Here is a 72,089-nt window from a genome sequence, read left to right as displayed (position 1 = left end):
CCAGAGTGAAGACTTGACTGCCCCCTAGTGGATTAAAGTCATCAGCATAGACTGCCTCAGACCAGCAAACTCGTTAACATTCATCACAAATCTAATCCCTCGTTCTGTTTTCTCCTGAGAATCCTCTGTAGATTATCAAGGGGGAAAAAAGATCCCAGATTGGAAGAGAAGTTAAAAAAATGTTTCCCTAGAAGAATGCAATTTTATGGATGTGAATATTTTGTCAATTCTCATTTCATGCTGTTGAATGTGAATTTTCCAATGTTGTTCAACAAAAATCCACACACATTTATTAAAGAGAAACTACAAGCCACATATTGTGCTAGGTTTTTAGAATTTTAAAAAGTGAGTAAGTTTCAATCTTATATCTATAGACATATACCTATAATTTTTCTAAAAAATTAAAATAAAAAAGTAGTACCCTGTGAATGTAAACTAAAGACTGTGTGTTTCCAGAATATGAAAATTACTTATCACTGTCAGATTTAAAGATTTAAGTAGAAGATGATCAGTTTTGTCATTTATTTGGAAAAGATAGAAGAGGAAGGAATCAAGAGCATGAGTAGTAATATAAGCCAGAGGGTGAAAAAGATTTTCTTCTTAGCTGAGAAGGAAAAATTAAAAGTGGGACAAAGATGGTGGCCAACAATTCCCGTACTCCTGTATGTACATGACACTCTTCCCATCAAGAGGCGAAATCTATTCCCCCATCCTTGTGAATCTGGGCCCGACTTACAGTTAGCTTTAACCAATAGATTCCAGTGGTAGTGACAGAGTGCGCCTTCCGGGCCTGGTGCTTAAGAGGCATAGTGGCTTCCCTTTAACTCCCTTGAAAGCCATCCATCAAGTACAGAAACCTGAGCAATATTACTGAGTGATAAGAAACCACACGCAGTGGAGAAGCAAAGTAACCTAACCCTCCCTAGCCAAGAGCCAGCAACAACTACCAGACATGGAAGCCTTTCTGGCTTTCTTGGATATTCCAACCACAGCCAAACTCCCAAGTGAATGCAGTCACTTGAATGACCCAGTCAACACTATGAGGAACAGGAGAATGGCCCAGATGTCCAAGCAAATAATTGTGAGAAATTATAAATCACTGTTGTTTTAAAGCCCCTGTGTTTTGGGGCAGGTCATTACAGAGCAACAGATAACTGTAACATATGGACTAATATTGGTAAAAATGGAAGGAACTTAGTGGTTTCAAATTGTGGACTTTTAAAAATGTTTAATGTTATAACACATACACATAATATATATTCCTTATTTTTAAATGACATATGAGTTAAAATTCTCCTTTGTCAGGTGGTGACATCATCAACATGGTGAAGTAAATAGCTACTGAAAACTCCTCTCCAGAGATTTAATGGAAAAAAAAAGGATGATTTGAATTGTTTGAAACTCTAGAGGAGGATATAGACTGGAGAAGGACCCTACACATGCAGAATTGAAGAAAGAGAAGAAATGTCCCTTGTCATTTTTTCTTTTTTCTCCTCTTCCTCTTTCTTTGTGGAAGAAATGGAAATATTTTCATATTGATAGTCATGGTGAATGCATAGGTATGTGATTATACAGGGAACAATTGATTGTTTACTTAGGAGGGAATACATGGTGTGTGAAAAAAACTGTCTAAAAAATAAACAGAGGGATACAAGTAATGGAGAAAATGTGGGGAGAGGAATGTACCTAATCATGTGGTGGGGAAGTAGAATGGTGCAGCCCATCTGGAGGGCAGTGTGGTGGTTCCACAGGAAGCTAAGCATGGGGTTGCCATATGGTTCTGCAACCCTGTTATTGTTACCATTTGAAAACGTGGTTCTAAATAGTTAGGACTGCCTGATCCTGCATCAAACAGAGAAACAAGTCTCTGTGCTTGGTGAGAAGGTGGGTTTATTGAAGATGCATCAACAAGGAACTGGAGGGAAAAAAAGCTTTCCAAGACCAGTTCAAAGTGAGAAGAATTACTTGGGCTTTTATAACCCCAAACAGACAAAGAAATGGCCAGAAGCCAGAAGAAAGCAGAAAGGAAAAAAAATAGAAGAGAGAAAGCTGTGTGGTCAGCATTTCCTTGTTGTCTTCAGGTTCTCCCCTCATTCAGGCTTGTTTTTCAAGGTCCTGATTATGAGACCATATGGTTACATCCCTCATATCTTACCGCAGGCAATGCTCGGAAAATTCCTGGGAGCAGAGAATAAGTTTTTGTTGTTGAGATTAGATTTTAACAAGAGCTTTTCATGGTCAGAAAAATTTAAAGCTGCTTGAGTGAAGTGATCTTAATAAACAGCTTTTTTCCTTTAGTGGCTATTGAATACTATACTAACCATTTTCCAGCTAAAGAATTTTTTTTTTTTTTTAAATCATCATTTTATTGAGATATATTCACATACCACGCAGTCATACAAAACAAATTGTACTTTCGATTGTTTACAGTACCATTACATAGTTGTACATCCATCACCCAAATCAATCCCTGACACCTTCATTAGCACACACACAAAAATAACAAGAATAATAATTAGAGTGAAAAAGAGCAATTGAAGTAAAAAAGAACACTGGGTACCTTTGTCTGTCCGTTTCCCTCCCCTACTTTTCTACACATCCATCCATAAACTAGACAAAGTGGTGTTTGGTCCTTATGGCTTTCCCAATCCCATTGTCACCCCTCATAAGCTACATTTTTATACAACTGTCTTCGAGATTCATGGGCTCTGGGTTGTAGCTTGATAGTTTCAGGTATCCACCACCAGCTACCCCAATTCTTTAGAACCTAAAAAGGGTTGTCTAAAGTGTGCATAAGAGTGCCCACCAGAGTGACCTCTCGGCTCCTTTTGGAATCTCTCTGCCACTGAAGCTTATTTCATTTCCTTTCACATCCCCCTTTTGGTCAAGAAGATGTTCTCCGTCCCACGGTGCCAGGTCTACATTCCTCCCTGGGAGTCATATTCCACGTTGCCAGGGAGATTCACTTCCCTGGGTGTCTGATCCCACGTAGGGGGGAGGGCAGTGATTTCACCTTTCAAGTTGGCTTAGCCAGAGAGAGAGGGCCACATCTGAGCAACAAAGAGGCATTCAGGAGGAGACTCTTAGGCACAAATACAGGGAGGCCTAGCCTCTCCTTTGCAGCAACCGTCTTCCCAAGGGTAAAACTTATGGTAGAGGGCTCAACCCATCAAACCACCAGTCCCCTATGTCTGTGGTCATGTTAGCAACCATGGTTGTGGGGTAGGCGAATACCCCTGCATTCTCCACAGGCTCCTCAAGGGGGCTCTAAATCTTTTTTTTTTTTTTTTCCCCTTGTTTTTCTTTTTCCTTTTTTTTTTTTTTTTTTAACTTTCCCTTCTTTTTTCAAATCACCTGTATGAAAAAAAAAGTTAAAAAGAAAACAAACATACAATAAAAGAGCATTTCAAAGAGACCATAGCAAGGGAGTAAGAAAAAGACAACTAACCTAAGATAACTGCTTAACTTCCAACATGTTCCTACTTTACCCCAAGAAAGTTACATAATATAGCAACATTTCAGTGAACTTGTTCCTACTACAACCATCAGAAATTAACAGACCATAGTCATTTCTGGGCATCCCCAGAACGTTAAATAGCTTATCTGTTCTTCCTGGATTATTGTTCCCCCTTCCTTAATTGCTCTCTACTGCTAGTTCCCCTACATTCTACATTATAAACCATTTGTTTTACATTTTTCAAAGTTCACATTAGTGGTAGCATATAATATTTCTCTTTTTGTGCCTGGCTTATTTCGCTCAGCATTATGTCTTCAAGGTTCATCCATGTTGTCATATGTTTCACCAGATCGTTCCTTCTTACTGCCGCGTAGTATTCCATCGTGTGTATATACCACATTTTATTTATCCACTCATCTGTTGAAGGACATTTGGGTTGTTTCCATCTCTTGGCAATTGTGAATAATGCTGCTATGAACATTGGCGTGCAGATATCTGTTCGTGTCACTGCTTTCCGATCTTCCGGGTATATACCGAGGAGTGCAATCGCTGGATCGAATGGTAGCTCTATATCTAGTTTTCTAAGGAACTGCCAGACTGACTTCCAGAGTGGCTGAACCATTATACAGTCCCACCAACAATGAATAAGAGTTCCAATTTCTCCACATCCCCTCCAGCATTTGTAGTTTCCTGTTTGTTTAATGGCAGCCATTCTAACCGGTGTTAGATGGTATCTCATTGTGGTCTTAATTTGCATCTCTCTAATAGCTAGTGAAGCTGAACATTTTTTCATGTGTTTCTTGGTCATTTGTATTTCCTCTTCAGAGAACTGTCTTTTCATATCTTTTGCCCATTTTATAATTGGGCTGTCTGTACTATTGTCATTGAGTTGTAGGATTTCTTTGTATATGCAAGATATCAGTCTTTTGTCAGATACATGGTTTCCAAAAATTTTTTCCCATTGAGTTGGCTGCCTCTTTACCTTTTTGAGAAATTCCTTTGAGGTGCAGAAACTTCTAAGCTTGAGGAGTTCCCATTTATCTATTTTCTCTTTTGTTGCTTGTGCTTTGGGTGTAAAGTCTAGGAAGTGGCCTCCTAATACAAGGTCTTGAAGATGTTTTCCTACATTATCTTCTAGGAGTTTTATGGTACTTTCTTTTATGTTGAGATCTTTGGTCCATTTTGAGTTAATTTTTGTGTAGGGGGTGAGGTAGGGGTCCTCTTTCATTCTTTTGGATATGGATATCCAACTCTCCCAGCCCCATTTGTTGAAAAGACCATTATGGCTCAGTTCGGTGACTTTGGGGGCCTTATCAAAGATCAGTCGGCCATAGATCTGAGGGTCTATCTCTGAATTCTCAATTCGATTCCATTGATCTATATGTCTATCTTTGTGCCAGTACCATGCTGTCTTGGCAACTGTGGCTTTATAATAAGCTTCAAAGTCAGGGAGTGTAAGTCCTCCCACTTCGTTTTTCTTTTTTAGAGTGTCTTTAGCAATTCGAGGCATCTTCCCTTTCCAAATAAATTTGATAACTAGCTTTTCCAAGTCTGCAAAGTAGGTTGTTGGAATTTTGATTGGGATTGCATTGAATCTGTAGATGAGTTTGGGTAGAATTGACATCTTAATGACATTTAGCCTTCCTATCCATGAACATGGAATATTTTTCCATCTTTTAAGGTCCCCTTCTATTTCTTTTAGTAGAGTTATGTAGTTTTCTTTGTATAGGTCTTTTACATCTTTGGTTAAGTTGATTCCTAGGTACTTGATTTTTTTAGTTGCTATTGAAAATGGTATCTTTTTCTTGAGTGTCTCTTCAGTTTGTTCATTTCTAGCATATAGAAACATTACTGACTTATGTGCATTAATCTTGTATCCCGCTACTTTGCTAAATTTGTTTATTAGCTCTAGTAGGTGTATCGTTGATTTCTCAGGGTTTTCTAGATATAAGATCATATCATCTGCAAACAATGACAGTTTTACTTCTTCTTTTCCAATTTGGATGCCTTTTATTTCTTTGTCTTGCCGGATTGCCCTGGCTAGCACTTCCAGCACAATGTTGAATAACAGTGGTGACAGCGGGCATCCTTGTCTTGTTCCTGATCTTAGAGGGAAGGCTTTCAGTCTCTCACCATTGAGTACTATGCTGGCTGTGGGTTTTTCATATATGCTCTTTATCATGTTGAGGAAGTTTCCTTCAATTCCTACCTTTTGAAGTGTTTTTATCAAAAAGGGATGTTGGATTTTGTCAAATGCTTTTTCAGCATCTATTGAGATGATCAATTGATTTTTCCCTTTCGAGTTTTTAATGTGTTGTAATACATTGATTGTTTTCTTATGTTGAACCATCCTTGCATGCCTGGAATGAACCCCACTTGGTCATGGTGTATGATTTTTTTAATGTGTCTTTGGATTCGATTTGCAAGTATTTTGTTGAGGATTTTTGCATCTATATTCATTAGGGAGATTGGCCGGTAGTTTTCCTTTTTTGTAGCATCTTTGCCTGGTTTTGGTATTAGATTGATGTTAGCTTCATAAAATGAGTTAGGTAGTGTTCCATTTTTTTCAATGTTTTGAAAGAGTTTGAGTAAGATTGGTGTCAGTTCTTTCTGGAAAGTTTGGTAGAATTCCCCTGTGAAGCCATCTGGCCCTGGGCATTTATTTGTGGGAAGATTTTTGATGACTGATTGGATCTCTTTGCTTGTGATGGGTTGGTTGGGGTCTTCTATTTCTTCTCTGGTCAGTCTAGGTTGTTCATATGTTTCCAGGAAATTGTCCATTTCTTCTACATTATCCAGTTTGTTGCCATACAGTTGTTCATAATATCCTCTTATAATTTTTTTAATTTCTTCAGGATCTGCAGTTATGTCACCTTTTTCATTCATTATTTTGTTTATATGGGTCTTCTCTCTTTTTGATTTTGTCAGTCTAGCTAGGGGCTTGTCAATCTTGTTGATCTTCTCAAAGAACCAACTTTTGGTGATATTTATCCTTTCTATTGTTTTTTTGTTCTCTATGTCATTTATTTCTGCTTTAATCCTTGTTATTTCTTTTCTTCTACTTGGTTTAGGATTGGTTTGCTGTTCATTTTCTAGCTTCTTCAGTTGATCCATTAGTTCTTTGATTTTGGCTCTTTCTTCCTTTTTAATATATGCGTTTAGTGCTATAAATTTCCCCCTTAGCACTGCTTTTGCTGCATCCCATAGGTTTTGGTATGTTGTGTTCTCATTTTCATTCGTCTCTATATATTTAGCAATTTCTCTTGCTATTTCTTCTTTAAACCCACTGATTGTTTAGGAGTGTGTTGTTTAACCTCCAGGTATTTGTGAATTTTCTAAGTCTCTGATGGTTATTGACTTCTAATTGTATTCCATTGTGGTCAGAGAATGTGCTTTGAATGATTTCAATCTTTTTAAATTTATTGAGGCTTGTTTTATGTCCCAGCATATGATCTATTCTGGAGAAAGTTCCGTGAGCACTAGAAAAGTATGTGTATCCTGTTGATTTGGGATGTAATGTCCTGTAGATGTCTGTTAAATCTAATTCATTTATCAGATTGTTTAGGTTTTCAATTTCCTTATTGGTCTTCTGTCTGGTTGATCTATCTATAGGAGAGAGTGATGTGTTGAAGTCTCCCACAATTATTGTGGAAACATCAATTGCTTCCTTTAGTTTTGCCAATGTTTCTCTCATGTATTTTGTGGCACCTTGATTGGGTGCATAGACATTTACGATTGTTATTTCTTCTTGCTGAATTGCCCCTTTTATTAGTATGTAGTGGCCTTCTTTGTCTCTCAAAACATCCCTGCATTTGAAGTCTATTTTATCTGAGATTAATATTGCTACACCTGCTTTCTTTTGGCTGTAGCTTGCATGAAATATTTTTTTCCATCCTTTCACTTTCAATTTCTTTGTGTCCCTGTGTCTAAGATGAGTCTCTTGTATGCAACATATTGATGGTTCATTTTTTTTGATCCATTCTGCGAATCTATATCTTTTAATTGGGGAGTTTAATCCATTTACATTCAACGTTAAAACCGTGAAGGCATTTCTTGAATCGGCCATCTTATCCTTTGGATTATGTTTGCCATATTTTTCCCCTCTCTCTATTAATATCCTTTATTGTACCCATACCGAATCTCTTTAGTACTGAACCTTTCTCCAAGTCTCTCTGTCCTGTCTTTGTTTCTCTGTCTGTAGGGCTCCCTTTAGTATCTCCAGTAGGGCAGGTCTCTTGTTAGCAAATTCTCTCAGCATTTCTTTGTCTGTGAAAAATTTAAGCTCTCCCTCAAATTTGAAGGAGAGCTTTGCTGGATAAAGTATTCTTGGCTGGAAATTCCTCTCTCTCAGAATTTAAATATATCGTGCCATTGCCTTCTCGCCTCCATGGTGGCTGCTGAGTAGTCACTACTTAGTCTTATGCTGTTTCCTTTGTATGTGGTGAATTGCTTTTCTCTTGCTGCTTTCAGAACTTGCTCCTTCTCTTCTATGTTTGACAGTGTGATCAGTATATGTCTCGGAGTGGGTTTTTTTGGATTTATTCTATTTGGAGTTCGCTGAGCATTTATGATTTGTGTATTTATGTTGTTTAGAAGATTTGGGAAGTTTTCCCCAACAATTTCTTTGAATACTCTTCCTAGACCTTTACCCTTTTCTTCCCCTTCTGGGACACCAATGAGTCTTATATTCGGACGCTTCATATTATCTATCATATCCCTGAGGTCCATTTCGAGTTTTTCAATTTTTTTCCCCATTCTTTCTTTTATGCTTTCATTTTCCATTCTGTCATCTTCCAGGTCACTGATTCGTTGTTCAACTTCCTCTAGTCTTGTACTATGAGTGTCCAGAATCTTTTTAATTTGGTCAACAGTTTCTTTAATTTCCATAAGATCATCCATTTTTTTATTTAGTCTTGCAATGTCTTCTTTATGCTCTTCTAGGGTCTTCTTGATTTCCTTCATATCCCGTACTAGGGTCTCATTGTTCATCTTTAGTTCTTTGAGTAGCTGCTCTAGGTGTGTCTCTTCTGGTCTTTTGATTTGGGTGCTTGGGCTTGGGTTATCCATATCGTCTGGTTTTTTCATATGCTTTATAATTTTCTGTTGTTTTTGGCCTCGTGGCATTTGCTGTCCTTGATAGGGTTCTTTTAGGGTTTGTAGACCAGTTGAAGTCCTTATCTCTAATTTATCAGATCTACAGCTTCGTGGAGTACACTTTCTCTAACTAACCAGCAGGTGGCGTCCACGAGCCACCTGTTCTCCACAAGCCAGATCTCCCCTGCTTAGCCTTTTTGGTGAGTGGGGGAGTGAGTCTTGTGGGGCCCAATTGGTGTCCCAAGCTTGCGTGTGTAGTTGGTGTTGCCTGCCCTGTATGTGGGGCGTGTTTCTGGGCAGTCGGGGAGGGGGGGTGGCCCTAACAATCAAATCTCCCTGATGATCCTAGAGTTTTAAAGCTACTGCAATAGTCTAATCCTTCAGTTCAGTCCTGCCACAGTTTGTCTCTGCCACTGACCCACAAGTCTTTGGTATTGGCGTATGGCTCCTGAGACTTGCAAGTGGGCCCCTCTTCCAGGCTGTGCACCCCGGGTCCTCTGTTGAGGGATGACTGTGCTATGTCACAGGTGAGTGCCGTCCCCCCAGGGCAGTTCTGGGCTGCTGGGCTGTGTTGGGAGGCTCCCAGTCTGCTCAAATGATGGCTGAATGGGGCTCTGTTAATTCACACTGCTCCCCCTTCCCAGCTCTGGGACATTCAGCTGAGGTTGCAGGGAAGGCTAATGTCCACGCCCAGTTTTGTGGTGTGTGCCTGTTATTTGAAGCACTTCCGTCACACTGGGTTGTCTGGGGCAGCTCTGGGCTATGGGGCTGGCGATGGGCAGGAGTGTTTCCTGTCCACCAGGATGGTGGCTGTGAGCGGACACCCCCCTTTTCTTGGGAAGTTGTGTTGTTTAGTGAATTTTCTCAGCCACTGGATTATTGCCTTTTGTCTCAGAGCTCTCTTATTTCTGCTCTTGACTTGACGTGCCCAAATTTCAATTCTTTGAAGCTTTCTGTATTGAGCTTCTTAGAGTAATTGTTTTAGAAAAAGCAAAAAGGATTTAAAAAAAAAAAAAAAAAAAAAAAAAAAATGGCCCTCCTCAGAGATCTAATGGGTTATTGAAATGCTAATAGACAAAGCAACCAGGGCCATTAAGGAAAGGTGCCCTGGGCAGAGAGATCAGCCTTGCTTCGGGATTTGCATATGCGCCTCAAGGCCTGATCTCCGCCCTTCCCCTTTCTGTGTTCACCAGAACTCCAAAAATCCTCTGCTTTTACTTTGGAGCTTCTCGTGTTGTTTTCCTTCTATGCCCGTCTCCTCTCTGCTGGGCTGGCTGCTCTCAGAGTCTCTGGTGACTGGCCTCAGTCTATCTATGGTTGGAGTTTGAATCAGTAGAATGAGTTTCCGATGAGAGCAGCCACTGCAATTCTCCCTTCTCCTTCCTGGAGCTGACAGCCCCTCCTCCCCCGGGACTGAGCCTGGCAGGGAGGGGCGCGGGTCCCCTGGCCGCAAAAACTTACAGATTTCGCTGATCTCAGCAGTTCCACGTTTTCATGAGTGTTGTATGAAGTATGCCCAAAGACAGATTGCTCTGTGGTGTCCAGTCCGCGCAGTTCCTGGCTTTTTACCTACTTTCCTGGAGGAGTAACTAAAACATACAGCTCACCAGTCTGCCATCTTGCCCCGCCTCCCAGCTAAAGAATTAAATTGAACATTTTCTTCTTATCCAGCTATCATTATTGGGTATATACTTGGAAGAACTGAAAAGAGGAACATGAATGGACATTTTCACAGTGGGGTTTATGATGGCAGTATTCACGATTCACAGTGGATGGAGACAGCCTAGGGGTACATTGACTGATGAACAGAATGGCAAACTGTGGTGTATACACACAACGGAATATTGAGCTGCTACAAGAAGGAATGAAGTTGTCAAGTATGCAACTAAGTGAATGGATGTTGAGGACAGTATGTTGAGTGAAATAAACCAGAAATGAAAAGACAAACATAGTGTCACACTAATGCTGATTAACTATAATGTGCAAACTCTGAGAACTAAATCTGAGAGCATAGGTTATCAGGGGAAGGCTTATTTGAAAGGTTCCTAGATTGTAAGGTCTTACAGCAGTTACATCTATTCCTTAGTTGTAATGGCTATTTCTAAATTTTGAGATGTTGAGTTCTTTGTGTATAACTTGGTCGGTCCCTGGAACTTTGGGTATCTGTGTGACACCTGAGACTCAGAGCCAGAGTTCAGCAGCTATGAATGTCAACATTACCCCATAAGCAAATGTTAGAGTTTGAAAAAGAGATCAGACTTCCATTAGAGATAGGAATGAAACAGACTTGGTTAGGGCTAAGGTAAATCAGACTAAAGGGTAAAGGACAATATTGATGTTGTTTTAAAACTTCAACTTCTGTGTGAGACCAAAGGAAGAGATGTTTATTAGGCACAAAATTTATATTTTGTAGCATACTATATAATTTAACTTGTATGGTCAGTTTATTCAAACAGCATAATTGCATGGAATGTTGAATAGGGAGTGAAATGGTTGGTTTGTATAGGTTAGTGTGAAGCCCCAATACATCCCAAATTTGGGCAGAGAATAAAAATGCTTTTGCAAAGCTCCCTTGAGGGACTGGGGGAAAATGTGCAAATATTAAACTTCCCCACCTGGGGAATTACTGATACTCTCTCAAGCATTGAGGACTACAAATTTAGAAGGCCAAGCCCTCGATCTTGGGTGCTGCCCTTATGAAGTTTGTTACTGCAAAGGAGAGGCTTAGCTAATGTAAAATTGTACCTAAGAGTTACCCCCAGAGAACCTCTATTGTTGCTTATATGTGGCCTCTCTCTCTAAGCCAATTCTGCAGGTAAACTCACTGTCCTCCCCCCTACGTGGGACATGACAAGCAGGGATGAATTTGGCCCTGGCATCGTGGGATTAAGAAAGCCTTCTTGGACCAAAATGGGGATGAGAAATGAAACAAAATAAAGTTTCAGTGACTGAGAGATTTTAAACAGTGTGAAGAGGTCATTCTGGAGGTTATTCTTATGCATTATATAGATATCCACTTTTTAGTTTTTAGTGTATTGGAATAGCTGGAAGGAAATACCTGAAACTGTTGTACTGCAACCCAGAAGCCTTTATTCTTGAAGACCATTGTATAACTATGTAGCTTACACTGTGTGACTATGTGATTGTGAAAACCTTGTGGCTCCCACTCCTTTATACAGTGTATGGACAGATGAGTAGAAAAATGAGGACAAAAAGTAAATGAATAAAAGGGAGGGATGTGGGGTATGATATGTTTTGGGTGTTTTTTTACTTTAATTTTTCTTCTTATTCTTGTTTTATGGTAATGAAATGTTCAAAAATTGGTTATCATGATGAATGCACAACTATATAATGGTACTGTGAATAATTGATTGTACACTGTGGATGACTGTATGGTTTGTGAATATATCTCAATAAAATTGAATTTAAAAAATTCTCCTTTGTCTACAATTCACAGTCTTGGTTCCTGCCATAACCTCTCTTTTACCTTTCCTCATCCTAATAAGTTTTTGTGAATGCTTTCAAGTTTTTAAATACATTAACAGCATATACTAAGATTACATAGCCATTGAAAATAAATAGGTTTTTATTTATTTTTACTTATTTATATCACACTGTACATGACACCTTCAACAGGACTTATGTATTCAATAGAATAATGAAGATCAATTAATGTTAACAAACATAGACCCATCTGCAGCACAATATTTCACAGATGAAATATTTTATAATATTCATAATATTTTGTATTACAGCACATCTAACCTTTCCCCAGTGATTGACACTGAGAGAGTTTCTCTCTTTAATTTCTATTTTTATCACTACTATTACAGACAATGCTGCAATAAACACTTTTGGACATGTTTCCTTAAACACATGTGTACATATTTCTAGGAACAGAGAAGAGTTAGCAAGGCAGGAGCAGCTAAGTCATTACACTGAAGAAAAGCAAACCAGACAGAAGGAAAATCAGCTGCAAAGGCTCTGAGGCAAGTAAGAGATTTGACATATTTGATGAAAAGTAAGAAATGGGCAGAGTTATTAGAGATGAGGTCAGAGAACTAGCAAAAGTCACACAACTTAGAGTCTTTTGGGTTAAGATAAGGACCTGTGGTTTTACTCTAAATGCAATGGAAAGCCATGGGAGAGTTTGGAGTTTAGGAATGTCATGGCTTGGATCAGAATAGTAGTAGTGAAGGTGAGGAGAAGGGGTCCAACTTTGGATATTTGGGGAAAAAACTGCTGGTAGGATTTGCTGTGACATGGTGAAAGGGTCAAAAATATGCTCCTTGCCTAAATGCCCAAAAGGTAATAAGACAAATAAATATGGTCCATATAATCCATGAAATCTGAGACATATATTTAAGATGATGATATATATGTATATGTATAATAAGATATACATAGATAGTCATAGACAATGATAGCCATGCTCTATCATTCTGTACATGATACAAAATTGATTTCAGTAAATATATATATGCATGTATATATATGTAAAAGTAATTAAAATGTTAATGATTATTATTTCTGGAGTATAATCATGAGCAGTTTTTACTTTCTTTCTTACACATTTCCGTATCATTGGAATTTTTATAATAGGCATATGTTGCTTTAAAAATTAGGAAAAGAAAAATAAATCTATTTTGCTTTTCATAAGAAATTCTGTCTTGGGTCCTGAGATCCCAAAGGTAACAGGCATATTTTCTCCTCTATACTAGGCTTTGATTCCAAAACAAAAAGAAAAGGGAAAGGCCACTCTCATACCAATCTTGACCAAATACCCAGCGTTGACTACTTTGAACAATGGATGAGATTGAGTGAGCTTGAGTCTCCTGAAGATCAACCTCTCACAGCTAGGAGATTAATCTGGAAACTACATAGATTCAAATGGAATATTCAACTCTTGCATCTAATTAGAAGGTGGTACCACTACCCACAGACATTTGCTCATATATTCTATAAGTCACCATATTAAAATGTGTTGTGTAGTGATGATTGTACAAATAGGTGATGATACTGTGAGCCATTGACTGTATACTTTGGATGGATTATATGGTGTGGGAATATATCTCAATAAAATTAAATTAAAAAAGAAAAATGTGTTGGATAAAATAGAATCCATTTCTATTGCTGCCTCCATCTGGCTAAGTTGTTTCATTGGCCATAATTCATGAAAATCCTCAATATATTTGGGTTCCTAGACTTGTAACCTCTGACATGCCACAATAGCAGGCAGTCCTGTTTTACTTCTGCTTTCTCTTTCAAGCCTGTGGGAATACAAGGACTCCACAGAGTTTGATCAAAGCCTGCTTCAGAGCATGATCATCCTTCTATCCAGGACCTTTAGTCTTTGAGCTCCCATTGCAAGAATCATTTGATTCTTTCAGCAACATAATTCAAAAAGGAATAGAGTACCATCTATAAAAATGCTAAAAGATGAACAAGCATTCCTGAGATCCCAAATTTGGAGAGATAAGGAGAACAGTACTAAAACTGATTGGGGGGGTAGGGAGTCAATGAAAAAGACGGTAAAATGAACTATTCTGTCAAATTTGTAGTGATTCATATATGGAGTTGCAGACCATAAGAAGCCAAGAATTTGCTTTTTAAATTGGGGGAGGAGAACTGTGACAACAAAGTTAAATAGACTCTATTTCAAAGCACACTCTTCTCTGGACCATCCTTGGAGAAACAGTGTTGAATTATTTGCTTCCTCTCTTATTCTGCAATATTCCTAGTTGGCACATGAACCTTATGTCATCACAGCATGAACAGGACAAGGTTTAAAAGTTCTGTGCTGTTCTTGTTGCCCTCTTCACATGCAGTCCACATGTCTCCTGAAATGAGCCACCCATAACTGAACAAACACTCCAGAGACAGGCCAGTGAGTGTAGGACAGAATCTGGAAAAATGAAAGCAAGAAAACTATCACTTTGTGATGGCAAAAGTTAGGGAAAAGGCAAGCTTAGAGGGATAATAAAAATGCATGAGAAACTCTTCTTGGCTTACCTCAGTTGTTGAAAGCTAACATTGAACAGTTCTCTCCCACCTCTCCCTGTGCCAATGCCACCAGCTTCCTGGGCTTCCATGGAACCTGCTGGGTCATCCCAGGTGATTCAGGGCCTCCTTCCTGTTTCCTAAGCATCAGAGACGTGTCAATCCAGACCTACCCTTTGGCTCCAGTCTTGGCTGATGGGTTGGGCCTCACTGCCTGGGCTGTGGTGACCACCATGAGGGAGCCCGAGACGAGCCTGGGCCCTGAGCACCTTCCTGTTCCTGGACCCCTGATGCCCTCCACCAGCAGTAAAGGGGCCAAACCCTGAACCCCACCCTCAGAGGTCCAAGCCCCTGCTTGTTTTCTAAGCAAGAAATGACCAATGAAATTCATACTCTTCCTTGTCCAAAAACCAAAATACAAACAAACAAACAAAAACAGTACTTTCCTATGTCTGGCCACAGTTCATATAACAATCTCCCCACAAAAAGGCCCCTGCCACTCTCTCGTTTGAAGTGATTCTCTGAACAAATCCCAGTCTCCAGTCTGTTATAGACATTAGGTCCCTGGGCCCCCCTTTTCTTGTGAATCCTGATTCTTAGAAGAATAAGTAAAGACCAGTGCCTGCACAAGAGCTGAGCATCCTAGTTCCCTTATCCTACTTGTCTTTAAAGAACATGAGCTCTTACTAAAAATTCCCCAGGTTGAGCCCTAAGTCACTGAAAGCCTCAGGTTCACAGGAGGTTTGTGCTCAGCTCCCCCTGCAGTCCCAGGCACTGTGTCACTCAGAACACAGAAGTACACAGCCGAGTCACTCCACTGGGCTGAGGCTTTCCCCAGGTGGAAGGAGGTTTCACTCTTCCTAAATTCAGCCTTGAAACCTTTGATGCCTGTAACAAGGCTGTTTCCAGACACATACTTCAGAAGAAGCTGAAGGCCTTGGTTGGGGTACTGCACATACCAGAAGAGATACGGAGAAACAGAAGAGGAATAGTTGCACCTCAGCTCCAGAGGGTCTCCTTCAGCCACAGTGACGAGGGCATCAGACTGGGTCACAGCCTGGGCCCTGGTTCCTCCTGCAACATCAAGGTGTGTCAGTGAGACCAGGACAGACTGACTTACCTGTGATGACAAAATGTCTCTATTCAGATACCAGTTGCAAAACTGTATTACTAGGGAGCAAGGGAATGAAATAGAATGCTACTTACTCAAGGCAACAGTTGTCATAAGCACTGGTACAGCAAGCAGGATCATGTCAGAGCAGTGAAGAAGCTGTGGGACCCTTTCTGACGATCTCCCCTGAGCAGGAAGGAAGAGTGCTGAGGAAACTGCACTCTTGGAATGAGGAAGGGTAGGTATGGCTGGTATCCTAGAAATCTTTTGCCTAAACACGCTCCAGAGACCCTTTTCCTTGACAAGTTTGGATGCTTTCTGACTTCTAAATTCTTCCTTATTCAGTGTCTGCAAAGAGCTCTAGCTGAACACAGCCAGCTTTGTGAAGGAGCTAAAAAAAAACGACGCAGTTGTTAACTAGACAGTTCTGGTTTGTGCACCATCGCCCTCTTGAGGCCAAACACAGAAGTGGTTCTTTAAAGAACAACAGAGAGCCTTGCCACATCCCCTGCTCTTCCAGACATCATTAGGGGAGGGACTTAGAGAGGAGCAGAAAGAGAAAACTGCAAACATCAGATAACTCAGGAAAATTCCCCCCTTTCAACTGATGTATATTCAGAATCCACCACACAAGCAGAATATCTGCTCTCCTGATTTCAGAGGCATGAAGTGATTTTGTGGATGTTTTGAAATTTCCTCCTTCCCTAATATATGAGTGTGTGACCCCTGCCCCCCCAAGGTCCATACTGATCATCCCATGAATGAAAACACGTGAGAGGAAGTAATAGACTTCACAGAAAAATTGATTGGACAAATACAGTAGGCCTCTGAGTCATTGTTCATAACGGACTATATAGTAAGGATCAAAGTAATTCTTATGTCAAGGACAGTCAAGGAGAATGGCCCAGGCTAAGCTGTGGTTGTGGAGCTTCTGGAAGCTTGCAACTGAGTATCATGACAAAAAAGAGTAATTATCTGTTGATACTAGAAGGTAGAAAAGAAAGAAAAATACCAGTCATTCTCCTAGAACACCTCACAAAGTCATCAGTTCAAGAAAGTTAAGTCTGCTTTCATTGTGGGGAGTGAATGGATATTAATTAAATTTAATTAGATAGTACAGAGATTTTCCTGTTTGTCTCATCCTTTCAGCTAAGGCTGAGGACAAGGGTATAAGATTCTGTAAAATCTACATATCCCACAGGACTTGCTAAGAGTGAAAAATTTCTCCTAAGCCCAATACCTGTTTCCAGCCAGTGAGAAAATCCCAGAGATGCAGAAAGGAAGAGAGAATTCTTTGAAAACTATTCATAGAGAAGACCCTGTGGAATTTCCTCTCTCTAGCTCCAGGGAAAGGGGGTATTATTTTCTCTCTCCTTAATGGAGGGAGAAGCTAGGGAGTAAGTACATTTGAGAAGATGAGACTGAGACAATCTTACTCCTCAGCTAAAGGCTTCCTGTGATGTAGAATTGGCAAACAGAGCAGAGAGAGTTCCTGAGAGAACCTGGTATGTTTCCTCTGGAATTTGGGGGAATAGAAACTTGAACCAGACTCTTGCCTGGAAAAGGCTTTGGGCCTGTTGCTGTTACCTCATTCTTAAATAATAAAGGATCACCTCTGTTAGCAAGTGAAGGAGAAAGCAGCAGTGAGAGTGACCCAAACTTGGTATGTTGGGAAAGAAGAACTAGATAAGGGGGCCAGGCTGCAGAAGCCGGATGTTTGCTCTGAGAGTGTATGCTTCAACCTATAGTCTTGGGAGTCAGAGGTGAAAAAACCTATGTAATCAATCTACCACTTTAGAAAAGACAAGGTAAATTTCTTTTTCTTGGTTTATCAATAGGCTTGTTTATCAAACGAGCTGAACCCAATGGTGGGAAACCAGAACGCAGCTTGATTTTCTCCATCACTTCTTGTCCAATTTTCCTCTCCTTTGTTTGATATTTGAGTAGCTCTCCTATCCTTTCCAGTCAATTTCATGTATTACTCTCATTTTCATGTATTAAAAAAAGACTTGTCCTATCTACATCAAAATTTTAATCTTTCATCCAATTCAAAGCTTCTCTCTTTCCCACACACATGCACATATATGCATGATGAATATGCTATAGCCAGGCTTTATCTGCTAGGCATTTAAGACAAAGGAAGTTGAATGCCACTGGAATGGATATTTGCATCCTCAGAGCCAGCAATCCCACATGCTGGTATTTAGAGCTTGCAGAAACATAGCTGCATTCCATCCAATTGTCTTAAGGCAAAGCTTATCTACTTACAAGCTCTTTCCACCTGCATGGATCTCCAATCAGCTTTGTTGTTGTTACCTCATTCTTAAATAATAAAGGACAGCCAAGGATCAGGGGACAGCAATATGAATGATGAAGATCAAGATAAACAAATTAAAAGACAACAGAGATAATTCAGTGAACAGAAAAAATACTTTATAAAAATTCCAATTAATGGTCTCAAAGAAATGAAACTGAAGAAGCAGACCATGATGGGACAGGACAATAATAAGAGGTCTCAAGGAAGAAAGGGAACTTGACAGAGTCAGTTATATTGAGGAATTTGGAAAGAGATTGAACTTGGGAAAAAAGTGAGAAAAAAGAAAGGCAATTAGAAACTCCATTGAAAGGAAAATTTGTACAAGAAGGGATATGTAATTATATTACACTATTAATTCTGTGCTTAGCAATATTTATATTGTCATAACACCTGCCCCATTGTTGATTTTCAACTTGAAAATCAACTCATAGACAAAGCAGGAGAGGGTTACTCTTTTAACCCTCAACAAAGTACAAGTAAAGGTACTTTGTTTTTCTCACTTCACAGACTTGATAAAGATGTTGGACTCAGGGAGGGCTACAGCGACTCAAAAGAATGAAAATGTGTGTCTTCTTGTGCCCATCTCCCTCCCACACCCACATCCCCAGGACCTGGTGGGTGATGGAAACTGTAGATAACTTCTGGGGCTTCTGAGAGGAAGACACCTGTACTACCTTCCTGCAAAGAGCCTGGGGAAGTGGCAGATGTTTCAGGGACCCTTTCACTTAGCAAATCATGGAAGCAAAACTGGTTCTATGGCCTGGCTAGGATGTGAAGACCCAAGAGGAGCCTCTCAGAATTCTCTGTAGCCACAGAGACATTTGGTGATGCAGATTGGACATGTCTAATACAAAAGCTGACCCAGAATACTTGTGTGTTGGGGAACAGAGGACAACCCGGATCCCACGTGGATCAGTGGCCAAGGAAGAGACAAGTCAATGGGCATCTTGGTGGAGGTCAGCAAGAGCAGGTGATGACAAAGCACCAGGCACAACCCCAGGGAAAATCAAGCAGTTGGAAGCAATGGGTGGCAATAGGGCTTTGAATGCCTGAGATTACTCATAAAAAGCCTAATGGGGCATAAAAGGATCTAATAGAGCATAATGGGGGCATAGCACTTGGCATAACAGGGTCTTGAAAAAGAAAAATGAAGTCTTACTATAGAAAAATGAAAGAAAATTACATTTTCTGCACAACCAAGAATGTAGCCTAAGATTCATACTTGCTACAATCATATAAGATTTTTTTCATGTCTTACAAGTTAATAATTATTATTCCATTGATTGTATAGTAAAAATACCCCATTAAAAAAGTGAAGGTACAGCTGACAGATGTGGGAGGCAAAGTGGAGAGAAAAGTTAAAGAGAAGTTTAAAGGCACTAATGCCCTTCTCTCCCTAAGTGTGTGTGTCTGCACGCACGTGAGTTTGTCAGAGGTATCAAGCTACCAGTAACCTGGCTCTGGAGCTTGTAAATTCTACAGAGCAGTCAACATGAGAAAAATGACAATTTTGATAGAAGTAAACAAAAGCATACAACTTTGCATGAGGGACTAACTAAATATTTGGAGGGCTGATCCCATAACAGGTGGCTAAGAGCATGGGCTCTGGAATCAGACCCACCACTTAACTAGATTTTGTGCCTAGTAACTTAACCCCTTGTATCTCAGTTTTATCATCTATATAATGAAGAGTAGAACAATCCCAACCTCTTGGGATACTGTAAGGATTAAATGAAATAATACACGTAAAACTTTTAAAGGAGTACAAAGCACACAGAAAACATGTAACAAATATTAGCTATTACTGTTAATATTACTTAATGGGAGTTATAGTCTATGTTGCTTGAATTGAGAAGAAAGAAAGCCATTAAATGATGTTGTACTGGAAGAAGATGGCTCTGGGAATCATTTCCCTCCTAGCATGCCTGGTCAGGGTCAAACTCATTCTAGTAGGATGAATGGGAGCTCGCCCGAATTCCCAAATCCTCACCTGCCCTGATGGTTGGATCTTCCCAGGATGGTCAGCAGTATAAAAGTTCACTTCTCAGGGGTAAACCATCCCCATCCAGAAGGAAATGATGTAACCCTCAAAAGGCAATCACCAGATATTTGCCGAAGTCTTGGCCCAGAGGGTTTTGAAATCTTAACTCACGCATGCTCACTTTATTACATACACATAATTCATACTCTTGTATTTGATAGAACAATTTCTGAAATGTAAACTCTGGCTATGTCTAAGGTTGTTGAGATTTGGGGCATTTTCACTACTTAACCCTTTTATTTCTCTTTGTTTTCTAGATTTTCTAGATTTTCACTAATTAACCCTTTTATTTCTCTGTTTTCTAGATTTTCACTACTTAACCCTTTTATTTCTTTTTCTTTTCTAGATTTTCTAGGTTTTCTACAGTGACATTGTAGCAACCTGTTATATTGGTGACCCCCAATGAACTTGCTAATATTCATGCCTGCATAGAGCCCCCTCCTCACAAATCTGGGCTAGTCCTATGACTCACATAATCAATAGAATGTGGCAGAAGAGATGCTGTACCATTCCTGGGCTGAAGCTTAAGAAAGCAGTTTCTGCTTTCACACTCCTGGGAGCCCTGAGCTGCCAGGTAAGAAGTCCACCTACCACGCTGGAGAGACCACATGGAAAGACCAATGTGGAGAGGCCATGTGCAGAAGGAGAGACTCTGAGAAGACATGGAGAGAATGAGGACCCAGCCATTCAGATTCCCAGCTGAGCTCAGTCTCCAGCCGGCATACTGCTCAATGCAGCCATATGAAACCAGCAGACAAGCCATCCCACTGAGCCCAGCCCCGATTGCAGAATCATGAACAAATAAAATGGTTCATTCTTTTAAGTCTCTAAATTTAGGAGTGGTTATTATGCAAAAGTAGGTAACTGAAACAGCCATAGAGTCTCCATTTTTAAAAATCACACACACCACATTGGTGTGTATTCACATGGGTCTATGTGTGCATTTGAGTGAGTGTATGTGTTTGTGTGTAGCCCATGCATGTATACAAAGGTCTATATAGGCAGGGTATGTGCCTGTAATGTGCTCAGTGCAGTGATGAAACCTAAGCTAGAGTCCTACCCTAACAAGTACTTAATAAAATCTTCTGTTCTGATCACTATGATGAAGATCCTGTTGCTAATAAGAGCAGGGCTGTGGGCTTTGATAAACTATTGGCTGTCTGAAACCCAGGTCCAAAGTTATCCAAGTCTCCATAATTATCCAAATCTCTGAACATTTTGTAATCTTATATCCATACAGATTCTGTTCATCCTGGAGGCACAGAGCTGCCCATAAATGCCTGGATGTCCAGAGTCACCAATCATCCTATGGGCCATTTACCTACTTGAACCTTGAAAGCCTTGCCTTAGAGATTCTTTGGCAAAAAATCTTGTGATCTTTGCTACAAAGAAAGAACTAAACAGCTTATTGGCTTTTTGGTCAGAGATAACAGAACCAAGAGTTTTATCACATACACACCTCCAAAGAAAGTTCTATATTTATATAGGTCTTTTTCAGTTTATAAAAAGCCTTGAACACAAAGGATTTTATGTGTTCCTCAAAACAGCATTGTAAGGTGGGCAAGTCAGGTTTAATTTCATCTTACAGAAATGATAATGCATGATAATGGCATTCATCTGATAAGTGTGATGAAGTGAAAGAACATTTGTGATATCATTTAAGCCCCATAATAACCCTGGAAAATAGTATTATGGTCCACATTTTATAGAGAAAGTATTGAAGCTCAAATGTCATAAGTACTTGACCCAGGACAAATTCTCAAGAGTAGCACATCTTAGATTCAAACCCATGGATACCTGACTCCTAGTTCACTATTTTTCCATTCTGTTTTGCTGCCCAAGGGCACATAACAAGAACAGAGGACAAATGGAATTAGAATTGACTGATTCTGATCCCACTGCTTTTTCTACCACCCCTTAATGCCTATTAATTTCTTTCTCCCAAAGTGTTTAATATGCAGATTCCTATTTGTAAAAATAGAACTGGAGGCAAAACTTAATTGGGTTGTTTCCTTATGGACCAGAACCCTGTTTCCTCCATCTCCAAGCAGGGCTTTTTTCCTCTATATTGCAACCAAGGCATCATCCAACTGATATCTCATGAGCAGAGGTGGAATGAAATGCCAAGGGAGATAGAAAACATTTTGAGGATTTATCCCAGTCAATATTCTACCTACAATGCTCTTTCATGGATCAATTGTCTACAGAACAGTACAATTCCTTGTTGAGATAATCACTCAGCCTCCCACATATGGATATTTATTTTCATAAGTAGGTGGAAACAGTATGGAGCTTCCCCTCTACCTACCCTCTGAATTCTCACGACAGGAGTGTGATGGGACCCCCTGCTGCTGGCTTGGGCAGAAGCTCCAGAGACTTGGGGATCAAAATGAGCTTGCTACACAGATGGAGGTGTCTGAGTTCCTAGGCTTCGAATCTGTGATGTGCAGAGAAGTATTACTTCTTGTGTTTATTTGAACGAGCTGTGAATCTTCCTTCTTTATTTTCTCCATTTGAAAGTATGGAAATCAGAAACCCTGGGGTTTTTTCCAGGATTTTGTCTGTACTACAGGAAGTACTGAAAATAGTGGTCCTCTTAGGTGCATGAGAGAAGAGCTGGCTACATCCTGAACATTCAGTGACCCAGGACTCTGCTCCAACTTCTACAGGCTCCTCGCCCTCTTAAGAAAGATGCCAGCCAAAGGAGATGAGTATATGGGTTCTAATGTGCTGCAATTATTTGTTTTCTTTCTATAACCCTACTCCGCCACCAAAACTCGGATGAGTTAGATGGAAGCACACTTCCGTCCCATTGTCAACTCCCATCAGCCAAAATAGAAAATATCATCAAACATTGTTTCCCTCATTACCAAAATCAGAGACAATCCCACTTAAAAAACACACAGGTGTAAAAACTCACAGGCCTGATGAAGCCACAGGAGCACCAGCAAAACTCCCAGAAACTTTACTGTGATTTCTCTTTCTCATGGGCCCCCAAAGACCCCAAATCTGAAAAGTGATTATAACCCAGAATCTCTATGTTTTCTGATTCAGATATTGAAAAAATAGTCTCTCATACCAACCAGAAACAAAAACTTCTCATCTCCTACATCATCATCTCCACTATCCTCATCTTAGCACCTACAACAGGCGAGTGGGACAGGAGGAAAGAGAAAGAGAGCCCATAGTGAGAGTGAGAGATTCAAAGTCAGGAGAGACACGAAAATCATCTTGTAGATACCTGAAAATGGCCAAAGAAATGTTCGAAATCTGTGGGACAAAAACATAATCTGACATTTAAGCTACATTTTTCAAAAGCTGAGAAGCACATTTTCCACATTGACCATGTATTGTATGGTGCACAAATAAGTGTGTGTGTGGTGTATATGTGTGTGTGCATGTACACAAGCTGAGGAGCACCAGTGAGCTGAGCAATAACAGTATAAATAACGACTGATTGTCTCATTTTGAATAATTGAGTGGCTTGGGGACAATGGTGGTGGGACAACATTGCACTGTATGCCCTTTCATACTTTTTGAATTACAGTCCAGGTAAATGAAATACCTATTTAAATAATAAATAAGATAAAAATTTTAAAATAATAAGAGAATGCATGAATTTGCCAATACCTTCTGAAAATAAAAAAAAAAACAAAATAAAAATGTTAAAAGGCGTTTCTTTGGGGGCTTCTTTCTAGGCTGCAACACCCATGCACAGAGAAATACTGCACAGGTGCAGCCCCATCCGTCCCACTGTGCAACTCTCACAATGCAGTAGTACACAGCAGTGTCTCTCAGGGCAGCCCAGGGCAGGCTCAGGGTGCTGGACTTTCTGTCTTTGGAGACAAACAGGGATGCCACTTCATTTGCCACGTTTGTCTTGTATCCTTGAATAATAAATTGTGGTCCCTCATTGAGGAACTGTCGATACCAGAAAATAAACTCATTTGTGGCAATGTCAGCATGGCTACAGGATATGTTCACTTCTTGTCCTTCATAAGAGTCCACGGAGATGGGCTGCATGGTCTTAGCAAGGCTCAAAGTAGCTGTGGGAGTAAAACACAATACTAACTCTATCCAAAAACCAAGGTGAACTGTAAAAACCAATTCAGCCCCCCCAAGGCTCTCTCTCAGAGTCAAATCCATCCCCACACCTACTTCCCTGCCATACACATAAACACACAATTTACCTCTCACTTGTGTTTCAAGACAAAAAATATTATGCTTATTCCAGGTAGTCCCAGAAACACAGTTGTCACATCTCACTCCTCCCTACAATGGATGGACCCCAGGGCTCAGTGAACCCAGAACATCCTTCCTGCCCTGAAACACCCCTCACATAGGGGCTAAGGAACTGGCTGAAGAAAAATAGGACCCCAAAGCCATGCCTCAACATCTCAGATAAAGAGCAGCAGCAGGGATGGTCATAGATCCCTGTTTAGTGTTCCCAGGCCCAGGATCCCAATTCCTCTTAATCCCAAAATAACATACCCAGGATCAGGAACACAGTCATTCTTATCACCTGCTTCATGTTCTAAGTGTAGGCTAGGACCCAGGATCTAGCTTCCTTGATGAACCAAGGAAGAGGCACAGCAGCAACTGCCAGGCCCACACTAGCAGATGTCACCTCAGGGCTGTCCCCAGGAGCACAGCCAATTGCATAACGGCAGCTTCTCAGAAGGGGGCTTCCCCTCAACATCAAGTGAACCTCAGAAAGAATAGGGGGTATTCCAGCATCAGAGCAGAGCAGGCTGGATTTCTTTTTAGACTTTTACTGATGTCTATCCTCTTATAGATTTGATCTAATGAGGGAAATACATAAGATGAAAGAGATGGTCAGGTTCTTACTTCCCCATCACTCTTCTCCACCCTCAGAGGGTGGTCATCTATTGTAGTCAATCTGACACTCATGGAGCTCTGCGCATCACTGCCTGACCTGCTCCTTTATGTCTGAAATCCCCACTGATTCTTAGTTAGCCAAGGTCACACAGGTGATCTCAATCTTATTCCACAAAAGAGCAAATGAGGCTGTCTGAACTGGAAAGTCTATCTCCTGCCACCCTGTGTCCTTTTATAACATCACTAAGCCCACAGGCAGCATCTGTTTCTCAAACCCCATTTTACAGATGTCAAACAGGAGAGCAGATCCCTCACTAGGCCCTACTGGCCAGGTGGGGTAGAGCATTCATCATGGAACCATTGGCCTAATCAGGAGGAAGTGAGGTGAAGAGAAAAGGGAACAGGTTCAGAGTCAGACAGACCTGAATCCAAATCCCAGCTCTGCCACCTTGTGACCATAGGCAACTCACCCTTCTGAGCTTCAGTTTCTTCATTTATAAAATTGGGACAATAATACCTTCCTCAGAGTCCACCTATGGCATATGATCAACAATAAATTGTAGTTCCTTTCCCTTTCTTCATCTGAAACACATGCACAACTCTATGGCTACTAGAAAGCATTTGTGTAGGATTACATGTGTGATTAAAAGAAAAACACTAGGCACACTTCCTTCAGGAAATAGCTGGTATAAACTCAATAATAATAATAACACAAAAATTGACAGAACAGCCATATCCAAAAGACACCATGTTAATTGAATCAGCCAACTAGACAAAATTAATGTAGTCAAAGTTAATGTGGAATATATGGTGGTGAATTGAGTTGTATGCTCATAAAATATGGGAATTGAAAAATCACTGGAAAATATTTGGGAGGTGCCCCTTCTAGGTCTGTATTTGTCCAGGATATTCTGACTGGGCAATTTTTCCATCTTCCCTTGCAAAAAAAAGCAGTGAGTACTGATGACTTCTAGTAACATTTTGAGAAAGTAGATCTCACAAGCCATGTAATAAATAACCAGTTTGCCCTCAGGATCAAGTGGAGGAGGAAGTTATGAGGGAGTGGGAGATGCTAGGATAACTTGCACAGAAATGGAACACAGAAGTTACACCTTAGACCCAATGCGTGGCAGCAGCGACCCCTGTGGGTTGGTCTACTCAGACAGGAGGAATGTATCAAAGTCAACAGGACTCAGACCCAGTATAATGTTTGAAACACCTTATTTCTTTGTTAAATACAGTTAAGTGCTGTGGTTAGTGCCAAGCAAGTAGCTTGGCTCCGTCATATGTGCCATGGAAGCCATTTTCTGCAACAGAAGAAACAAAGAATGAGGAAATGAGACAAACTGTAGACTATTATGAACAAGACTCTGAACTTACTACCTGCAGTTTTGTGCAAATAACTTACCCTGTGAAAAGCAGTTCCTTCATCAATAAGGATCAAATAAATAAGTATAAGAAAATTCTTTTTAAATTATAATGTTCTATACAAATGCATAGGAAATATCACAGGATCAAATAATCTTGCCTTATCATGCCAACAAATGGTACTTGATGTTTTTATCTTGCCATACCTTCTCTCACTCAAGAGTATATTACTGGATACCGAGAGGCGGGGCAAGATGGCAGACTGGTGAGCTGTAAGTTTTAGTTACTCCTCCAGGAAAGTAGGTAAAAAGCCAGGAACTGCGTGGACTGGACACCACAGAGCAATCTGTCTTTGGGCATACTTCATACAACACTCATGAAAACGTGGAACTGCTGAGATCAGCGAAATCTGTAAGTTTTTGCGGCCAGGGGACCTGCGCCCCTCCCTGCCAGGCTCAGTCCCGGGGGAGGAGGGGCTGTCAGCTCCGGGAAGGAGAAGGGAGAATTGCAGTGGCTGCTCTTATCGGAAACTCATTCTACTGATTCAGACTCCAAACATAGATAGACTGAGACCAGACACCAGAGACTCTGAGAGCAGCCAGCCCAGCAGAGAGGAGACAGGCATAGAAAAAAAACAACACGAAAAACTCCAAAATAAAAGCGGAGGATTTTTGGAGTTCTGGTGAACGCAGAGGGGGGAAGGGCGGAGCTCAGGCCTTGAGGCGCATATGCAAATCCCGAAGCAAAGCTGATCTCTCTGCCCTGTGCACCTTTCCTTAATGGCCCTGGTTGCTTTGTCTATTAGCATTTCAATAACCCATTAGATCTCTGAGGAGGGCCTTTTTTTTTTTTTTTTTTTTTTTAATCCTTTTTGCTTTTTCTAAAACAATTACTCTAAGAAGCTCAATACAGAAAGCTTCAAAGAATTGCAATTTGGGCACGTCAAGTCAAGAGCAGAACTAAAGAGCTCTGAGACAAAAGGCAATAATCCAGTGGCTGAGAAAATTCACTAAACAACACAACTTCCCAAGAAAAGGGGGGTGTCCACTCACAGCCACCATCCTGGTGGACAGGAAACACTCCTGCCCATCACCAGCCCCATAGCCCAGAGCTGCCCCAGACAACCCAGTGTGACGGAAGTGCTTCAAATAACAGGCACACACCACAAAACTGGGCGTGGACATTAGCCTTCCCTGCAACCTCAGCTGAATGTCCCAGAGCTGGGAAGGTGGAGCAGTGTGAATTAACAAAGCCCCATTCAGCCATCATTGCAGCAGACTGGGAGCCTCCCTACACAGCCCAGCAGCCCAGAACTGCCCTGGGGGGACGGCACTCACCTGTGACATAGCACAGTCATCCCTCAACAGAGGACCCGGGGTGCACAGCCTGGAAGAGGGGCCCACTTGCTAGTATCAGGAGCCATACGCCAATACCAAAGACTTGTGGGTCAGTGGCAGAGACAAACTGTGGCAGGACTGAACTGAAGGATTAGACTATTGCAGCAGCTTTAAAAATCTAGGATCACCAGGGAGATTTGATTCTTAGGGCCACCCCCCCTCCCCGACTGCCCAGAAACACGCCCCACATACAGGGCAGGCAACACCAACTACACACGCAAGCTTGGTACACCAATTGGGCCCCACAAGACTCACTCCCCCACTCACCAAAAAGGCTAAGCAGGGGAGATCTGGCTTGTGGAGAACAGGTGGCTCGTGGACGCCACCTGCTGGTTAGTTAGAGAAAGTGTACTCCACGAAGCTGTAGATCTGATAAATTAGAGATAAGGACTTCAACTGGTCTACAAACCCTAAAAGAACCCTATCAAGTTCAGCAAATGCCACGAGGCCAAAAACAACAGAAAATTATAAAGCATATGAAAAAAACCAGACGATATGGATAACCCAAGCCCAAGCACCCAAATCAAAAGACCAGAAGAGACACAGCACCTAGAGCAGCTACTCAAAGAACTAAAGATGAACAATGAGACCATAGTACGGGATATGAAAGAAATCAAGAAGACCCTAGAAGAGCATAAAGAAGACATTGCAAGACTAAATAAAAAAATGGATGATCTTATGGAAATTAAAGAAACTGTTGACCAAATTAAAAAGATTCTGGACACTCATAGTACAAGACTAGAGGAAGTTGAACAACGAATCAGTGACCTGGAAGATGACAGAATGGAAAATGAAAGCATAAAAGAAAGAATGAGGGAAAAAAATTGAAAAATTCGAAATGGACCTCAGGGATATGATAGATAATATGAAACGTCCGAATATAAGACTCATTGGTGTCCCAGAAGGGGAAGAAAAGGGTAAAGGTCTAGGAAGAGTATTCAAAGAAATTGTTGGGGAAAACTTCCCAAATCTTCTAAACAACATAAATACACAAATCATAAATGCTCAGCGAACTCCAAATAGAATAAATCCAAAAAAAACCCACTCCGAGACATATACTGATCACACTGTCAAACATAGAAGAGAAGGAGCAAGTTCTGAAAGCAGCAAGAGAAAAGCAATTCACCACATACAAAGGAAACAGCATAAGACTAAGTAGTGACTACTCAGCAGCCACCATGGAAGCAAGAAGGCAGTGGCACGATATACTTAAAATTCTGAGTGAGAGGAATTTCCAGCCAAGAATACTTTATCCAGAAAAGCTCTCCTTCAAATTTGAGGGAGAGCTTAAATTTTTCACAGACAAAGAAATGCTCAGAGAATTTGCTAACAAGAGACCTGCCCTACTGGAGATACTAAAGGGAGCCCTACAGACAGAGAAACAAAGACAGGACAGAGAGACTTGGAGAAAGGTTCAGTACTAAAGAGATTCGGTATGGGTACAATAAAGGATATTAATAGAGAGAGGGAAAAATATGGCAAACATAATCCAAAGGATAAGATGGCCGATTCAAGAAATGCCTTCACGGTTTTAACGTTGAATGTAAATGGATTAAACTCCCCAATTAAAAGATATAGATTCGCAGAATGGATCAAAAAAAATGAACCATCAATATGTTGCATACAAGAGACTCATCTTAGACACAGGGACACAAAGAAACTGAAAGTGAAAGGATGGAAAAAAATATTTCATGCAAGCTACAGCCAAAAGAAAGCAGGTGTAGCAATATTAATCTCAGATAAAATAGACTTCAAATGCAGGGATGTTTTGAGAGACAAAGAAGGCCACTACATACTAATAAAAGGGGCAATTCAGCAAGAAGAAATAACAATCGTAATGTCTATGCACCCAATCAAGGTGCCACAAAATACATGAAAGAAACACTGGCAAAACTAAAGGAAGCAATTGATGTTTCCACAATAATTGTGGGAGACTTCAACACATCACTCTCTCCTATAGATAGATCAACCAGACAGAAGACCAATAAGGAAATTGAAAACCTAAACAATCTGATAAATGAATTAGATTTAACAGACATCTACAGGACATTACATCCCAAATCACCAGGATACACATACTTTTCTAGTGCTCACGGAACTTTCTCCAGAATAGATCATATGCTGGGACATAAAACAAGCCTCAATAAATTTAAAAAGATTGAAATTATTCAAAGCACATTCTCTGACCACAATGGAATACAATTAGAAGTCAATAACCATCAGAGACTTAGAAAATTCACAAATACCTGGAGGTTAAACAACACACTCCTAAACAATCAGTGGGTTAAAGAAGAAATAGCAAGAGAAATTGCTAAATATATAGAGACGAATGAAAATGAGAACACAACATACCAAAACCTATGGGATGCAGCAAAAGCAGTGCTAAGGGGGAAATTTATAGCACTAAACGCATATATTAAAAAGGAATAAAGAGCCAAAATCAAAGAACTAATGGATCAACTGAAGAAGCTAGAAAATGAACTGCAAACCAATCCTAAACCAAGTAGAAGAAAAGAAATAACAAGGATTAAAGCAGAAATAAATGACATAGAGAACAAAAAAACAATAGAAAGGATAAATATCACCAAAAGTTGGTTCTTTCAGAAGATCAACAAGATTGACAAGCCCCTAGCTAGACTGACAAAATCAAAAAGAGAGAAGACCCATATAAACAAAATAATGAATGAAAAAGGTGACATAACTGCAGATCCTGAAGAAATTAAAAAAATTATAAGAGGATACTATGAACAACTGTATGGCAACAAACTGGATAATGTAGAAGAAATGGACAATTTCCTGGAAACATATGAACAACCTAGACTGACCAGAGAAGAAATAGAAGACCTCAACCAACCCATCACAAGCAAAGAGATCCAATCAGTCATCAAAAATCTTCCCACAAATAAATGCCCAGGGCCAGATGGCTTCACAGGGGAATTCTACCAAACTTTCCAGAAAGAACTGACACCAATCTTACTCAAACTCTTTCAAAACATTGAAAAAAATGGAACACTACCTAACTCATTCTATGAAGCTAACATCAATCTAATACCAAAACCAGGCAAAGATGCTACAAAAAAGGAAAACTACCGGCCAATCTCCCTAATGAATATAGATGCAAAAATCCTCAACAAAATACTTGCAAATCGAATCCAAAGACACATTAAAAAAATCATACACCATGACCAAGTGGGGTTCATTCCAGGCATGCAAGGATGGTTCAACATAAGAAAAACAATCAATGTATTACAACACATTAAAAACTCGAAAGGGAAAAATCAATTGATCATCTCAATAGATGCTGAAAAAGCATTTGACAAAATCCAACATCCCTTTTGATAAAAACACTTCAAAAGGTAGGAATTGAAGGAAACTTCCTCAACATGATAAACAGCATATATGAAAAACCCACAGCCAGCATAGTACTCAATGGTGAGAGACTGAAAGCCTTCCCTCTAAGATCAGGAACAAGACAAGGATGCCCGCTGTCACCACTGTTATTCAACATTGTGCTGGAAGTGCTAGCCAGGGCAATCCGGCAAGACAAAGAAATAAAAGGCATCCAAATTGGAAAAGAAGAAGTAAAACTGTCATTGTTTGCAGATGATATGATCTTATATCTAGAAAACCCTGAGAAATCAACGATACACCTACTAGAGCTAATAAACAAATTTAGCAAAGTAGCGGGATACAAGAATAATGCACATAAGTCAGTAATGTTTCTATATGCTAGAAATGAACAAACTGAAGAGACACTCAAGAAAAAGATACCATTTTCAATAGCAACTAAAAAAATCAAGTACCTAGGAATAAACTTAACCAAAGATGTAAAAGACCTATACAAAGAAAACTACATAACTCTACTAAAAGAAATAGAAGGGGACCTTAAAAGATGGAAAAATATTCCATGTTCATGGATAGGAAGGCTAAATGTCATTAAGATGTCAATTCTACCCAAACTCATCTACAGATTCAATGCAATCCCAATCAAAATTCCAACAACCTACTTTGCAGACTTGGAAAAGCTAGTGATCAAATTTATTTGGAAAGGGAAGATGCCTCGAATTGCTAAAGACACTCTAAAAAAGAAAAATGAAGTGGGAGGACTTACACTTCCTGACTTTGAAGCTTATTATAAAGCCACAGTTGCCAAAACAGCATGGTACTGGCACAAAGATAGACATATAGATCAATGGAATCGAATTGAGAATTCAGAGATAGACCCTCAGATCTATGGCCGACTGATCTTTGATAAGGCCCCCAAAGTCACCGAACTGAGCCATAATGGTCTTTTCAACAAATGGGGCTGGGAGAGTTGGATATCCATATCCAAAAGAATGAAAGAGGACCCCTACCTCACCCCGTACACAAAAATTAACTCAAAATGGACCAAAGATCTCAACATAAAAGAAAGTACCATAAAACTCCTAGAAGATAATGTAGGAAAACATCTTCAAGACCTTGTATTAGGAGGCCACTTCCTAGACTTTACACCCAAAGCACAAGCAACAAAAGAGAAAATAGATAAATGGGAACTCCTCAAGCTTAGAAGTTTCTGCACCTCAAAGGAATTTCTCAAAAAGGTAAAGAGGCAGCCAACTCAATGGGAAAAAATTTTTGGAAACCATGTATCTGACAAAAGACTGATATCTTGCATATACAAAGAAATCCTACAACTCAATGACAATAGTACAGACAGCCCAGTTATAAAATGGGCAAAAGATATGAAAAGACAGTTCTCTGAAGAGGAAATACAAATGGCCAAGAAACACATGAAAAAATGTTCAGCTTCACTAGCTATTAGAGAGATGCAAATTAAGACCACAATGAGATACCATCTAACACCGGTTAGAATGGCTGCCATTAAACAAACAGGAAACTACAAATGCTGGAGGGGATGTGGAGAAATTGGAACTCTTATTCATTGTTGGTGGGACTGTATAATGGTTCAGCCACTCTGGAAGTCAGTCTGGCAGTTCCTTAGAAAACTAGATATAGAGCTACCATTCGATCTAGCGATTGCACTTCTCGGTATATACCCGGAAGATCGGAAAGCAGTGACACGAACAGATATCTGCACGCCAATGTTCATAGCAGCATTATTCACAATTGCCAAGAGATGGAAACAACCCAAATGTCCTTCAACAGATGAGTGGATAAATAAAATGTGGTATATACACACGATGGAATACTACGCGGCAGTAAGAAGGAACGATCTGGTGAAACATATGACAACATGGATGAACCTTGAAGACATAATGCTGAGCGAAATAAGCCAGGCACAAAAAGAGAACTATTATATGCTACCACTAATGTGAACTTTGAAAAATGTAAAACAAATGGTTTATAATGTAGAATGTAGGGGAACTAGCAGTAGAGAGCAATTAAGGAAGGGGGAACAATAATCCAAGAAGAACAGATAAGCTATTTAACGTTCTGGGGATGCCCAGAAATGACTATGGTCTGTTAATTTCTGATGGATGTAGTAGGAACAAGTTCACTGAAATGTTGCTATATTATGTAACTTTCTTGGGGTAAAGTAGGAACATGTTGGAAGTTAAGCAGTTATCTTAGGTTAGTTGTCTTTTTCTTACTCCCTTGTTATGGTCTCTTTGAAATGTTCTTTTATTGTATGTTTGTTTTCTTTTTAACTTTTTTTTTCATACAGTTGATTTAAAAAAGAAGGGAAAGTTAAAAAAAAAAAAAAAGGAAAAAGACAAACAAGGAAGAAAAAAAAAAAAGATGTAGTGCCCCCTTGAGGAGCCTGTGGAGAATGCAGGGGTATTCGCCTACCCCACCTCCATGGTTGCTAACATGACCACAGACATAGGGGACTGGTGGTTTGATGGGTTGAGCCCTCTACCATAAGTTTTACCCTTGGGAAGACGGTTGCTGCAAAGGAGAGGCTAGGCCTCCCTGTATTTGTGCCTAAGAGTCTCCTCCTGAATGCCTCTTTGTTGCTCAGATGTGGCCCTCTCTCTCTGGCTAAGCCAACTTGAAAGGTGAAATCACTGCCCTCCCCCCTACGTGGGATCAGACACCCAGGGAAGTGAATCTCCCTGGCAACGTGGAATATGACTCCCGGGGAGGAATGTAGACCCGGCATCGTGGGATGGAGAACATCTTCTTGACCAAAAGGGGGATGTGAAAGGAAATGAAATAAGCTTCAGTGGCAGAGAGATTCCAAAACGAGCCGAGAGATCACTCTGGTGGGCACTCTTACGCACACTTTAGACAACCTTTTTAGGTTCTAAAGAATTGGGGTAGCTGGTGGTGGATACCTGAAACTATTAAACTACAACCCAGAACCCATGAATCTCGAAGACAGTTGTATAAAAATGTAGCTTATGAGGGGTGACAGTGGGATTGGGAATGCCATAAGGACCAAACTCCACTTTGTCTAGTTTATGGATGGATGTGTAGAAAAGTAGGGGAAGCAAACAAACAGATAAAGGTACCCAGTGTTCTTTTTTACTTCAATTGCTCTTTTTCACTCTAATTATTATTCTTGTTATTTTTGTGTGTGTGCTAATGAAGGTGTCAGGGATTGATTTAGGTGATGAATGTACAACTATGTAATGGTACTGTAAACAATCGAAAGTACAATTTGTTTTGTATGACTGCGTGGTATGTGAATATTTCTCAATAAAATGATGATTAAAAAAAAAAAAAAAAAAAAAAAGAGTATATTACTGGATACCAAACAACTAGATGAAGAAACACTACAATTTTTTCTATGCTTCAGCCAATGGTTAATGACTATGGTTCTAATAATTATGTTATGTATTATATATGTATACCTTTTTTAACATTTTAACATAAAAATATTTTTTAATTTCAAAAAGATCTGGTAAGACCATAGGTGTGTATCACACGCATTAATGTAATTTGTTATGGTAAAAAAAAATTAAAACCATTGTTAGAGCAAATTTTAAAAGGTTCCTAAGTTTAAGAAAGAAAACTCTACTCAATTGCAAGAGCCACCAACCAAAGGGATACTTTAATTTTTTAAAAAAATGTTTTTCCCTGGTTATTGAAATAATGAATTCTAAATATGAAACTTGGAAAATATGGAATACAAAGAAAATAATAGTCATGTGTAATGCCATATCCCAAAGATAATTATTAATAATATTTGGGTATTGTGCTGGTTTGAATGTATTATGTCCCCCAAAATGCCATTATCTTTGAGGTAATCTTGTGTGAGCAGACGTATTAGTGTTGATTAGATTGTAATTCCTTGATTGAGTGTTTCCATGGAGATGTGACCCACCCAATTGTAGGTGATAACACTGATTAGATAATTTCCATGGAGGCATGGCCCTGCCCATTCAACATGGGCCTTGATTAGTTTACTAGGGCATTATATAAGCTCAGACTGATGGAGTGAGCTTGCTACAGCCAAGAGGGACACTTTGAAGAATGTGCAGAAGCTGAGAGAGTAGCTGCAGATGAGAGACAGTTTGAAGATGGCCATTGAAAGCAGACTGTTGCTCCAGAGAAGCTAAGAGAGGACAAACATCCCAAGAGCAACTGAGAGTGACATTTTTGAGGAACTGCAGCCAGAGAGGAACATCCTGGGAGAAAGCCATTTTGAAACCAGAACTTTGGAGCAGATGCCAGCCACGTGCCTTCCCAGCTAATAGAGGTTTTCTGGACACAGAAATTCAACTGACCATATAATAAAGGGTAAGGATTTTGAACACGTGGCTTATAAGTCTTCCTCTGATCATACTCTGCTAAAACATAGTTCTAATTTTGCCAGAGCTTATGAGGTATATCTAGAACGATATATCATAAAACTACTCTTCTATATGGGAATGAATTTCTATTGCCAAGAGTCAAAAGAAACACATTTGAAGTTAGCATCAAGAGTTATAGGAATAAAGACTGAGAAAATACATTAGGAATGGTATAGCCAGATATGATTTTTAACTCAATTTTATTGCAATATATTCACATACCATACAATCATCTAAAGTGTACAATCAGTTGTTCACAGTACCATTATATAGCTGTGCATTCATAACACAATTAATTTTGAATATTTTAATTATCACAAAAAAAGAATAAGGATAAAAATTAAAGTAAAAAGAAGACCCAAAATGTCCCATCACCCCTACCCCTCCCTATTATTCATTTACTTTTTGTCCCCATTTTTCTACCCATCTGTCCAACACTGGATAAAGTGAGTGTGAGCCACAAGGTTTTCACAATCACACAGTCCCACAGTGTAAGTCATCTAGTTATACAATTGTCTTCAAGAATCAAGGCTACAGGGTTAGAATTCAACAGTTTCAGGTATTTCCTTCTAGCTATTCTAATACACTAAAAACTAAAAAGGGATATCTATATATCTCATAAGAATAACCTCCAGAATGTCCTCAGACTCCATTTGAAATCTCTCAGCCACTGAAACTTTGTTTCATTTCTCTTCCCCCTTTTGGTGAGACATATGCTTTTAACCATGTTATTCAAAAGAAAGCTGCCAACTTCTTACATAATCCTGACCACTGGCCACCTTAATTGGCTGAAGGTGCAAGGCACACACAGGGCTAATCCTACTAGCTGACACCCATGACCACCACTGAGTAGTCCAGGAAGATCACCCGACTAACACTGAGTCAACCAGAGCCCTTCCCAGGGTATTTTAACTTGGGAGCAGAAAGAATGAGAGGGAGAGAATAATCAAGTCCAGTCCCTCTGAAGGGCATACAGAAGATGTCAGCATAGGAACTGCAAACAGCCATGCTTAGAACTACACACTTTAATCCTTTCTTGATTCAAATTCCCCTTCCATTAAGGGCACTCTCTCCTCCATTCACAGCTAAGCTACCTCTACTTCCTCATCCTGCACAGCATTTTGTGTAACCCTCCACATAGCATTTACCAAATTGATTTTTTGTTTTTAGTTTACTGTTCATTCATCAATCAAGAAATTACAAACTGAGCTACGAGGCAACAAAAGCATTATTTGGGGTCTTAGAAGTGCAATTTGGAGAGCACAGATTCAGGTAGCAACCCAAGTTGTGTCTGTCTTAGTGCTTTCAAACAAGGGATTTTAAAGAAAAAGGTTACATAAGTTGTTTGTAAAGAACTAATTGGTAGATATTTGGGACTTCCCAAACATCCTCCAAGTTAGACAGTTTACTAATTTCTTTGTGTTATGGTTGGCTCATGGCATCCAGATGTCCTTAGAGTCCCAAGAAACATTGTTCCTTGTGATTTATGCATAATTTGACATTTGTGTTATTAGGCTGAAACATGCAGAAGAGTAACTTTCTGAATGGCCTCCTGACTCGATTTTAAATCTCTTGGCCATAGTGACTCCATTTTGTTTTATCTATTTTCTCAATTCATACCACCAACACTTTTCTGATGGAGCATTTCTGGAATTTGATCTACATCATCAACTTAAATCACAGTCTCATGCCTCAAGGTGCCCACAGATTGGCAGAGTAGAGTGAGTAAGGCTGTGCACCCTGAAGCAGACTGCTGGGTGTCAACTTGCCAATTAATAGTTTTGTGATCTTGAGTGAGATACTTCTCTTGTGCCTTGGTTTCTTTGTCTGATAATAATAGCACTCAAAGAGTTATAAGGATTAAATGAGTTCATACATGTACAATGTTTGGACTCACTTCTGGTACATAGAGGTCAAATATAGCTCCTTTCACCTCTTGATGACTAGTGCTTGTCACAGTAACTGGCATATTAGAACTCAATAACCATTTTTTGAATCAACAGTTTCTGTAACTTTAAATTGTAATTTAGTTTTAATGAGTGACATGTCCTGGAACCACACCACCCCTTATGAAGGGACATGAAGTCCTCGGGAGAATGGTTTTTACTGTAACCCAAGGGTTTGTGTTCAGCTTGCCCTACAGCCCCCACCACTGTGTCTCTCACAGCACAGAAGTACAAAGCAGAGTCACTCCCAAGGACAGATGATTTCTTCAGGTGGAAGGAGTTTTGGCTCTTATTAAATTCAGCCTCAAAACCATAGCTTCCTTTAACCAGGTGGTTTCCTGTGATGTATTTCAGAAGGAGCTGGAGGCCTTGGTTGGGATAGTGGACATACCAAAAGAGATAAGGGTTCCCAGAAAGTGAATAGGTACACTTCACAGTCAGCAAATCCCCTTCAGTGATAGTGATCTGCTCTTCTGGCTGAGTCACTGACTGAGCTCTTAGTACATCTGTAAAATTAATCCACACTGTATCAGTGAATCTGCTGAAGACAATGTAAGTAGACTATAAAGTAGAAAATGGGAAGAGGATATTACTCACTTAATGTGAAGAGAATCATAAGCATCAAGATGAGTGCAGAGGCCATGGCTGAAGCTGAGCTAGCTGGGGTTTCCTTTCCAGCCCACCTCTGCTGGAGATGTGGTTCCAACTCAGAAACTGGGCTCTAAAAAAGGGACCAGCACTCCTGTGTCAGCACAGGGGTTTTAGAAACAGGCCAGAGAACTTGGTGACTTCCGGGAGCCTGTGTCTTCTCTCTGTTGAGCAATCTCTTGGTACAAGCTCCTCAAAGTTCTGTGGGGAACGATGTTCTCTTTTACCACGAATGAACCTCACACTGCACCGCCCCCTAGCACCCTCACACAGAACCAGGTAGCCTTATTACAGGCAGCCAGTGCTTTCTGATGTTATCACTTGGCCAGGACCTAGATGTTTGTTTACATATTCCATGAGGAACAAAGGGGAGAAATTTGGTGTTTAGGGACATGGAACAGGATTTTTCGATCAAAGTAGAAATGATAAGTGCTGTGTGGGTCAAGCTTTAAATGTCTTATGTTTTTTAAAAATAATATACAGACAGAAAGAAGGACATGGAAATTTTTAATAGGATGGGAAAAGGAAGGGAAATTGTGGCTATGTGTGAAGAGGGAGAGAAAATTTTACCTGAGAAATAAAAAGTGAGACAGGAGAAAATAAAAAGGCAAGAGAAGAGAAAATAAGAAAGAATGAGAATCTGTTCTCTTTGGAAATAATTCAGAGCTGGTTTCTGTGTCAACTTCTTTGACCAAAAAATAACTCAAACACATTTTTCTCTAGATTGGGCCCATTGGAATTCCTACCCATAATGGTCTTTAGCTAAGATTCTTCCAAGAAGAAATTTAAACCTTCTCTTCAAACATTTTTAAAAAGAGTAAAGAAAGGGATTGTAAACAAACACCTGCTAGCATATTTGTCCTAATAAGCAGTAAATTATAAAGAAAAAAACCTGCAAAGGGGTTGCAAAACAAAGATTTTCTCATATGCAGAGGTTCCTTAAAGCAGAGTTCAAATGAAGTATATATTGAGTAAAAATATATGGCAAACTAAGCTTGCAATATTTCTATAATGCTAAGAGGTTCATTTTAAAGGGAGGGGGGATTCAAGTTTTGTGCTAACAAATACCACAATAGCAGCAGAAAGATTACTCAATAGACTGAAAATTAAAGAAAACAGACCAGTGTCACCATAAAGAAGCCAGCCCTCTGATTTGCCTTATTTTCCCTTTAAATAGCATTCAAATAAACAATATATTTTGGATGGAGATAGAAAAATTTGTTTACTTATAATCAAAAATGGACTTCAGTGTAGGGAAGAAAGGATCCTAGACTATAAATACACTGGCCACTCCCTCCTACCAGTGCCTCCAAATGGGCCAAACCTAACCAGAAGCAAAAGGACAAGGGAGGCCACTTGATGCAATGAGTAGAAGTCAACATCCTGAGCACAGAGCAGGATGCCTGTGAGTAGAGTCAACTGGAGAGGAAAACAGAAAGCATCCAGCCCCTCCCAACACTTAAGTTTACTGCTACCCTACCATTCAGGCAAAAATACAGTTCTAAATGTACATATGGGCAAATCCATACTGCATGTTGATCAGTGTAGAGGGGCAAATGGAACAAGTCAAATTAAAGCAGTCCAGTATAGAGTTTAGTGCCCTGATTAAATTTCCAGGTGATTACCCAATCTCTGCTTCCTTAATTTCTACAAATGCAGTATACACATTATGTGTAGATAATGTAAGTGGCCCAAATATTGTTTGCCTTCAACCATTTAATAATACCAAGAGCCACAACTGAACTAATATTTTTAGGAGGCTGATATTTTTAAATTTTGTGCTAGAAATGACTGATTGTTTAGTAGTTCTTCTCAAAGGATTCTTATGGGAGGAACTGACTGTATTTATGATTAAGAATGTTCAGCAACAGAAGGAGGGAAGTTTTACTCTGATTTTACAACATGGTTAGAACTTATGGACATCAGTTTGCATTGGCAGAAAGGACACAGAACCCTTATTCTTCTCCTTGTCATCAGCACTGCAAAATAGAAAGTTCCGTTTTCACGGTTGTTCACAGTTAAGGAACTGCTCCTTAAATTTGGGAAGCTAGGGAAGGAGAAAGGGATCACTACATAACATCCTGCACATAAGTTGCACCAGCAGCACCCAAAGGATTCCTAGGGCATGGACTGAGCTTTTAGAATTGAACATCACAGCCTCAGTGGCTATTCTGCTTACGTGCTCTGGTGCATAAGAGAAGTGAGGAGATTGTTTATCAAACGCCTACTTGTGAACATATATTGAGCCCTTCACATTCATTGTCACATTTATTCCTCCTAACTTTCCACATTTTATAGATGAGAACACTGAAATTCAGGAAAATTAGGTAAATTACTCCAGTCACATCTAAATAAATAGAAGAACCAAGATTTTAACCCATATTTGTCTGACTTCAAAGGCATTATTTCCACTAAATCACAATTGAGAATATCAATTTTGACCATTTGCTATTTATAAACTTTATAAAATTGTAAAGGAGCCCCATTCTCATAATAAAATTGTACAATCATAGATTGAATGAGTTAAATAGAGATTTAGAGATCATCTTGTACCAAATGCATGAACCCACATGTATGTGCCACTTAACCAGAACAGCCCTGGAAAATTACTTCTAAACCACCAATAATACTCAATGATCATTCACCTTCTCTAGCATCCCCTGCTCACTTCTATGCTAGTTCAGTATCATGTGCAGATAATCTGGTGAAAATGTGAAGCTTTTTCAGTCTGACTTTCCAGTGTGCCTCTCTTATCAAATTGCCATATGTTCTAAGTATTCTGTCCAACTCCCCAAGTCCTATTGGAAAAATCAAGTTCACAGAAAATTGACATGAAATCTTTCCCCAAAGCATTGTAAACTGAGTACAGTGCTATTTGGAGATCAGTCAACAGTGAAATGTGAGGGCCAATGGGAAAATATTCCCAAAATGCTGCAGATGGAGGTCTCTGGTCTCCTCAGGAGTTCCTGCCCTATATGAGGTACCTGTGTTCACTCCTCCTTATTTGACTTCCCTGAGATATGCATATCACAACGCAAGGTCAGTAAAGATGTGGCCCAGGGCAGTGTCAAGGAGCTTCAACCTGAAAATCCAGATACATCCCTAAAGCTGCCTACTGCCTCTCTCATGAAACAAAACAGCAGAACTTGGTGAATGTCACTGACTGTCCAGGAAACAACAAGAAATGGCTCATGCAAAATAACGAAAGAGGCGGGGCAAGATGGCGGAGTGGTGAGGAGCAGAATTTCGTCTCTCCCCTAGAGCAGCTGGCAGTTACCCAAGAACTATCTGAAACAGTGTTTTCGGGGTCTCCAGTAACCAGTCACACATTGGACACAAGTTTGGAATTGGAGGAAAAGCTGAGATCGCTGCGAACATTGTAAGTTCCCCAGACCAGGGGTCTGGCGCCCCTCCCCACCCGGACCTCACAGACTGTCTTGCTGCCGGCTCCCTGAAAGGGGGGGGGGGGGGGACCAAAAAACAGCAATCTGCCGATGGCAAGAAGGGAGGCTCAACCCAGCCTCAACTGCAGAATTAATTAACAAATTAATTAACTAACTTTGGGTGCTGGGGTGCTAAAGATGGGCTGGGCTCCGAGAAGTGGGGGCCCGTAAAAGCGGGCACCCATTCCCAGACTCCAAAAAAGCCATTTTTTTTTTCCCCTACATTTTGTCCCTTCAGGCTTCTCACTGATCCCTTATCTTTTTGCATTTCAATAGCCCCTGGCAGGGGTGGAACTGAAGCAGTTGGAGAGTAATTATCAGACAATAGCCCAAAGCATATCTTTAAATGCTCTATTCTGACACTGACAAAACTTCCAGGCTGGAGAAAGACTTTTAAAAGAGACTCTTTTTTTTTTTTTTTCTTTTTTCTTTTTCTTGATTTCTTTTCTACTTTTGTTTTTTTTTTAAATCTAAAAGTAATATATGTGGTTATTTTCTATCGGAAAGCCCAGGTTGAGGGACTAGGCTGGGCTTGGGGGAGACAGAGTACCCACAGTGTCTTTGAATTCCGTATTCACTACTGAAGGCCTCCACCCTCGTCTTTAATTGGCAACTCAGGCTGACCAAGGAATCTACCTGGAGAGGCCCCAAAGAGGAGAAGGGAGAAGGGAATAGTGCCCCTGAGAGACAACTGGAGTTCTAAGGATTGGGAGAGTAGAGGGAGGCCCAGCTCAACTGGCAGTCCTCCTTCTGGGAATTCAGACCCCAGGGGCTGGAATTCAGATTCCAGCTTCAGTCAGCCACGCCCCTAACAGGATTAGAGTCACCAGGAGAACTGAAGGCTCCATACCTCCTTACACTGGTGAGGGAGCTGCGGGCTGGCCAGCACCACCTGCTGGACAGGAGAGGAAAAGCACCAATTCTAAAGGCCTCATAGGAGGGTCTCATTCTCAGGAAAACTCCATACCCTCCCAATGAGACCTGGGCTTCACTAGACTGGGAAAATCTGACTAGGGTCGACCATATCTGAGGCGACCCACTCACAAAAAGGTTACATAGAGGCAGAGCAAGAAACAGAAAAAACAAGAGGGGAACAATTCTGATCAACTAAATAGAACCTAAGTTAGAGGTCTAGAATAAGTTGAACTGAATAACAGGCCAGAGAACAAAGCCAACCAACAAGAAAACCACTAGGTAAAAGACAGAAAACAAGTTCCAAAATAAACTAATCAAGAAAATCAGATGCCTAGACAACTTAAGATAACAAGCCATACCAGGAAACATGAAAACATGGACCAGCCAAAGGAACAAACTAATAGCTCAGCTGAGACACAGGAGTGGAGGCAACTAATGATAAATAAATTTGATGAAATGAAGGAAGATATAGCAAAAGAGCTGAAGGATATAAAGAAGACACTGGCTGACCATAAAGAAGAATTCATAAACTTAAAAAAACAAATAGCAGAACTCATGGGAATGAAGGCCACAATGGAGGAGATGAAAAACACAATGGAGGGACACAACAGTAGATTTGAACAGGCAGAAGAAAGGATCAGTGAACTGGAAGACAGGTCATTTGAATTCATACACACAAAAGAACAGATGGTGAAAAAAATGGAAAAATATGAGCAGGGTCTTAGGGAGCTGAGTGACAACATGAAACACACAAATATACGTGTTATGGGTATCCCAGAAGGAGAAGAGAGGGGAAAGGGGGCAGAAAGAGTAATAGAAGACATATTCACTGAAAATTTCCCAACTCTTATAAAAGACAGAAAATTAGAGATTCAAGAAGTACAACGTACCCCAAATAGAATAGATCCCAGTAGACCTACTCCAAGACGCTTACTGGTCAGATTGTCCAATATCAAAGACAAAGAGAGGATTCTGAAAGCAGCAAGAGAAAAGCAATCCATCACATACAAGGGAAGGTCAATAAGACTATGTACGGATTTCTCTGCAGAAACTATGGAGGCAAGAAGACAGTGGCATGATATATTTAAGATACTGAAAGAGAAAAACTGCCAACCAAGAATTCTATATCCAGCAAAACTTTCCTTCAAAAATGAGGGAGAGATTAAAACATTTTCAGACAAACAGACACAGAGAGTTTGTGAATAAGAGACCAGCACTACAAGAAATACTAAAGGGAGTGCTACAGGCTGATAGGAAAAGACAGGAGAGAGAGAGTTGGAGAAGAGTGCAGAAATGAAGATTATCAGGAAAGGTAAAAGGAGAGGAAAAAATAAGATATGACATATAAATTCCAAAAAACAAAATGGTAGTAGAAAGTACTGCCCTTACAGTAATAACACTAAATGTCAATGGATTAAACTCCCCAATAAAAAGACACAGACTGGCAGAATGGATTAAAAAACAGGACCCATCTATATGCTGTCTACAAGAAACTCACTTTAGACACAAGGACAAACATAGACTGAAAGTGAAAGGTTGGAAAAAGATATTTCATGCAAACAACAACCAGAAAAAAGCAGGAGTAGCTATATTAATATCAGACAAGTTAGACTTCAAAAGCAAAACAATTAAAAGAGACAAAGAAGGACACTATATATTAATAAAAGGGTCAATTCATCAAGAAAACATAACAGTCATAAATATTTATGCATCAAACCAGAATGCCCCAAAATTCATGTGGCAAACACTGCGATCACTGAAAGGAGAAATAGATACCTCTACAATAATAGTCGGAGACTTCAATACACCACTCTCATCAATGGATAGAACATCTAGACAGAGGATCACTAAAGAAACAGAGATGTTGAATTGTATGATAAATGAACTAGACTTGACAGACATTTATAGAACACTACATCCAACAACAGCAGGATACACGTTTTTCTCAAGTGCTCATGGAACATTCTCTAGGATAGACCACATGTTGGGTCACAAAGCAAGTCTCAACAAATTTAAAAATATTGATATTATACAAAACACTTTCTCAGACCACAATGGAATGAAGTTGGAAATAAATAAAAGGCAGAAGGTCATAAAATTCACAAACATATGGAGGCTAAACAAAATAACGAGAAAACCCTTTGCAAACATCAGACTCTGAAATGTAGATTTTATTCTTTGTAGAAGCATCATAGAAAAATCAACACCAAATAAATTCATTGGAAAAAGGAGGAAAATCAGTGTATTTTATATGAAACTTTAACAAAGAATACAGTCCAACTAAGCAAATCACACTTTTTCACATGAACTGGGAAACTCTCAGAAAGAAAGGGGAAATCTGTGGTTTGACCTTCTGCTTTCCAACCTCCAAATAAAGGAGACCATGAATCAATGGGTTTTCCATATCTCAGTGGACTAAAGAGATTTGTCTAGATTTTCTGGGTTTAATATTTTATCCTTCCCTCATGCTGGCTCAGTTTTTTCAGTATTTCCTTGTAGCTTAAAAATAAGTCAAGGCACATGTGAGGTGATTTGTTGAGTTCTAGGATGGATAACCGGATAACCTGGGTTGCCTTTTAAAAGTTTACCTCCTGAGATTCATGTTACTTTTTAGTTTAGTGTATCTCTGTTTTAGAGAGAACTCAAAGGTTAGATTTTTTGTTTGATTTGTTTTGTTTTGTTTTGGTTTAATAAGCTAGGAACAAAGAGGAAAATCCTGTGACTGGCAAACCATAGGTTTCCACTAAATATTTGTCAAGTGATTGCAGTTTCAAAGAATACACAGAGCTAGCAGAGTCCATATAATGAGAGGCCATTTTACTTGCTGGACCCTGACCCCAAGCAATGGAGTAAGAGATCTGTTGCCCTTCATTCATGATAAATGAATTGCCTTTCACAAGGCCCCTCTTTCAAGGGTTTACTGAGGAATTGCCTTAAATCCCTGCAAGTAAGTGATCCTCACAAATTATCTGACAACTTTCTTGTGCCAGATCTATTTGCAGTGAGAAATAAACAGAAGCACAAAACATAGTCCTTGTCCTTTAGAAACTTACAAACCATTTGGGTAGAAGCGACACTTACTTAGTGGGAAATACCATAAATAATCTAATGCAAAATGTGTTAGAACTGTAGCAATGGAAAAATCATTAGGGAAATTTCATCCATGCCACTCATTTTCCAAATGCACAAAGAAAGGATCTCACAAAGCTTAATGAATTTGGCCAACTAAATAAAGGCAGCTTCAGTCTAATTCATCCTGTAGTAGGATGTGCTATAGAAGATGATCCCCTGGAGGGCAAGAAGAAAGCTATAATAATTAGTATGTATCTCATCCTTTTCTCATTTACACTTTTTTTCACATACATGATCATAATCTATAAGTATATAAATATGCATTTGTTGAGGGAGTAACCTATTTCACTGATAGGGGTACATCAATCAAAAACTTTAGGGACCCTTGTACTATAGGAGCACAGAAGGGAGAGAGCCCTCAGCAGAGGCAGTTATGGGGTTTGAGCTGAGCTCTGAGTAGAGGGAGGGAGAGGGCATTTCAGGTAGGGAAAATAATCTGATGCAAGTCATACGGGAAGAAATACCAACAGGTCTGCAGGGTTAGAGAGTAAACTTTTTGTGTTACCCAAAGGGAACATGGGATGTAGTGGCAGAAAGTAAAGCAGAAAAGTTACATTGGGTCCATGATGTGACAGCTTTTCTGAGCCATTTATGTATTTGTGTTTTTTTTTCTTTTTTTCTCTGTAAAATGGCAAAGCCTTGAAGAATGTTATGCATGGAAATAATAAAATCTCAGATATATTTTGGGATAAATAATCTGGTAGAAGATATGGGATGGAAGGAGGAAAGGAGGGCTATAAGAAGATCATCTTTGGAGAAAAATTAATTAAAGACTAGAACAATGATCAAGGAAAAAAATGTTACAAATGAATTTGTAGGTGTTCAGGTATATTTTAAATCTCCTATTTTATTGTTGAGATATTCAAAATGAGTCCAAAGGGGACACTATTCATTCATGAGAGATCTATTGTCAGCTTCTTTCCCTTATGCAGTTTAGGAAGTTTTCTCTCTTTTACCAAAATCATCATCATTTCCATTATTTCCAAGAAAGCAAAGTATTAAATCTTTTGTAAGTGGTATGGCTTTCAACCCACAAAATTGTACATTCAAGAAGGGTAACTTAATTTTTCCATGACTCAATTTAATTTCAATTTTAACTCCTATTCCACCAGGTGTCAAAATCTGAATGTCAGTCAAAAGAGGGCTCTCTTATCTTTTCCTAAGATTGTGTCTAATTTTTAGGGAACTCGTATAGTTCCAAGGCATTATAGAGAAAGGAAATGTAATCTGGACCTCGGAACCATTTTCCAAGCACACAAGCATCTGCTAAGATGTTTTCATTCACATCTGACTTTCAATCTGTCCACACATTTTTAATGCAATTTGATTGAGATATATTCACATATGATACAATCCATCCAAAGTATACAATCAATGGCTCACAGTGTCGCATACAGTTGTGCATTCATTGCTACCAATTTTAGAACATTTTCGTTTCTCCAAAATAAAGAAAGATAAAAAAAAGAACACCCGAAACATCCCATAACCCATTAAGAGTGTCCCTTTCTGCACAATGCTATGTGTATTGTAGGTACTCAATAAATAATGAATAAGTGAGTGGCCCTCACTGCATCCAGCAATGAAAGAAACAGAAAATTCCCTTAGATCATACTAGGAAGTTCTCTGTGTGTATTAAAAAACCTATCTTTTACACTGTTGTTTTGGTTCTATAGTTAAAACTGTTAACAACTAGTCTTCTGTGCCAATTTGAATGTATTGTGTCCCCCAAATGCCATTACCTTTGATGTAGTCTTGTGGGGCAGACGTTTTGGTGCTGATTAGATTTGCTTGGAATGTGCCCCACCCAGCTGTGGGTGATGACTCTGATGAGATATTCCCATGGAGGCATGGCCCCACCCATTCAGGGTGGGCCTTGATCAGTGGAGCCATATAAATGAGCTGACTCAAAGAGAAGGAACTCAGTGCAGCTGTGAGTGACGTTTTGAAGGGGAGCAAGCTTGCTAGAGAGGAACGTCCTGGGAGAAAGCCATTTTGAAACCAGAACTTTGGAGCAGACACCAGCCACGTGCCTTCCCAGCTAACAGAGGTTTTCTGCGCACCATTGGCCATCCTCCAGTGAAGGTACCCGATTACTGATGTGTTACCTTGGACACTTTATGGCCTTAAGACTGTAACTGTGTAGCCAAATAAACCCCCTTTTATAAAAGCCTATCCATCTCTGGTGTTTGGCATTCCACAGCATTAGCAAACTAGTACATCTTCCTACCACATTTATTCCACATCACATGGAGAAGAGAAAAGGCGTTGTCAGCCAAAGGAGAAAGTGGAAAAAGAATGAAATGATTGAAGGGGAAAATGTAGCTGGTGGGAGAGGAATTACATAACATGAGAATGAAAGAAGAGAGCAGCAGTGTATCTCTATCTCAAAGGTATAGCATTGGCACTCTGGGGATCATGTCCTGAAACCCTTTTCTATTACTATGATTACTGTAATTCTAAATGAAAGGAAGTGGATAAAAATAGTTAAAGCCTCAAGATCTGGGATCAGACAGATCTGAGTTGAATCCCAGTTCAAACATGGCTGAACAGCAGGATTACCACAAAGCCCTTTATGGAAAATACAAGTTCTGGACCTCACCCCTGCAAACCTTGATTCAGTTGATTTGCAAAACAGCCAAAGAATCTATTTTTCACAAAACTCCAGGAACTTCTGATAATCAGATTTAGGACCCACTGGTCTACTCTAAGGCATTGGTCTCTAAAGTGGAAAGGACACATATGGGATAGGAAAACCAAGATAATTTAATAAGGGTATGGGAAGAACATATTACAACTTCCATTTGTATTTATTTTTTGTGCATGTGTTTACTTTTAAATTCAAAATTAGAAAGGAAATGAAGTTTTACTAATATTTCATATATTGATTGACAATGATACCCTGACTTGGATCTGTGTGTCAGATTATAAGCAAAGAAGGATTTATGTTCCGAATGTAAGGCTGTTGATAGCAGCCACTCATTCATTCATTCCCTCGGAGTTTTTTATTATATTGTCCAATGTTAATTAAACTGTCCTTTACAAAATGGACAGATGTCTTTAAAATATCCCTGCAACACGACTGAAACTAGAATATTTCAAATACAAGCACAGAGAGCACTAATAAAATGGCACAGCTGACACACCTGTTAATACTATTACCAGTTCATCATCAGCCATATTATGAGGAAAAGCAGAAATATTCTTATCAGATCTGAAAATAAATGTGTCAAAAGTATTTCACTTATAAGGAAGATGGTCTGAAACATGGATTTATAAGCACAAGTATTGACAATTAATTGCACCCTAAGAGCATATTTTCCTTAAAAAATTGGCTAATATATAGTGTGACTAGGCTCAAATTATTTTTTCTGATAGCAGTGCCAAATGAAAAGGCTTGAGGAATGCTGAACTAGGAGTGAAAGCAGTTATTCCTCATCTCCTTTCTGCCTCCTGCAAGGGCTGTGATTTCTCCCTTTCTGCTCAGCTCTTCATGGTTTCCCTGCCTCTGTGTCCCTCACAGCACAGTAATACACAGCAGTGTCTGCCACCTGCACCTGGAGGATGAGTAGGGACGAGGAGTATCGTTCATAAGTCATGTTGTATCGTCCCTGCTGAGAAGGCCTTGAGCCCTTAACAAGCAGTCGTGGCGCATATCCAGGAAAGTGGCCGTACCAGAAGAAGTCATAAGCATTGGACACAGAGTGATTACAGGAGATTTCCACTACAGCCCCCTCAGAAGATGCCGCAGCAGGACGCTGAGACACTTGCTCCTTGCTCCCTGCAACTGGAGGAAACAAATAAGGAACATTGTGATTTTTATGCTGCTATCTGGGTTGCTGATAGCCCCTTAGGTACAGTGAGTATCAATAAATCTGGCTTTTTAATTTTTAAAAAATGTCCAAATTTAAAACAATGAAATGCCCTCTTTCAAGACTGGATGGCAAAGGAGCTTACTCACCCTTCCAAAGGGAGCCAAGGAGGAGCCCCAGCCACACAGCAGCCAGAGCACCCTGCATGGACATGGACAAAGGACAGCTGGTCTCCAGCCTCAGCTGTAAATGAAGCTCAGCAGAAAGCTGACTTGAGACCAAAGACAGTGTCTCCCTGGTTTGCATTTTTTCTCTGGGTCAGTGACATCATCAGCCCTAATCTGTGACTTTTGGAAGAATGACTACGGTTGTGAGGCTGCTTAACAATTAACTCCAACAGTGCTTTGTTCTGAGAAGGTAGACTTAAAAGGGAATGCACTCCTTCAGAGGTCACCACTGTTATGCAAAATCTAGGCATCCAGCAACTTTATTGCCTTCCCCAAGGCTGTTAAAAGGAATCACACAATTGACAGGACTGCTTCATCATTCAAATTAAATTAATATATTTACCCAGGCATTAAGCTAAGCTTCATGCATGTTGTATGATGTCATACTGATGTGTTAAAAATAATGAACATGGTCTCTTAGCAAGTGTGGTGGATAAGAGATGGATATTTCTAAGGCACAAAAATTATTATGTAAACCTATTTGTCAAAATTTGACACCTTGCATCCAACGTGATCTCTGAAACAAGCATGGAGAGAAAATCTCAGTTGCACTTTCCTGTAACCAAAAGAAACTGGGTCAAGGAAAAGCTGCATTTAGAGATCATCTCTTTTGGATGATATCTCTTCTCATTTTACAGCCTACAGCTGTCCCTTTTTTATTAATACAGGGCTTACTGCAAATCCTGCCCTCAGACTTTTACTGTTTTGTACAGATTTTTTGGAAGTTTACTTGAAAGTCAATGAACACGGTTTGTGGCAATGCAGTTTACCCAGCAGAGTTTTTTGTTTTGTTTTGTTTTGCATCAACCCCACCTAGTGGACCACATGGGAACTGTAGAAAATCATTTCCCTGTGCAACCTCCATGACAATCTCCATAACTTCTCACATCCTCAGGAAATTTCATGCCCTGTACTTTTGCTCAAATTCCTCATCCTTACTCAATTTACGTAGGGATATAAAGGCTATCCAAAGGAAATACCACTTTCTTAGAAAGACTTTTGGTGAATAATTTTTGGGGACTTATGACCAAAAGATTTTCTACATTCATGTGAGTGGTTAAACACATACTTCCACAGAGTGGCAGACTTCTTGCTCCCATCTTAAGATGGATTGCTTTCTGCATTTCATTTCCTTTCTTTTGTAGCTTTCCAGCCCAGGTAAATTAGTTTCTTCCCTCTTCTTTTCCTCTTACTGAGAGTTTCCTTAATAATAGCAAGACAATTTGTTCAGGCCCAAACAAATCTTCTTATTCATATTTAGGATCCCAAAGAGATCCCAAAGAAAATCTAGAGTTATAATATGAAGATAGAAAAATCTAAAGGAAGAAGGCCTATACATGCTGAGTGAAAGGAATAATATCATTGCTGTGAGGAATTTGAGGCAGCAGCCAGCCAAAATCCTTTTTAATAGATTGAACAGACATTGTGAAAGATCTATATGCAGCTTATCTGAAACTTAAATATAATAACAAGATAAAATACTAATCCATTTGAATTCTTCCAAAGAAAACTTCATTTATTCAGGATAGTGATTAAAGTAAAAAATAAGTCCATGTAGGTTTCAGAGGGGAAATAATTTTCTTATTATCTGGTAAGGGGGTGTCCAGGGGTTAATGAGATGGGGAGAGAATGAAATGGAAAAAGAGAGAGAGTGATATCTCTCAGATAGCAAAAAAACATGTGCTTACAATGTGACCTGTTAGAAACAAGCATTAGACCTTTAAAATGCTCACCCAGTTGTGGAGGAGAAAAGAATTTATTCACGATCTTGCAAGAACAGATGCACAGCCAGAAACGTGGCAGGTGTACCAAAAAAAAGAACATGGCAATAGTCATCTCCTACATCTAATATGCCCATCCCTCCTCTGTTTCCCCATTGGCTGAGTACTCCAGAGGTTACAGCCTAACCGAGAGAACTAACTAGCCCGCCTTTGAGATTTTGAATTGTACAGCCTATCCGAGAGAGCTCATCCAGTTTAAATAACCCGCTGAGAGTTCCCGCCTTTCACTACAGCTAGCACCAACTCTGGGCTTACATCAGGGGCTCTCTCCTTCCCTTTAACCATGGGGCCCATTTGAGCCAGTCTTGTATAGTCATTTTCCCTGCTCCACATTGCCGTTATGTGAAAGCTAGACTTAAACCTTTCTTACATGACCTTACCTGTAAATTCATCAAATTCTTCAAATAGATTTTTACAAAGTCTATTAAAAGTATTATTTGTTACTATAATTGGATTTTTGGTGCAAAATGATGGAGAGACTGTGATCTGTGATCTGGGTTCATTGAGGCAAAATAGGGCAGCATGAATGACATCAGTGGGAATGGCAGAGTAGTGGCCAACAAAAGACTTGCAATAATCCAAGTAACACTTATTCATTAAAAATTGCTGAATCTCCATAAGAACTTTGAGTTTCATGATATTTTAACTTGCAGTAGCAATGAAAACAAATAGTACTACAATAATGGCAAAAAAAACCAGCAGCCTGGCAGCCACTAGAAGGGGCAAACAGCTTTGGACCTCTCCAAAAATACAATTTTCAGACAATTGTGATTATTTTCTCTGTCTAGACATTCATTGCAAACCTTTATTTAAAGAACTTGTCTTTATTTAACTTGACTCAGAGTCCACTCACTATGAACAACTGTCTCCCCAGGGGTGTTTGTTGAAAACAATCAGCACCAATTGTATGATATCACAGCTGCCTGGGGAGGGAATAACAGTTGGGGCAAAAAGAAGCTGCCCAAAAATCGTAAAAGGAAAAGTTGGGGCATTACATATACACAGAGGGCTTTGAAAACCTTTGACATTTTCTTCCAAATCTAGATGGCCACACACAAGCATAGAAGGGCTGTGTACATACTGAAGACAGCCAAGGAGAGACCTGAGAAGGCCCTAAGATTTCACCAAGGAAGGACCTTGGGGTTCTATGGAAGCCAGAATTAAAGGCTTTATAGAGTTCTTCTGATTTCTTATATAGTCCCTGACATTTGTTCTGTTTGTAATTTTTCACAAGATTTTTCTCTTTTTTTCCCTTCTTGTTAGCATATGATTTGCTGAAAAATCAGATTATCAGTTCAGAACAAAAAATTTAAAGAGAATTTAAAAGGCAGTGTCTTCTCTTTTTAAGGGGAAATGGGGTATTCGGATTTCTGTTACTGTCAAATGTTTTGTGGCTATGGAGATCAGTTCATTTTTCATCCCATTCATGTTCTTTTGAAATAAGATACTTTTGGGGTCAAGTCATTTTAGGTTTTGTTTTGTTTTAAATAACATGTATTTTGTATTCCCTTTCCCTATAATTACCAATTCACAATCATAATGTGAAGAATAAAAGCCTGATGTATTGTACTTCAAATGCTTCCCTGATGTACAGAATCTCCTTGTAAATAAATAATTGCATTGTATATGTCTTCCTATCAATTTTAATTATTAAAATATTTTAGAATTTAAAAAAAATTTTTTTTTTAAATAAGTAAAGGCTAACACAAAGTTGTCAATTCCCTGACTGAGTGTTGAGGGAATGGCAAAACAGGTAAACAAAACCTCTCAGCAAAAGGTGGGAAACATATTGGTTCCAGGCAAGTAAGGGAATCTCTGCCCAATCATTAGCTGACCACTAAACTAAACAAGCAGAGAATTTAGTGATCATACAGAATGAAGAATATAGATGTTGCAGAATTAGTTTAAGAAAGTTACAAAACAAACCAACAGCAGCAACAACAACACAAACAACAGATCCTGGGAAGGAGGGAGAAGGAGATCTGATTTCCACTGTTGCTACATTGTGTTATTTAAGATTTCAAGTTTTCAACAGGTAGGATCCAAGTTGGCAGATTAGGAGAGAAAGAGCAAAATTCTCCGCCATGTAAAACATTAGAAAAAGACAGAAAGTGCTCCAGAATAGCAGTTCCAGGGTTCTACCAGCTGGGCAGGGGCTACTACACCCATAGTGACTGTGTACCTGAAGAAACCAAGAGACTGTGTTCAGAGACATGTGAGTGTTCCTTTGGTCCAGGAAGCTGCTGGGGAAATGGCAGCTGGAGTAGCAGTCTAGCACAGTGGGAACTAACCAAAAGGCTGTGTTTGGAGGCAGATTAGTGTAAGACAGGAAAAGACACCAGGGAAATGGCAGCCAGAGTTGCAAACTAACATGGAAGGGAAAAACCAAGAGACTGTATTCAGAGGTGAGTTAGGGGAAGACCCAAAAAGCTACCAGGGAACCGGCAGCTGGAGTTGCAGTTGAACATGGTAGGGAATACCTTCCATGCCCTGGGCACCCATTCAGTATTTGGTGTGGGTGATAACCCTTCACACACCCACAGCTAAGAACCTCTGAACTGGGGATGGGCCGATGAAGCAGGTGGATGATTGTGGAAGTGAGTAGTTTCCATGCCCAGAGCAGCCATCTTTCCAGCTGGCTGGAAAACACCCCTTTTCAGCACTGGCTGAGAGCTTCATTGAGGAAATTCAGGATCTGGCCAGCTTGTGACAGCACACACTCCTCCTCCAGAGAAGCCCATGGTGTGCATAGCCTAGAGGCAGGGGTGCCACACAGAAGTGCCAGAAATTCTACACCAGTCCCATAGACTTGTGGGCCTATGGCAGAGAGGGACTGTAGGAATTTGAGGTGAAGTGTTAGATGTGTTCTGCAGCCCCAGGGTATTCCTGCCACAGCCATGGGAACAGCTGGGAGTACTGGGTCTTAGAGTCATCTCTCTACCAATCTGCACAGAGCACACTACCCTCCCACAGGGCTGGTTGTCCTCACTGCACATGGAAAATTGGTGCACTGATTAGACCCCTACATGGTCTGGGCCCCAAGTCAGTGCTTAGACAAAGTTGGGGAGAACTGGCTTGAGGGTAAGAGGTGGCTTGGGAGAGCCATCTGCTGGTAGGTCACAGAAAGTACACTCCACCAAGCTGCAGCTCTGTCAAATTATAGATAATTGTTTGAATACATCTGCATATCCTAAAAGATCCCTATCAAGATAAGCAAATGCCAAGAGACCAAAAACAACAGAAAATTGTAAAACATATGAAGAAACCAAAAGATATGGATAACCCAAACACCCAAACTTAAAATCCAGAGGAGACACAGAGCTTCAAGAAATTAATCAAAGAAGTAATCACAAACACCAATACCACAGCTCAAGATATAAAGGACATCAAGAATACCCTAGAATAGCATAAAGAATAATTTGCAAGAGAAATTTTTAAAAAGAGGATCTTTTGGAAATAAAAGAAACTGCTGATCAAATTTAAAAGATTCTTGAAACACACAGCACCAGATAAGAAAAAATAAAGGAACAAATAAGTGAACTTGAAGAAAGTGTATTGGAAGGTAAAAGCACAAAAGAATGAAAAGTGAAGAAAACTGAAAAATTTGAAATGGATCTCAGACATATGATGGACAATATGAAGCACACAGATATAAGAATCATTGGTGTTCCAGAAGGGAAAGAGAAAGTTAAAGGACTAGGGAGAGTATTCAAAGACATTGTTGTGGAAAACTTCCCAACCCTTTCAAATGACATAAATATGCAAATCATAGATGCCCAATGAACTTCAAACAGAACAAATCCAAATAAACCCACTTGAAGACATATTCTGATCAGATTGTCAAGTGCTAAAGAGAAGGAGCAAGTTGTGAATGCAGGAGGAGAGAAGCAACTCACCACATACAAGGGAAACAACATAAGACTAAGTAGTGAATACACAGTGGCCATGATGGAGGTGAAAAGGCAGTAATATGACATACTTAAAATTCTGAAGGAGAAAAATTGCCAACCAAGAATTCTTTAGCCAGCAAAGCTCTCCTTCAAATGTGAGGGAGAGCTTAAAATCCTCACAGACAAACAAATGTTGAGAGAATTTGCTAACAAGAGATCTGCCCTACAAGAAATATTGAAGGAGCCCTACTTGCTGAGAAAAAAAGAAAGGAGAGAGAGTTCTGGAGAAGGGCACAGAACTGAAGAGAATTAGTAAGGGTACATTTAAGAAATAAAGAGAAAGAGGGGAAACTATATCTGACAAAAAAAGAACAAAGAATATGATGACTGATTCGACAACTGCCTTCACAGTAATAACATTGAATGTGAATGAATTAAACTCCCCAGTTAAATTGGCAGACTGGATTTAAAAATAAAAATCATCAAAATGTTGCTTACAAGAGACTGATCTTAGACCCAAAGACAGAAAGAAATTGAAAGTGAAAGGATGAAAAGAAATCCCATGCAAGCTACAGCCAAAAGAAACAGGAGGAGCAATATTAATCTCAGATACAATAGACTTTACGTGCAAGGATGTCATAAGAGACAAAGAAGGATGCTACATATTAATAAAAGGGAAAATTCAACAAGAAGAAATAATCATAAATGTCTTTGCACCCAATCAAGGTGCCCCAAAGTACATGAGACAAACATTGCAAAACCAAAGGAAGCAATAGATGTTTCCACAATAATTGTGGGAGGCTTCAACACATCACTATCTTCTATAGATAGATCAACCAGACAGATGAACAATAAGGAAATTAAAAACCTAAACATGGTGATAAATGAATTTGACTTAACAGAAATCTATAGAGCATTACATCCCAAATCATCAGGATACTTTCTTCTCTAGTGCTCATGGAACTTCCTCCAGAATAGACCATATGCTTGGTCATACAACAAGCCTCATTAAATTTTAAAACATTGAAATTATTCAAAGCACATTCTCTGATCACAATGTAATACACCTAAAAGTCAATAACCATCAAAGATTTAGAACATTCACAAATATCTGGAGTTTAAAAAACACACTCCCAAACAATCAGGGAGTAAGAAAGAAATGGCAAGAAAAAATGCTAAATATCTAGAGATGAATGAAAATAACAGCAAAATATATCAAAACTTGCAGGATATAGCAAAGGCAGTATTGAGGGAGAAATTTATAGCTCTAAAAGCATACATTAAAAAGGAAGAAAATCCAAAAATCAAACAACTAACGGAACAATTGAAGAAGCTAGAAAATGAACAGCAAACTAATCCTAAAACAAGTAGAACAAAAGAAATAACAAGGCTTAAAGCAGAAATAAATGACATAGAGAACAGAAAAAAACAATAGAGAGAATAAATAAAACCAAAAGTTGGTTCTTTTAGAAGATCAACAACATTGAAAAGCCCTTAGCTAGACTGACAAAGTCAAAAAGAGAGAAGACCCAAATAAAAAAAAAACAATAAATGAGACAGGGGATATTACTGTGGATCGTGAAGAAATTTAAAAAAACATAAGAGGATACTATGAATAACTGTATGCCAATAAACTAGATAATGTAGAGGAAATGGACAACTCCCTGGAAATGCATGAACAATTTAGACACATGAAGCCTAATCTAAACTGACCAGGGAAGAAATGGAAAACCCCACAAATAAATCACAAGCAAAGATATCCAATCAGTCATCAAAAAGCTTCCCATAAATAAATGTCCAGGGCCAGAAGGCTTCACAGGGGAATTCTACAAAACTTTCCAAAAAAAAAAAAAAAAAAAAACTGACACCAATCTTACTTAAACTCTTTCAAAACACTGAAGAAAATGGATCAATATATAACTCATTTTACGAAGCTAACATCACTCTAATACCAAAAGCAATTAAATATGCTAAAAGGAAGGAAAACTACAGGTGAATCTCCCTCATGAATATAGACCCAAAAATTCTCAACAAAATACTTGGAAATCAAATCCAAATACACATTTAAAAAAATCATACATCATGACTAAGTGGGGTTCATTCCAGGTATGCATGGGTGGTTCAACATAAGAAAATCAATCAATGTAATACAACACATTAACAAATCAAAAGGGAAAATTCAAGTGATCTTCTCAATAGATGCAGAAAAAGCATTTGACAAAATCCAGTATCCTTTTTTGATAAAAACACTTCAAAAGGTAGGAATTGAAGGAGACTTCCTCAATATGATAAAGGGCATATATGAAAAAACCACAGCCAGCATAGTACTCAATGGAGAGAGACTGAAAGCCTTCCCTCTAAGATCAGGAATTAGACAAGGATGCCCACTGTCACTGCTGTTATTCAACATTGTACTAGAAGTGCTAGCCAGAGCAATTGAGCAAGACAAAGAAATAAATGGCATCTAAATTGGAAAGGAAAAAGTAAAACTGTTATTATTTGCAGATGATATGATCTTATATTCGGCAAACCCTGAGAAATCAATGACACAACTACTTGAGCTAATCAACAAATTTTGCAAACTAGTGGGATACAGGATTAATACACATAATGTTCCTATACACTAGAAATGACTTCACTGAAGGGACACTCAAGAAAGATTCCATTCTCTGGGGATAAAAACTAAAGGACAAATGGGGTGGGATGGGGGGATGATTTGGGTGTTTTTTTTCACTTTTATTTTTTATTCTTGTTCTGGTTCTTTCTGATGTAAGGCAAATGTTCAGAGATAGACTGTGGTGATGAACGCATAACTATGTTATCATACTGTGGACAGTGGATTGTATATCATGGATGATTGTATGGTGTGTGAATATATTTCAATAAAACTGAATTTAATAAAAAAAAAAAGAAAGATTCCATTCTCAATAGCAACTAAAAAAAATCAAGTACTTAGGAATAAACTTAACCAAGTATGTAAAAGACCTATACATGGAAAATTATATAACTTTACTAAAAGAAATAGAAGGTGACCTAAAAAGATGGAAAAATATTCTGTTTTCATGGGTAGGAAGCCTAAATGTCATTAAGATGTCAATTCTACCCAAACTGATTCAATGCAGTTCCAATCCAAATTCCAACAACTTGCTTTGCAGACTTGGAAAAGCTAGTTATCAAATGTATTTGGAAGGGAAAGATGCCTTAAATTGATAAAAGTATTCTTAAAAAGGAAAGTGAAGTGGGAGGACTTATATTCCTGACTTTGAAGCTTACTATAAAGCCACAGTAGTCAAAATATCATGGTGGTGGGGGGGGGGCAGGATGGCAGCCTAGAGAGGAATGGAATTTAGTCTCCTGGAGCAACTAATAAACAACAAGGAAAAACTAGTAAATAATCTAGAACAACTGCTGGGGGACAACAGTGATGATCCACACATCATACACCAACCTAGATAGGTTGGAATGGCTGAGATAGCAACATAAAATCTGTAAGTAAAAACTGCAGAAACATGCTGGGATCCCCCTCCCCTCACATCAGGCTGAGCTACAAAACCTTACTGTAGGAGAAAGCGGGAGTCCTGGAGCAAGTGAATATAGCTCAGCCAAGCTCCAAATGGGGTTTTAATTAACAAATGTGGACTGCTGAATACAAGCTACAAACATAGACAGACTCCTAACAAGCACACAGAGGCTTTCAAAGATGACTGATCTAGAAGAGCCAGAAAATGCCTGTGCCCCAGGAAAGGGAGCCCAGAAGACCAGGTGCTCTCTCTGATGGAAAAGCAAAATTGGGGGGGGGGGGGGGGGTTGCATGGACTGGCTTGAAAGGAGGCTTTGTTTCCCCTTTTGTCTCTCTCAACATGAGTGCCTCCACGGAGAAAGCCTCAGCCATTGTCAGTTCACAGCACTCTGACCCAGACAGGAGTGGAGATAACAGAGTCAGATAGGCAAAGAAATTCAAATGCAGAAAATAACTCCCTAGGGGGTGTATCTCCCCTAAGAGGAAGGAGGTGGAGCCCAGCTCTAGTTCTGGCCTTCCTTTAAGAACTCAGATGCCAGTGCCTGGGGGAAAACAGCCAAAACAGAAACAAGAGTGGCCACACCTCCTTACCCCAGTTGGGTGTGACAGACAGACAGGTGCCACCTGCTGCACAAGTTAGGAAAAGCACAGTGACTAGTGGCCTTACAGGAAAGTCTGACATTCTTCTAAGATACACCCTCAGGAAAACTCAAAACTGAAATTAACCCCATTCTGAGACCTGAGCTGGTTCTTGTCTGGGAAAATCTGATTGGGGATACCAAGGAAACCAGATGCCTAGACAACAGAAAACTACAAATTACACTAGGAAAAATGAAGATATGGCCCAAGCAAAGGAACAAACTTACACCTCAATTAAGATACAGTTGAGATATTGTTTCACTTTAATGAAATAATCAATTAAGATTTTCAAATAAATATGCTAAACCAATTCAAAAAACAAGATAAAGAGTTCAGGGAAGATATGGCAAAAGAGATGAAGGATATAAAGAAAATACTGTGAAAACATAAGGTAGAAATAGAAAGTTTGAAAAAACAACTGGCAGAATCTATGTAAATGAAATGCACAAAAAAAACAGATGGGGAAAAGAATGAAAAATATGAGCAATGTCTCAGGGAGTTGAATGACAACATGAAGTGCATGAATGTATGTGTCATGGGTGTCCAAAAAGAAGAAGAGAAGGGAAAAGTGGCAGAAGCAATAACAGAGGAAAAATCAATAAAAATTCCCCATCCCTTATGAAAGACATAAAATTACAGATCCAAGAAGTGCAGCATATCCCAAACTGAATAGATCTGAATAGACTTATGCCAAGACACTTAATCAGATTATCAAACATCAAAGACAAAGAAAGACTCCTGAAAGCAGCAAGAGAAAAGTGATCAATCACATACAAAGGAAGCTTGGTAAAACTATGTGCAGACTTCTAAGTAGAAAGCATGGAGGTAAGAAGGTAGTGGTGTGATATATTTAAGATACTGAAAGAAAAAAACCACCAACCAAGAATCCTATATCTCGCGAAACTGTCCTTCAAATAGGAGGGAGAGTTTAAAATATTCTCTGACAAACAGACAATGACAGAGTTTGTGAAAAAGATACCTGCTCTACAGGAAATAATAAAGGGAGCACTACAGACAGATAGGAAAAGACAGGAGTGAGGGGGTTGGAACACAATTTTGGGTGATTATAGCACAACAATGTAAGTACACTAAACAAAGATGTCTGTGAGTATGGTTGAAAGAGGAAGGTTAGGAGCATGTGGAACACCAGAAGGAAAGAGGACAGAAAATCATTGGGACTGTATAACTCAGTGAAACCTAGAGTGCTCAACAATTGTGATAAAATGTACAAATATGTTTTTACATGATGGAGAACAAATGAATGTCAACCTTGCTAGGTGTTAAAAATGGAGTGGTATTAGGGAAAAATACTATCAATGCAAACTAGAAGCTACAGTTAACAGAAACATTGTATTATGCTTCCTTTAATGTACCAAAGGCAATATAGCAAAGCTAAATGCCCATTAGAGGGGAACATAAGGGAGGGGTATGGAACTCTTGGCATTGGTGATGTTGTCTGACTCTTTTATTCTTCAGTTTAATTCTATCTTTCCATTTGTTGCTTTTTTGCTGTCATTTTTATTCTTTCTTTTTCTTTTTCCTTTGTCTCTCTACCTTCTTTGACTCTTCCTCCTTCTTTGTGGAAGAAATGAAGATGTCCTTATATAGATAGTGATGATGATGGTGAATGCATAAATACATGATTATCCAGGGAATCATTGATTGTTTACTTAGGATGGAATGTATGCTGGGTGAACAAAACCAACTTTAAAAAGATGGTTTGATGAAGAAATCTTGAGGGCACTATATTGAGTGAAATAAGTCAGACACACATAAGGACACATACAGTATGGTCTCACTGATATGAACTAATTATAATATGTAAACTCATAGACATGAATTATAAGTTACCAAGATATAGAATGAGGCTAAAGAATGGGGAGCAGTTCTTACTAAGAGCAGAATGTCTAACTAGGTTGAACTTAAGTGTTTGGAAATGGACAGAGGTGATGGTAGCAAGTTATTGCGAGAATAACTAACAGTGCTGAATGGCGTGTGAATGTGATGGAAAGGGGAAGCTTAGAATCATGTATGTCACCAGAAGGAAAGTTGGAGGTTAAAATATAGGAATGTATAAAGCAGTGAATCTCATGGTGGACATTCCCACGATTAACTGTACAAATACTAGAAATCTCTTTCATGAACTAGAACAAATGAACACTATAACTAGAAGTTAATAATAGTCTACTTTCAAAGGCCATCTCCAAAATGTGTCTGTAAGCTGCAGCTCCTCTCTCAGCTCCTGGGTATTCTTCAAAGTGTCCCTCTTGGCTATAGCAAGCTCGCTCCTTCTGTCTGAGTTTAAACAGTGCTCTAGTAAACTAATCAAGGTGCACACTGAATGGGGAGGGTGACAACTATATGGAAATTATGTAATGAAAGATATAACCTACAGTTGGGTGGGTCATATTTCCATGGAAACACTCAATCAAAGAATTACAATGTAATCAACTCTAATATGTTTGCCCACACAAGATTGCATCAAAGATAATGGCATTTTGGGGAATATAATACATTCTAACTGGCATATTCCACCCCCTGGACCCCAAAATGACATGATATTTCCATACACAAAATACATTCATCACATCTCAACATCACAAAAACTTAAATCATTTCAGTAACAATAAGTAAGCACAAGATCCCATCAGAATCATTTACAGGCATGGTCTATCCTAAGGCATAATTCATCTCTAGCTGTGGACCTGTGAAACTCAGAACAAGTTATGTGCTTCCAATATACAAAGTAGGCACATTCATAGGATAGACATTCCCATCACCATAAGGAGAAACAGTAAGGGAAACAGGGTTTAAGGGACAAAAACAGTTCCTAAAACCCACAGGGCAAATTCCATTAGATTTCAAAGTCTGAGAGTCATTTATAGAATATATTATCCTTCAAGAATCTTCCCCTTTTCCATTTAAGAAGCCATTTCAACATGTTTGGCATTTGCAAACTCAGCAGCACCCCACTTCTGGCACCAAAATCTATTCCAGTTTGCTAATGCTGCCTTTTCTCAAAACACCAGAAATGGATCAGTTCTTATAATGGAGGGTTATTTGGTTACAAAGTTACAGTCTTAATGCCATAAAGTTCAAGATAAGGTACCTTCACTGGAGGATGGCCAATGGTGTCCAGAAAACCTCTGTTAACTCAGAAGGAACATGGCTGGAGTCTGCTCCAGAGTTCTGGTTTCAAAATGGCTTCCTCCCAGGATGTTCCTCTATGGCTGCAGCTCCTCAAAAATTTGCTTTTGGGGTGTTTGTTCTCCCTTAGCTTCTTTGGAGCAAAAGTCTGCTTTCAAAGCCCATCTCCAAAAAGTCTCTGTAAGCTGCAGCTCTCTCTCAGCTTTTGGGCATTCTTCAAGTGTCCCTCTTGGCTGTAGCAAGCTTTCTTCTTCTGTCTGAGCTTATATAGTGATCTAGGAAACTAATCAAGACCCACACTGAATGAGCAGGGCCACAACAACATGGAAGTTATCTAATCAGAGATATCACCTACAATTGGGTAGGTCACATCTCCATGGAAACACTCAAAAGAATTACAATCTAATCAACACTAATACATCTGCCCACACAAGACTGCATCAAAGATAATGGCATTTGGGGGGACAGAATACATTCAAACTGTCACAAGGTGTATACAGGTAAAAATATACCTATTACAAATTATGTACTACAGTTAGTTGCATTTTAACATTCTTTCATCAACAGTAACAAATGTACTATACCAATACTATGAGTTAATAATGGAGGGTGGGTGGTTAGGGGTATGGAAGGATTCAAGTTTTCTTTTTTGTCTTTATTTCTTTTCTGGAGTAATTAAAATGTACAAAAAAATTGGAAAAAGTTTATTGTGGTGATGAATCACAGCTGTATGATGGTGCTGTGGGCAATTAATTGTGTACTTTGGATCTTTGGATGATTGTATGGTATATGAGCAATCTCAACAAATTTTTTTTAAAAAATAGCATGGTATTGGCACAAAGATAGACATATTGATCAATGTAATTGAATTGAGAATTCATAAATAGACCCCCAGATCTATGGTCGACTGTTCTTTGATAAGGGCCCCAAATCCACTAAACTGGGACATAATAGTCTCTTCAACAAATGGGGCTGGGAGAACAGGATATCCATATTGAAAATAATGAAAGAGGACCCCTACCTCACACCCTACTCAAAAATTAACTCAAAGTGGATCAAATACCTTAATATAAGAGTCAGTATAAAACTCCCAGAAGATAATGTAGGGAAACATCTTCAAGACCTTGTATTAGGAGGTCATGTCTTAGACCTTACACCCAAAACATAAGCAATGAAAGAAAAAATAGATAAATGGGAACTCCTCAAAATTTAAAGCTTCCATAACTCAATGGAATTTGACAAAAAAGGTGAAGAGGCAGCCAACATAATGGGAATAAGTATTTGGAAACCACGTGTCTTAAAAAAAAAAAAACTGGTATCTTGCATATACAAAGAAATCCTACAATTCGATGACAATAGTACAAACACTCCAATTATAAAATGGGCAAAAGAAAGGAAAAGACAGTTCTCTGAAGAGAGAATACAAATGGTTAAAAACTATGAAAAAATGTTCATCTTCACTAGCTATTAGGGAGACACAAATCAAGAACACAATGAGATATCTCACACCATTAGAATGGCTGCCATTAAACAAATAGGAAACTACAAATGCTGGGAGGATGTGGAGAAATTGAAACTCTTATTCATTGTTGGTGGGACTGTATAATGGTAAAGCTACACTGGAAAACAGTCTGGCAGTTAGAAAACTAGATATTGTGCTACCCTTTGATCCAGCAATTTCTCTTCTTGGTATATACCCAGAAGCTCTGAAAGCAGTGATATAAACAGTTATTTGCACACCAGTGTTCATAGCAGAATTATTCACAATTGCCAAGAGATAGAAACAATCCAAATGTCCTTCAACAAATGAATGGATAAACAAAATGTGGTATATACACATGATGGAATACTATGTGGCAGTAAGAAGGAACGAGGTTGTGAAATGTGACAATATGGATGAACCTTGAAGACATAATGCTGAGTGAAATAAGCCAGGCACAAAAAGAGAGATATCGTATGTTACCACTAATGTGAACTCTGTGGAAAATGTAAAATAATTGTTTTATATTGTAGAATGTAGGTGACCTAGTGATAGCAACTAGTGAAAGGGGGACAATAATCTAACAAGAACAGATCAGTTATGGAGGGTAATATTAATGTTATGGGAATGCTCATGAACAACTATGGTTTGTTAATTTGGGGGGGTAGAGTAGGAACATGTTGGAAATAATATAGTTATTTTAGGTTATTTGCTTTTCTTATTCCATTGTTTTGTTTTGCTTGAATTGTTTTTTATTGTATGCTTTATTTTTTATAAATAAAGTTAATAAAAAGTTTTCAACAAAAAGATTTTAAGACATTCGAAGAAACAAGTAAATATGGCTCATACACAGGAAAAGAAGCAGTCAATGGAAATCATCCCTGAGGATTCTAGTCCTTGGACTTATTAGGCAATTAAATTGGCTATTTTGAATATGTTCAAAGAACTAAAGGAAGCCATGTCTGAAGAACTAAAGTAAAGTATAAGAATGATATCTCAAAAAATAGAAAATATCAATAAAGGGGGGGGATGAGGAGAAGGAAAGGTTCTTGTATATAATAAATGATAAGTACTGGCTGGACAATGTAGAGAGTGGAAAAATTATGATTTTGCAATCATTGTAATAAAGATCAACTAAGACAAAGATCATCAATGAATGCTAAATCTGAAAGGGAAATTTGGGTGAGAAATGAAATATTTCCATTGTCATAAGTGCCTCTCAACAAATTCATATTTATTGCAAGGGGAAAATAGTGACTGTACAATGAGAAATCAGATAACACTTGATCAAAATTAATATCACCAGTGAAGGGCAGATATATACTGTGTGTCATTAAATGTGTTTTCCTTAGAAGAACACAGCATTACCTGTGTAGTATTCTGGCCAGGAAGGTAAAAACTAAAATTGAATCATAAGGAAATATCAGATAACCCCCAAATGAGCTGCACTGTTTAAGGAGGGGGAGAGACCATATTCTTCAAAAATATTAGGATCATGAAAGCAGAGAAAGTGAGTGGAGCTGCTCTGGATTAAAGAAGACAAAAGACAAGTGACAACTATATGCAACCACTGATTCAAAACTGAATCCTAAGAACTTGCTCTGCATGTAGAAGGCAGTCCATAGAGTGCTTCTACAGAACACTGTGAATGAAGAGTCAGTTGTGCTGCCTGGGCAAGGGATTGCTGGCTGAAGGACATACAGTGCAGTGCCTAGGACCATGAGGAAACTATTTTCTAGTAAACAAGAGACTTTTAGAACCATGGAAAGTGGGGAATGTTTACAGCCAAACATGCATGCCTAAGACAAGACCCAAATGCAGAAAGGATCAAGGAGGTCCCCTATGCTTTGGCCTGTAGCTATTTCCTAAACTCATTGTATGGATAAGTCCTGAAGCAAATCACACACATACACAATCTTCAAAGACTGGGAAAGGTACTTTCTTTCTTTCTTTCTTTCTTTTTGCTAGTTCCTAGCATTCAAGGAAAGCTCTATCACAACATTAGCTAGATACACTTAAGGAACAGATGCCTCAGAGTCTAAATTTCTGTGATAATTCATTAAAGTGCCAAAATGGCCATGTTTCAACAAAAGGTCACAAAATACAAAGAAATTGTAAGTGATGGCCCAGGAAAAAGAGAAGTTTAAAGCACCAAAACTGTCAATGAAGAGGATCAGGCCTGGGACATACAAGAAAAATACTTTTTAAAAATGGTCCAAAATATGCTCAAGAAGATAAAGGGAAACATGGAGAAAGAACTGAAGGATATCAGGAAAATAATGAGTGAACAATATGAGAATCTCAATAAGGAGATACAACTTTTACAAAGGAACCTAAGAAAAATACTGGCATTGAAGACCACAATAACTGAATTGAAAAATTCCCTAGAGGGTTTAAACAGCAGTTTGAAGTGGAAGAAGACAGAATCCATAAATTCAAAGTTAATGTAATTGAAAGATTCAGGCTTATGGACAAAAAGAAAAAGGAATGAAAGAAGAATCAGTCTAAGACACCTGTGGTACCACCAAACCACCAATACATTCATTATAGGAGTCTCAGAAGGAGAAAAAAGAGAGATAAAGGGGAAGGAGGAATATTCAAAGAAATAATGGCAGAAAACTTCCCAAATTTAATGAAAAACATGAATATACACAATTTAAGAAGCCAAATGCAAGCCAAACAGGATAAACTGTCATATGCCAAGAATAAGGAGAAAGTTCTGAAAGCTGCAAGAGAAAAGCAACATGTTATGTACAAAGGTGGCTAATAAGATTAACTATTGATTTCTCATCAAAAACCATGATGGCAAGAAGACAGTGGGATGAAATATTTAAAGTGCTGAAATAAAACAATAGCCAGCCAAGCATTTTATATATGGCATGACTAACTTTCAAAAATAAAAGAGAGATTAAGACAGTCCCCAATAAACAAAAGCTGAGGGAATTTATCACCAATAGAACTGCTTTACAAGCAATTCTAAAGGGAGCTCTTCAAACTAAAAGAAAAGAGCACTAGACAGTGGATGGAAGTGGAATAAGAAATAACAACTTCTGGTAAATGTAACCATATGGGTAATTATAAGTGACAGTACTATTGTATGGTGCTTTTTTTTTTTTAATATGAAATCCAGTTTTTCTTCCTACAGGTTTTAAAGTGGAAGTGAATAAAAGGTAATGATAAATCTATGATTTTTGACCTACAATGTATAAAGTTGTAATTCAGAAAAAGTACAACAAAAAGTGGGAAGGCAGAGGAGTATAGGAATAGTGCTTGTGTATGCTTTTGAGGTTAAGTAGATATCAAATCAGATGTGATTGTTACAGATTTATGATGTCAAAGTCTCATGCTAGCCACAAAGAAAATATCTAAAATTTATATACAGAAGTAATGAGAAGGGACTCAAAATGGTACACTACAAAAAGTAAAATAAACACAAAAGTAGGCATTGACAGAAAAATTGAGGAACAAAAAAGGTATAAAACTTACAAAGACAAAATGGCAAAATAGCAGAAGAAAGTTGTGATGGTTGGGTTCATGTGCCAACTTGGCCAGGTGATGGTACCCAGCTGTCTGGTCAAGCAAGCACTGGTCTAACCATTGCTGTGAGGACATCTGTGGCTGGTTAATAAACCAACAGGCTGATTTACTAAATAATCAGTCAATTGTCTCCAGCTGTGAATGATGACTTCAGTGGAGGGTGTGTTTTCCACAATGAGAGAATGCAGTTGGCTAGATTTAATCCAATCAAACAGTTGAAGCCTTTTTTTTTTTTTTTTTTTTTGCCCCCATTTTTCTACTCATCCATCCACACCCTGGACAAAGGGGAGTGTTGTCCATATGGCTTTCGCAATCACATTGTCACCCCTCATAAGCTACATTTTTATACAATTGTCTTCATGATTCAAGGGTTCTGGGTTGTAGTTTGATAGCTTTGGGTATTTACTGCTAGCTATTCCAATTCATTAGAACCTAAGAAGGGCTGTCTATATTGTGCATAAGAGTGCCCAACAGAGTGACCTCTTGGCTCCTTTTGGAATCTCTCTGTCACTGAAGCTTATTTCATTTCCTTTCACATCCCTGTTTTGATGATGCTGGATCTAGATTCCTCCCCAGGATTCATATTCCATGTTGTCAGGGTGATTCACTCCCCTGGATGTCAGATCCCATGTAGGGGGAACAGCAGTGATTTCACCTGCCAAGTTGGCTTAGCTAGAGAGACAGGGCCACATCTGAGCAACAAAGAGGCATTCAAGAGGAGACTCTTAGGCACAATTATAAGCAGGCCAAGCCTCTCCTTTGCAGCAACAGTCTTCCCAAGGGCAAGTCCCATGGTAGAGGGCTCTGCCCATCAAATGACCAGTCCCCTATGTCTGTGAGCACATCAACAATCATCGAGGTGAGAAAGCCCAACACCCCTGTATCTCCACCAGCTCCTCATGGGGGCTCTGCATATTTTTTCATTGTTTTTTTTAATTAATACATTTTTAATTAAATACATCAAAAAAATTTTTAAAAACATACAATAAAAAAAACATTTCAAACAAACCATGACAAGGAAGTAAGAAAAAGACAACTAACCTAAAATAACTACTTTACTTCCATCATGTTCCTACTCTACGCCAAGAAAATAATCTAATATAGCAACATTTATGTGAAGTTGTTCCTACCATACCCACCAGAAATTAACAAACCATAGTCATTCCTGGGCATTCCCCAGACATTAAATTTACCCACAATAGCTTATGTGTTCTTACTGGGTTATTGTTCCCCTTCATTAATTGCTCTCTATCACTAGTTCCCCTACATTCTACATTATAAACCATTTTATATTACATTTTTCAATGTTCACATTAGTGGTAGCATATAATATTTCTCTTTTTGTGCCTGGCTTATTTTGTTCAGCTTTATGTCTTCAAGGTTCATCCATGTTGTCATATGTTTCATGACATCATTCCTTCTTACCACCGCATGGTATTCCATCATGTGTATATAACACATTTTATTTATCCACCCATCTGTTGAAGGACATTTGGGTTGTTTCCATCTCTTGGCAATTGATAATAATGCTGCTGCACATTGGTGTGCAGATATCCATTCATGTCACTGCTTTCAGATCTACCAGGTATATACCAAGAAGTGCAATTGCTGGTTCAAAGGGTAACGCTCTATCTAGTTTTCTAACGAAGTGTCAGACTGACTTTCAGAGTGGCTGAACCATTATACAGTCCCACCAACAATGAATAAGAGTTCCAATTTCTCCACATCCTCTCCAGCATTTGTAGTTTCCTGTTTGTTTAATGGCAACCATTCTAATTGGTGTGAGGTGGTACCTCACTGTGGTCTTAATTTGCATCTCTCTGATAGTTAGTGAAGCTGAACAGTTTTTCATGTTTCTCGGTCATTTGTATTTCCTCTTCAGAGAACTGTCTTTTTGTATCTTTTGCCCATTTTATGATTGGGCTGTCTGTACTGTTGTCATTGAGTTGTAGGGTTTCTTTATATATGCAAGATATCAGTCTTTTGTCAGATACATGGTTTCCAAAATTTTTCCTATTGAGTTGGCTACCTCTTCACTTTTTTGAAAAATTCCTTTCAGGTACAGAAACATCTAAGCTTGAGGAGTTCCTGTTCATCTATTTTTTCTTTTGTTGCTTGTGCTTTGGGTGTAAGGTCTAGGAAGGGGCCACCTAATACAAGGTCTTGAAGATGCTTCCCTACATTATCTTTTAGGAGTTTTATAGTACTTTTATATTGAGATCTTTGATCCACTTTGAGATAATTTTTGTGTAGGGTGTGAGGTGGGGGTACTCTTTCATTCTTTTGGATATGGATATCCAGCTCTCCCAACCCCATTTGTTGAAAAGACTGTTATGTCCCAGTTCAGTGGCTTTGGGGGCCTTATCAAATATCAGTCAGCTGTAGATCTGGGGGTCTGTCTCTGAATTCTCAATTTGATTCCATTGATCAAGATGTCTATCTTTGTGCCAGTACCATGCTGTTTTGACAACTGTGGCTTTATAATAATCTTCAGTCAGAAAGTGTAAGTCCTCCCACTTCATTTTTCTTTTTTTAGAGTGTTTTTAGCAATTTGAGGCATCTTCCCTTTCCAAATAAATTTGATAACTAGTTTTTCCAAGTCTGCAAAGTAAGTTGTTGGAATTTTGATTGAGATTGCATTGAATCTGTAGATGAGTTTGGGTAGAATTGGCACCTGACTGACATTTAGCCTTCCTATTCATGAAGACGGAATATTTTTCCATCTTTTAAGGTCCCCTTCTATCTCTTTTAGTAGAGTTATGTAGTTTTCTTTGTATAGGTCTTTTACATCTTTGGTTAGGTTTATTCCTTAGTACTTGATTTCTTTAGTTGCTATTGAAAATGGTATCTTTTTCTTGAGTGTCTCTTCACTTTGTTCATTTCTAGCATACAGAAACATTACTGACATGTGTATTAATCTTGTATCTTGCTATTTTGCTAAATTTGTTTATTAGCTCTAGTAGGTGTATTGTTGATTTCTCAGAGTTTTCCAGATATAAGGTCATATCATCTGCAAATAATGACAGTTTTACTTCTTCCTTTCCAATTTGGATACTTTTTATTTCTTTGTCTTGTTGGATTACCCTGGCTAGCACTTCTAACACAATGTTGAATAACAGTGGTGACAGCAGGCAGTCTTGTCTCATTCCTGATCTTAGAGGAAAGTTTTTCAGTCTCTTGTCATTGATTATTATGCTGGCTGTGGGTTTTTCATATATGCTCTTTATCATATTGAGGAAGTTTCCTTCAATTCCTACCTTTTGAAGTGTTCTTATCAAAAAGGGATGTTGGATTTTGTTGAATGCTTTTTCAGCATGTATTGAGATGATCATTTGATTTTTCTCTTTTGATTTGTTAATGTGTTGTAGTACATTCATTGATTTTCTTATGTTGAACCATCCTTGCATGCCTGGAATGAACCCCACTTGGTCAGGGTGTATGATTTTTTTACTGTGCTTTTGGATTCAATTTGCAAGTGTTTTGTTGAGAATTTTTGCATCTATATTCATTAGGGAGATTGGTCTGTAGTTTTCCTTTTTTGTAGCATCTTTGCCTTCTTTTGGTATCAGTTGAAGACTTTTAAGTGAGATAGATAGAGGACCTTCACTTCTTCTTTGGCTGCCCAGCAAACATTTCCTGAGGAGTTCATTGAACATCTTCATTAGAGTTGCTAGTTTGCTGCCTGCCCTACAGAATTTGGACTCATGCATACCCACAGTTGCATGAGACACTTTTTATAAATATTATATCTCTCAGTGATTCTATTTCCCTAGAGAACACTAACAAATACAAAAGTCTTGCCTTGTCAGTGATTACTTTAAATGTAAATGTCTTAAACTCTCCAGTCACTAGGCAGAGATTAGCAGATGGATAAAAAAGCATGATCCAACTTTGCTGCTTACAACAGACTCACTTTAAATTCAAAAACACAAGTAGACTTAAAGTGAAAGGATGGAAAAATATGCCATACAAATAACAATGAAAAGAGAACTGGGGTAGATATACTAAAATGAGATAAAATAGACTTTAAGTCAAATACTGTTACAAGGTACAAAACCTGTTACTGATAAAGGAATCAATTCAACAAGAAGACATAATTATAAATATATATTCACCTCATGGCAGTGCTCCAAAATATATAAAGCAAATATTGACATATTTGAAGGGAGAAATTGATGGTTCTATATTAATAGTAGGAGAAATCAGTGTTTCACTTCCAATAATGGATAGAACTCTAGACAGAAGATCAATAAGGAAATAGAAGGTTTGAATGATGCTATAAGTCAACTAGACCTAACTGACATATACAAAACACTTCATTTAATAGAAACAGAATACATATTCTTCTCTAGTGCACATGGATCATTATCTAGGGTAGACCATATGTTGTCACAAAACATGTATCAATAAGTTCAAAAATATTAAAATCATACAATGTATCTTCTCTGATGACAATGGAATAATGCTAGAAATCAATAACAGAGGGAGTACTGGAAAATTCACAAGTATGTGGAAATTAAACAATGAACTCTTAAGCAATAAATGGGTCAAAGAAGAAATTACAAGGAATACTAGGAAATATCTTGAGGCAAATGAAAATTAAAATACA

General features: G+C 38.9%; 1 gene segment (V, D, J or C); it reads right to left on the bottom strand.

The window, feature by feature from the left end:
- Positions 1 to 48,938: 48,938 nt before the first annotated feature.
- LOC119532939 lies at positions 48,939 to 49,472 on the bottom strand. The segment is given in 2 exon segments: positions 48,939 to 49,234; positions 49,409 to 49,472. Coding segments are annotated over 2 exon segments (360 nt in total).
- Positions 49,473 to 72,089: the final 22,617 nt, after the last annotated feature.

Source organism: Choloepus didactylus, chromosome 4 (genome assembly GCF_015220235.1).
Source record: "Choloepus didactylus isolate mChoDid1 chromosome 4, mChoDid1.pri, whole genome shotgun sequence".
NCBI classification, from domain to species: Eukaryota; Metazoa; Chordata; class Mammalia; order Pilosa; family Megalonychidae; genus Choloepus; species Choloepus didactylus.
The sequence above is the reverse complement of the archived record's forward strand: the minus strand, read 5'-3'. Positions and strand labels throughout refer to the sequence as shown.